The sequence below is a fragment of the Haliotis rufescens genome, unplaced genomic scaffold (genome assembly GCF_023055435.1).
Source record: "Haliotis rufescens isolate VD_foot unplaced genomic scaffold, xgHalRufe1.0.p SCAF_2, whole genome shotgun sequence".
NCBI classification, from domain to species: Eukaryota; Metazoa; Mollusca; class Gastropoda; order Lepetellida; family Haliotidae; genus Haliotis; species Haliotis rufescens.
Window position 1 is genome coordinate 54818199 of NW_025963890.1, and position 64790 is coordinate 54882988.

General features: G+C 38.7%; 3 protein-coding genes across 3 annotated transcripts in view; 1 reads left to right on the forward strand and 2 right to left on the reverse strand.

Moving 5' to 3' along the window:
• Positions 1–8205, forward strand: part of LOC124140884 (probable pterin-4-alpha-carbinolamine dehydratase) — a 14878-nt gene extending 6673 nt beyond the window's left edge. Inside the window, exon 4 of the mRNA XM_046508706.2 lies at positions 5573–8205. Coding sequence (XP_046364662.2) covers positions 5573–5674 — 102 coding nt within the window. The 3' untranslated portion in view covers positions 5675–8205. The remainder of the gene's footprint in view (positions 1–5572) is intronic.
• Positions 8206–15676: 7471 nt separating this feature from the next.
• Positions 15677–26053, reverse strand: LOC124140893 (cystathionine gamma-lyase-like). Its single transcript, XM_046508715.2, has 11 exons — positions 25818–26053; positions 24225–24306; positions 22456–22551; positions 22010–22119; positions 21539–21673; positions 20935–20992; positions 20377–20454; positions 19555–19707; positions 17742–17863; positions 17315–17367; positions 15677–16170 (listed from the first exon to the last, which is right to left on the reverse strand). Exons 1-11 carry the CDS (start codon positions 25971–25973, stop codon positions 16023–16025), a joined length of 1191 nt encoding a protein of 396 aa, XP_046364671.1. The 5' UTR covers positions 25974–26053; the 3' UTR covers positions 15677–16022.
• Positions 26054–36782: 10729 nt separating this feature from the next.
• Positions 36783–49690, reverse strand: LOC125381975. Its single transcript, XM_048399373.1, has 4 exons — positions 49411–49690; positions 44207–44395; positions 37604–37837; positions 36783–36955 (listed from the first exon to the last, which is right to left on the reverse strand). The coding sequence occupies exons 1-4, from the start codon at positions 49688–49690 to the stop codon at positions 36783–36785; spliced, it is 876 nt and encodes a 291-aa protein (XP_048255330.1).
• Between the last annotated feature and the right edge of the window lie 15100 nt (positions 49691–64790).

Genomic DNA, 64790 nt, shown 5'->3' on the forward strand with positions numbered 1-64790 from the left:
AATGGGCTTCGAAAGAATCAAAAGTTATTGGTTAATGCTAGTTTGGGGCTAGCAGTGATAATGGGGTTTGCTGGAGCGAGGTAAGTTTTTTTTCAAAGGGAGGCTACTGTTAAATTCCAAATATTCCGATATTACCCGATTAGATTGATATTTCAGCATACAAATAATTAGGTATTTCAGGTATAACAATATAGCTTCAACGAGCATGGTACCAGATATGTACTAGTATATCGTAAACTGTAGTAACGTTTGTTGTTTTCAAAATTCTTTCATCATAGTTTTCTATATCTGATCAATGATAAACAAACTTTAAACTCTAACCTGGAACAAAGCATGCAACTACACATGTATTACTATTAAAACAAAACAAAACATCACAAACCCTGACATATGTAAATGTATTTTTCACAGAAAAGGACAATAGACCATCTATATATTTTACTGAATGACACCTTCGACCTTGTTGTCTGGAACTTCTCTCCCGACGAGTGCCGATATAATCCTTCTTCTTTCTTGGCATTTACAAAGCAAATGATAATTTTATTATACAAATATTTCATGTAACGGATTTTTATTTTTGTATGATGTTTTCATTGTTGTGTAAATACACAAAGTAAGTAGTACCTTCATCATATTTACATTATTATGATTGGGTTTAGGCCAATATAATTTTGCTTATAATCAATATTTACACGGCATAAAAACAATAATCGATAAAATGTAGTCATGATTTATACAGACAAAACCTACAGAAGATAACAAATATGTAGTATTGTAGTATGTAGTATATGCGCGATATGTGATTAGGCCTAACTGAAACAAAGTTAAACTTACGAAGAAATGGCGAAAGCAATGGTAAAAAAAATACGCGTTTTACAAAAACAATTCTAATATCATACAATATAAGTCACTTTGTAGAATGTTTCACAGGATATATGCGGATGATAATCACAGACAAAATGCATGTTATGTCGTCTGCTATATGGTAATTTAACTTAAAATATGTGAGGTAAAATATGGCCTTGCGCCAAAAATCATACCAAAAAAACTACCGATCGTACCTAAATAACGTTGGTACCAAGCCATAGGGGAAATCGTGATGAATGTAAAACTATTAAATTCAGGACCGATAATAGGAACACATTCGTCTGAAAGCATGCGAAAATTAAGAGTTGTGGTGTAATTATTTCGGGAAAATTCAGATTTAGTCCCATTTCTGGAGTCAAAATCTGAAATTTCGGATCCGCCCTAAATTTGTTAATGGCACTAAGCCAATTTTTAACATATCTCCTTTTTATACACCTAGGTAACCAAGGACTTTCATTGCGAATTAGAGGCCGTTATTGAAAATCCAAATCTGCACTTTTGCCGATTTTACATGTGCGCCATTTTGTTCTCTCGGACAAAGACAAAGCGTGATCACAGTCATCAAATACAGTGACAACGACATGCTTTAGGGCACCAACAAATCTCAGTTGTAATGTTAACAATGTTAAGAAATATATGAGTGTAATTATGTATTGTGAAATATATCTTTTGCATGGGAAAAAAAGGCAACAACGATGACTGCAGTGAACGCGTTTCTGCTCGCTTCCGGACAGGCTGCGCAGTACAAGCCGTAGCACTGATGGTTTCGCGCATAGGCTAGAGGGCCGTCCCTCTATTATATGGTCTCTGAATGCAGTAGAAAAATAGTCATGTCAAGGGACATAACTCTTGGTTGGGTTTGAGTCAGCAGTAAACATATGGTTCTTTGTTGATGTAAGTTGATCAGGGATTCACATACTTATTATGATAATTATCAGGTTCGGATAATGTTTGAACATGTCAGTGACCTTGCTTGACACAGGTGATGTAATATACATGATATATAGGGGTCTCTTATTACTTATGCATGCATTAGAACTTTGACCTTGATAAATAAGAAACAAGGTAAACATGGTTATGATGCTAGTTCCCTCAAGACATTCCAACAGTATAAATGTGAGACATTGTAGAAAGATGTCTTACATGTTGCTTTCCATCTTCCCGAGGCAAGAGAGTTAACTGACTTTAAAAGTCCAGTTTCCACCCTTGCCGAACTAGGCTGGAATTCCTGGGCTGGATCGTAGCGCCACCGGTGGCTATTACGAGTTATGTCCTTTCTATGCCTCTCCTATTGACCAATCAGATTCCACCTCTCGTATCACTTGCATTTGCTTCAAACCAAACGGTGGCGCCCAGTCAAGACAATCTGATCGATAATCAAGATCTATATTGTGATAAAACAAGTCTTACATCGCGAAGTGCATCAAATCACGTGAGCACCTTGATTAAAAACATGAAACGATTTAGAAACTATCTGTTGACAACGAGTTAGCGGTGCACATGCTTTGGAAATCCTGCAGTCGACCGAAATCTGCATGACACTTTACGAACCGGATTTCGGATTCGGTGCGCGATTTTGATTGGACTATGCATAGACTTGTTAGTCCAGCCAAAATGTAACTCCATAATACCAGCCTAGTTCGGCAAGGGTGGAAACTGGACTTTTATAGTCAGTTAACTCTCTTGCCTCAGGAAGATGTTTGCTTTCTTAATGTTCCATATACAGGCATATTTGCCCAATGGAGGTACACTGTAGACTCCAGTAATTGAAAGGTCCAGGTTCAACAAAATTGACAGAAAAGGCTTATAGCTGGATTTTGGTGCCTTGACACCTATGCATTAAAACAAAAAATAGTTTACCAAAATCGGACATGGGGAACCATCAGAAAATAGGTCAAATCCAAGATGGCCACCAACAAAAGTAATAATAGTCATAATCATGGAACCAATAAAAACATTTATGATGAGTCTATCTCTATTATTATTGTATGAAGTTCAATGTGTGGAATCGGGGGCAGAATTGTTGCCCACTACCCCATGAATGTGTCGTAAGAGACTGTTGAAATTAGTATGATGTGGTGACAGGGCTCAAGTAGCTATTTAAAAGATGCACCACAAGTGCAACCTATAATTGAAAAATGGACCAAGTGCATATAAAAAAAAATCAAATTTGTGTCTTCACTAAACCTTAATAAAGAAATAAACAATGAGTGTTTTATTGTACGATAAACGACAATTGGTCGTTTATTTCTTATATGAGATATCAATTTATGTACAGCCTCTTTAAGGATGATGATGAAATGTACAAGCTTTAACAATATTTACCCTTTTTTGAATAATGATGACTCCCTCAATAGAATCTGACCGTGGCAATGTTGGACAAGTCTATTTATGCACAGGTGGGTATTTCCCGCATATTCTCACAATCCTCAGGTCAATAACCTGTATCTTTTCTGCCCAAGATGATTGTCATATCTCTCCTCGCTTTTGGATGCGATCGTGCAGCCATCACACTTATCTGTGTTGAATGTAAATAACAGTGAGTTGTGCGATCTTCCGATCACTGCACATACGATGTTGCCGAAATTTATATAAATAATATTGAATGAAATTTTGAATAAAATCAATAAAATAGATTACAAAGAAAAGTCCAGATATATAATGAACTTTTTTTTATAAAAAGACGGTTATTACATGATTAGTTTGCGTACTTCATTACGGATTTGCTGACGTGGTATTTCCGGTGTTGCGTGCTCACAGTAATGTCTTTGTGTTGGGGGGGAAAAAACCATCAAAACTCTTCAACCCTGTGTATAAGATGCCCCCCCTTGAAAGCCCTCTAATTCAAGGTACGAAAAACTCGCCTTATACACAGCGATATATGATACATCTATTGGGAACGACTCATTAGAGACTCCCCTCTCAAAAATAACGATGTACAATATACAAGGTCATCAAATTGAGAGTGTATGTTCAAATCTCAAGAAATAGGACAATGTTTTATCATGAAGTATTGTAAGCCACACTTCGTTCTTCATTGTTCTTTGCGATTTATTCCATAGCTACCTTATATTTGTCTACACAACTTTGCTTTTTTAACACACTCGATACCTCTAAGCTTTATGTACCATACTACACTAATTTGTCATTTCTTTCTTGGGCTTGATGTTATCAAACTTGGGTACTTCAAGATTACGTATTGTACTGTAGCTTCATCTCTTACTGACGTTAACCACCGTATCACGTTATGATATTTAGATCATCCAAATAATGATTATCATTATGCATTATATGACGGTTGCCATTGATGACAATGCCACATAAGTACTGTGACAAAAGTGCTAATTGTATTGAAAATCGTGAGATCTGAGATTTTATTTATTTAGATGCATTTATGGGACAAGAGTGCAACCTGGTTTTGTCTGGTGCAGCAAGGTTTTCTTGGCAACATGCACATGCATCAAGTACCTTATATTGAGCCCTGGGTGTTGGTATGTGACCTGGGCCCACTTGCACAAAGCGATCTTAGCGCTAAGATGATCGTAACTCCCATACTTTAGCATAGGCTTACAATAGTCTTAGCGCTAAGATCACTTTGTGCAAGGGGACCCTGGTTGATATTTGGCAGTGTTTCTGTTCAGTTATATATTTACCGGCTCACTGGACCGGCAGCACACAATACTACCTTTCCATTCAATGTTTGTACCGATAGTAATGGGGTTATGTGGATTACAATCTTTGCAAGCACTTAATTGCTTGGCACACGATTGAAAATTATGCAGATATGCACAAGATTCTAGTTTTGTTTTACTTTTCTTATGCTTGATTATTTACAGACCGCCATCATATAGCTGGAATATTGCTGCAATATTAAACTACAAACAAACAAACTTAGGATTGATTCGTGTTCATGTCTGACATCATGACATCTAATGCATAAGAGATGTTAACTAATCCCTAAGGCGAAGCTGAAGGTTTGAATCCTGGATGTTTGGCCGCGGGTTGTCAGCACCATACTCATTTCTCAAACTCATTGGTGTCACCAACGTGGTAAAGGTCTGAGACCTTCATCACTTTGGGCTTTCCTCTCACATAAAGCCGACTTGATGTGCCGTATTCGGTGTAAACACAAGGGTGGGGTGGGGTAGTGAATAAGCTAAGCATTAACATCGACAAAACTGACACGCCTTTGCTTTGTGTATATCCCTTTCTATGATTCTGCTCTTGTAAAAGATATCTGTATTGACACAAGATGTTACAGATAGTCACGTTAATATTCGTTCTTAGTTGGGGAACTTATGAGGATTACTTACAGATTGGTCTTGAAGTTGGTCAGGGGCGTTTATTGGATCAGGGCGCTTACTACAGCGAATACGGTAATTGAAATACTGTTGAAATCTTGCATTCATTCATCCTAAGCCAAAGAAGCAAACTGAATAGATATCACGTATATCAGATAATACCTCACTAAAGAACCCATAGTTACAAGGCATTCTTTTGGGGAAGGGTAATGTACTCATTATGCTGTCACACTACCATGATTACTGTAGAAATAGCATCACAAAAGAGTGTTTAGCTACTGCAATTCTGTTGCAGTAGTAACATTGCCCTCATTGTCACTGTGATTGTGAGAAATGGCAGTAGAAAGTTACAACCAGAATTAATTGGCTTGTGACGTGTTAAGTTTTTCTTTGTTTTCTCACAGGTCCAGGTAACTCTGAGCAGTCACGATGTCAGCGGTTTGTCACAGAGAGATGTCAAACTGGCTACGTTCATGGAGAAGGCTGCCAAAACCATGCAGGATTAACAGAGCTGGGCCTGCCACCAACATACATTCCATGTCATTCCTGGTTAGACGGTAGACAGTTGATAGATAGGTCATCGTCAATATAAAGTATAGCCTCAAAGAATATAGTTAATGAATGTGTGTAATTATCAGCATATCATGACATTGTCCATTTGCATAATAGACATATCTTATTCAAGGTTCAAGCAGCTATGAATCAGGTGATTTCTGTTAAAATCCAGATTTTAATTAAGTAAATCCATATATATCAAATGTTGACAAATTATGTATCCATCCTGACCAACTGTTTTAATAACTGGTCAATCATTAGATCAGATCTTTGTTCTCACATACGATTTCGTTCAACGAAAGATTACTGGAGTAAAGGATCTGATTTGAATGAGATAACGAAAATGTCAAGTATGTTGGATCCAAGAAGCTTCAAATTCCTATGTGATATATACATCTGGTTAGTTTTACCAACTGCATCATGTGAAATGAAATTCTTCTCAGTGAACATGGCGCTGGTTGCATGTTCTTTTGGTCTGAAAGTGTATTATGCTATAATGATATAAAGTAAAATCACAATCTAGATTCACTTATTCAACCATGACATTGTTTCGACCATCCTTTGGTGCTTGTTGTAGTTGATCAGCCTGGCGGGGATTTATCTGGGCCACGAGTCCAGGGTGCCGTTGTACAAAACAACCCTCACGCTACAACTGTCCTAAGTCTCTGGTGAGGTATGGGAGTTAGTGCAAAGATCGCTTTTTACAACAGCAACCTGGGAACTCTCAGTCATTCTTTGTGTGGACCCTGGCATGTTCCATGGGGGTCCAGGATGACCACTGTACCGTAAATAAATAAACTATCACCAGGATCTTTCTTGTTTAAAACAAACTTGATTGTTTGAAGATTGAACGCGGACAGGGAAATCAAGTTGCATGCTAGGATGGCTACAATTATATTTGTGTTAATTATTCACAAGGACACACGTTTTTCATCCCATGGGTCATGAAATGCAAATATTTTGCATCCATTTCTCAATTTTTATATAGGATACAATGTTACTCGTTCAGTAAGACCCTGCATTGCTGTTAGGCAAAGTGACATAAGTGACCCCTCTCCTGAAGAGGAAACTATATTAATTTGGTTGTGTTCTGTATGACCACCATGTCTATCATGTTGTGTGTCTGAATTAATATGTCTATGTATGCATCTAGAAACAATGCAGTGAAATCATTATGTGAAACAGCTTGCTTGTATTTATTGAAGCCCTGCTAGTCTGAAACATTCATTCCTATATAAATATAACAGATTTGTTGCTGAACTAGTGTTATATGATTTACACATTAATAACGAAGAGATAATTTGTGAAAGATTTATCAAAATAACTTTAGATTTAAAAAACCCTGTTTCTTAATAACCTCAGTTGGTTGTATGTGATATTCATGCTATAGGCACAGATTGATTTAAGTTTAATGGCACATTCAGCCTAAATCCATATACATATATATGAGTGAGTGAGTGAGTGAGTGAGTTGGGTTTAACGCCGCTTTTAACAGTATTCCAGTTATATCATATATATGACAGCTGCCTGTAAACAATCATGTCTGGATCTTATAACCCAGTGATTGATAATAGGAGCAACAATCCAAATAGTCATACTACGACAGGCAATGCTTTGTGAATGTTGCAGGCTTTAGTATATCATGAGCATAGACTTTCAGACAAACAAGGCCTCAGTGTAGACACAGTTCTCATATGGAAACATATCTACTGTTATTTGTCGTCAATGATCTGATGACTAGCTTATGTAATTTCAGGTAATGCTGGACTAAGAGCAATATATATTCTGTGTTGTGAGTATGTGTACCTTGTGCCTTAGGGTGGTAGATGTGGCTCCATTGAATTGGTTTATTAAACTCAATTGATGATGATGATGATGATGAATAGAGAGGATGTACTATACAGTCATTGGAATATGATGATCTTTTTATTGAAACTGCTTTTCAGAAGACATTTCTAGCATGCACAGCTACTTTTGATGAAAAAAGATTACTTTGAAATAATGAGACCACCTCTGCTGTATAAGTGCAATAATCTTGAATGCAATGTTAAACCCAATTGCACTTCACCTTAGAAAAAAGAAGCCATTTAAAATGTCATATATTATCTTAACAGAAGTGGGTCATGTCAGATTGCTAGGTTGGGTAAATGATGTTTGTTTGGTAGATTGCATATGCTCAGGTGACCTGGTTTTGTGTAGTCGTGACAGTGTGCAAGTTTAAAGCATGGGACCTCAATAGGGGGTGCAGATAGACATACATAATAATATATTCTAGTCATGAAGTACTTGAAGGACACATTCACATGAGGTCATAGTTGTCTTGTATTTGAACTATGTAATCATATGATCATGATTAGAATCTCAGAGGTGTCTTCAATGTAAAGCATTTACGCTGATTGTTGTCAAATTCATACACATGTTGTTTATTGATTTTGAAAGTTATTGTATGTAAATATGAAGGCAATAAACAGCTGACTTGTGATCATTGTGTTGAATTATTCAGTGCTTTTATGACACATCTGGTACAGCCTGCCATTGAGTCGGTTAAGCTTTTGTTTGTTGATTAGCCCTGACAGGCGGTAGTCAGACAGTTATGGGTGGCCTGTAAATGGTCGAGGCTGGCCAGGGTGGACCCGTTTGTGATATGAGCAAGGATCCACGCCACCAGGGAATGTCGGGGTTTGTATGTTGTTGAAGGCTGCATTCACCAATATTCGAGCTATATGTATGACAGCGGTCTGTAAATAATCTCATAAGATCAGGGTTGGAATAGGTCTTCAACCCATGCTGTAAAATGCGACTAATGGGATCGGGCGGTCAGGCTTGCTGATTGATATCATCGTATCCCAGTTACGTAGATAGATGCTCATGATGTCAATCACTGGTTTGTGTGGTCAAGACACGATTATTTACAAACTGCCATCATATAGCTGGAATATTGCTGAGTGCAGCGTTTAACAACAAACCAGAGACCATATACCATATATGGTCTCTGCAACAAACAGAGAAAAGAACGTTTGGACCAGACAATTCAGTAATTTACATCAAGGGCATCCTACCATGCAACTGGGACAAGGAGACTCTCAATCAACCAAGTCACTGAGCCTGACCACCAGACCAATTTACTCGTCACTTGATTGTTGGGGACCTATATTCTTACCTGGAATCTCTGGAACGACAGGTTCTTGAAGAGCCTGTGTTAATGTTGCCCACAATATTTATATCAGTCACCACTCTTCATTAAGTGGGCACGACCGCCTCCGTGGTCTAGTGGTAGAGTGTCCGCCCAGAGAGCGGAAGGTCCGGGGTTTGATCCCCGGCCGCGTCATACCAAAAGACGTTTAAAGATGGTACTTGTTGTTACCCTGTCAGGCGCTCGACATTAAGGGGCTTAAACAAGGACTGGTCGGCTCGGAGTCAATATACTGTGTCTGAGTGGGGTATTCATGTTAAACTACGGCATGGTACCTCAGTGAGCTAGCACTATAAATCGGAATCAGTCCGGACTAGTACAAGCAGCCACACAAACACACACACACGTACATGCACTTTGCTATATAAGTGCAATAATCTTGGAAGCGACGTTAAACCCCATTTCACCTCATTAAGTGGGCAATAAGCGGAATAGTTGTGGCCTGTTAATATGTTCACCTGGTGGGATATACAGGTTAGTTTTGGTCCCCAATAACCAATGCTTGTAAGAGGCGACTAACTGGATTGGGTGATCAGACTCGGTGATGTAGATGATAGCGTGTCAATTTTCCTCCACGGTGTGGTAGGTTGTTCATATTATCAATCACTTAGTGTCTGGCCCAGATTCAATTATTTCAGAAATCTTGCCGAGTGTTCCCCCTCATGCACATAAATAGATTTTACTCCTCGCATACCTGCCATGTGTGAAGTGTTGTTACACCTATGCTTCTCTCCATATTGGAACAATTGTGGCTGTCATATACAAAACCGGAAGTTCGGTTAAGCACCGTGTGGACAGTATACCAGTTATAGCAGGGTCTGTCAGCTTGCTGTGTGAGGAAAGCTAGAGCTGATACGGATATTTGACGTTTATCCCTGTAGTGTAGGGAATCATAACAACAATAATCTTAAGAAAACAATACTAAATGACAAAGCAGTTTATTTCTTATATTGGTTACATATATGAACTGAACGCAAATGAAACGTAATAATTCATGAAGGTTTCCCATTGAAGTATCAATGCATTTTTTGGAGGTTTCCCGTTTTTGACATTAGTCTGCATCAAAATTTAATGTTAACGGTAAAAAGTGACACGATTTATGGATATAATGGGCTGCCGAAACGCAGCTCGACAAACGTCCATGGTACAAAGTCCCAAATGCTTTCCATGAAAATCAATTTTCCTTTGCGGTTCCTTGTTACATTTCTGACAAACGACACCCTAATACGTGGATTTTTCAGAAATTTCTTGGTTCGTTCCCCCGATCCTTTCAAGTAGAAACTCACCATCCCCCGTTGTCGATGCATCCTCTTAGCCTGACAGTATTGTGAATGAGAAGCTGAGACTGAAATACAAAGAAGATATTTCTTATTGTTTTCACAGCCAGACCATCTTCCCGAGGCAAGGGAGTTGACTGACTGTAAAAGGCCAGTTTCCACCCTTGACGAACTAGGCTGCAATTTAGAGGTTCGGTCGTAGCCCAACAAGTGGCGATTACGGGCTATGTCCGTTCTTTGTCCCTCCTATTGACCAATCAGATTCCACCACTCATATCACTTACATTTGATTCAAGTAAATCTGATCTGACAGTTTTATTTTAATAAAATGGGTCTTGCCCCGCGAAGTACATCAAATCACTTGAGCACCTAGTTATAACATGAAAAGATTTGGAAAATATCTGTCGACGCCCATTTGACAGTACACATGCTCTGCAAATACTGCAGTCAACACGGCAGTCGCCATGTTGTTTATGAACCGAATGTCGATTTCGTTCCGCGATTTTGATTGGACTATGTATAGACTTGTTTGTCCAGCCAAAATATGACTCTTTGTTCGGCAAGGGTTGAAGCTGGACATTTACAGTCAGTTACTCCCCTTGCCTCGGGAAGATGCAGCCAGATAAGATGTCCTTGTTTGATTATTTTCATATATGCCCTGTCTCAAAGTATTGTAATTAAACTGGATGGAAAAAAAAGTATACCGAGTGTTTTTCTTTGTTTTTGAAAATGAACCTGTCGTCTATTTGACGAAGTCCATTATGTCACTCATTCCTGCAACAGTTTGTAAAAAGTTATCTGTGTCAGGGCATTGGTTCAGCGAAAACTGGGGAAAGAAATTAAATTGCAACCACGTGACCCCTACTATGTTCGAAATGTAATTTTTTGTCGAAAAAGTAAATATATTGATATTCAATGGTAAGATGTCTATGAGATCCATCAGCTGTTGTGTATTCTATGAACATTTGTATAATTAATTTTCTTTTATCAAACTATATTTTGAAAAATAAAACTACGCATAAGCATTCATTGAGTGCTGACTGAGCGCCAGTACAGATCATTGTTTGGAAAAACGAGAAACATCACTAACTTAAGATATTTTCAATTGAATATCGACCACATGTTAAAATTAAGAGAGATGTATAGAATGTATGTATTAACTATCTCATTGATTGTCACCTCTGGCAGTATACACTTCTTTACCTCGAACATTGTGACTGTAGGTGGTTGTGTGCGCTAAGGGTTCTGAGCATGGAAACTATGCTGGCGGTTAAATGTTTTGGAATATTGATGCTCACACAATCGATCATTGGTCCGCGTAGAACAGTTCAATGATTACAATACAAGTACAGTTCATTGTGTACATTACATTAACAGTTAAATGTTACAATACGCAAACTCAGCGCGTTCAAATAAATGGTCATCACGACCCAGAAATCAATCAGTGGATGGTTCTCCAGATATACTGCAACAGTGCTCAGTCTGATGGCAAGTGTCGTCAGTCCTCGCAGTACCATGCACGGTCTCTTTTCCTGACTATACAACCGATTCCGGGGTAGAATAGGTCTTCAGCAACCCATGCTTGCCGTAAAAGGTGACTACGCTTGTCGTAAAAGGCGACTAACGGGATCGGGTGGTCAGGCTCGCTGACTTGGTTGATGCATGTCATCAATTCCAATTGCGTGGATCGATGCTTATAATATCAATCACTGGATTGTCTGGCCCAGACTCGATTATTTACAGACCGCCGTCATATAGCTGTAATACTGCTGAGTGCGGCGTTAAACAGCAAACCAACCAATCAGACTAAAGCAACAACGGCTTCGACATCAGTGATCTTCAAAGTTGGACTGGTCACCACTTCAACCCAGACCATCTGAAGGAAGAAAGATAAGCTTACATACACAAAATCACAAACACACAACAATAATGATACATCAACAGCAAAATAAAAATGACTACATATAAACAAGATGTTATTCAGCTCACTTTGTATGAAAATTGACGAGGGTCACGTTTCGATAAAATACTGGTATGGTGTGCCCCGATCACTTAATGAGAACAACAGGTCTTTCGTATCCTGTACTTATCGAGGAGCGCACACATATATATAGCCAGGCTGAGCAATTTGTTGTTCCGTCTCTAGATCAATGACTATAGATCAACTCATATGTTATTTTCCTTGTTGATGGATTCAAAATAACGCTTCACCGTCGTATAAGTCTCTCCGTGAGAATACTAACACTTTAGGTTTACCATCCACTGTCGCTTCAAGCTTGGCTGAATAAAAAAAGTTAACGAAGGCAGTTTTTATTCCTATCATGACTGCACAGAACGTGAAATACCGAAATGTCCCTGCAATAATTTAGTTACAACTATAAAATAAGATAAACGCTTATTTTGGTATTTCCTGTCGTGATAATGCTTGAATTTTGCTCAACGCGGCGTAAAACCATACTCACTCATTCACTCTAACCGGGATCTTTACGTGTGTGTATGTGTGTGTGTGCGTGCGTGCGTGCGTGCGTGTGTGTGTGTGCTGGTATTTATATTGTTGCATGTGAAGTAGACTAAATTGGGTTGTCCAGCATGACGAAAATAGTCCATTATCTGTGTAGGATGACTCAGCGTACCGTTACTCAGCTATTTTAATGTTGTAATAAATATATCTTGTCGGTGTTATAATACATTAAATAAGACATATTTGATAGCAGTTTCATGTACATGTGTAAGATACTACGATATGTATGTACCTATCCGGGTTTCGTCAGGAACACCGGGTTGGATATGAGGAGATAATGAATAATGAGTACACTTTAACTTTAAAAATTATATTTAGATCGATATATTGAATTGCGAGATCATAATTAACTTGCCCCTCACCGCTCCACGCATGGGTTCTGCTACCTGGAATGTGGTTGCCAAGGTGATTGGGAAATTGAGGAGGTCGGGTTCAGGGAGTTAGTGAGTATGGTTTTACGCCGCGTTTTGCTATATTCTAGCAACATCACGGCGGGGGACACCAGAAATGGACTTCACACATTGTACCCATGTCGGGAATCGAACCCGGGTCTTCGGCGTGACGAGCGAGCGCTTTAACCACCAGGCTACCCGACCGCCCCTGGTCAGGTTCAGGCTCTCATACTGTTTCAACGTTTGCCTGTGTTCATATCTTAAATGCTTAATGTCGTGCAGCCCGTGCTCGGAGGTTTCACCAAAGTGGGACGTTTAGGAAAACGTTCGATCACTTGCCCTCCCTCCTACATTACGTGGACAATGTGGAGGTCACCGATGGCCATAATTCGCTATGCAGAGATGTGTCCCTTGGTGGTTCCAAAACCTATGACCGTGGGTTCGAACCCTGGTTCGCTCCGATTACATTTCTAGGTTTGTCAGCACCATACATGTGCTCGTGAGTTTCACCAAAGTGGTCAGACTTACATCACTTAGGGCTTTCCTCACACATTAAGCTGACACGCCGTGATATAACTGGACAAATGTTCAAAGCGGCGTTAAACCCCACTCCATCACTCACTAACTCTGTAATGTGCCTCCCGTTGTTTGTTTGTTCGTTTGTTTGTTTGTTTGTTTGTTTGTTTGTTTCCTGACAGTAGTACTCCTCCCATGCGACGGCGGCCTGTATATGACACAGTCATGGAAATAGCAACGATAGAACAGCCTGTGATATAATGTACTTAGAGAATGCGTTTAGATACATACAGATGTTTGTTGGGGTGTTTTAGGGGTCTACATTTGTGGTTTGAATTGTTTTGTTCGGAGTTCGGAGTTCGGAGCCTTTAGACAATGTGATATGGCCATCACCCAAAACCGTCATGATAGTATGTATTTGAAAAACTCTGTGTTCTGTTGGTATAAGGGTAACGCTATTTTTCAGGGCATTATCATTTGCAGAAGCCTGAGGTCTTCCATTAACTGCCCGACGAAGGAGGGCAGTTGAAAAGACCGAGGGCTTCTGCAAATGATAATGCCCTGAAAAATAGCGTTACCGTTATTATAGCTATAAATGGATGGAATTTGTTATCAAATAAAAAGAAACAACAATGTCGATTTTAAAACATTTACTGCAATCAACACGAATGTCACTGACCCACTTTTACAAATATGGAAACGTCATAGAACAAACCAGATGACGTCACTATTGAACGTTACGTCACCTATCCCTATCCTATGACGTCACCTAACAACGGGCGTGATAATGGTCCGTCGTCAAGTAATATGAGGGCATTATCAAGTTACAGTGGCCCGCTCATTTCTGATAACATGCGGGCGTTTTTATGATAATTCTATCCATTTTAGCTATAATATAGTACAACACAGTGCTCCATCCCGGTTGCATCGTGTCCAGTCGCACATTTCAATGCCAAAGTAGGGTCGCAAGCATTTGTTCCCCGTAAGCAGAGGGACACCAGTGGCCCGGTCGTTTAAGCTACAACAGTTTGCTAACTACTCTGCAGGTTTGCCGTCTTAGGCGTGGCAGAAAGCTATGATCGCGAGTTCGAATCCAGTTTCGCGGTGATTACATTTCTAGGTTTGTCAGTACCATACCTGTGCTCGTGGGGTTCACCAAAGTGGGAAATATCTCAGACACACCCTACTCCACTCCACCCCGCTCCACTTCACTCGGGACCCGTGAAGATCCGGGGTAAATAGGTCTTCAGCAACCCATACTTGTCGCAAGAGGCGACTAACGGGATCGGGTGGTCAGGCACGCTGACTTGGTTGATGCATGTCATCGATCTCAAATGCAGTTCCTGGGTTTCTATACTCCTACCCGAATCAAAACGGGGGGACAAACAGGTTGCTGGGTTTCTATATTCATATACCCGGAATCTCCACGGGGAGACACGCAGGTTGCTGGGTTTCTATATTAACATACCCGGAATCTCCACGGGGAGACACGCAGGTTGCCGGGTTTCTATATTCATATACCCGGACTCCCCAGGGGGAGACACGCAGGTTGCCGGGTTTCTATAGTCATATACCCGGAATCCCCAGGGGGAGACACGCAGGTTTCTGGGTTTCTATATTCACATACCCGGAATCCCCAGGGGGAGACACGCAGGTTTCTGGGTTTCTATATTCACATACCCGGAATCCCCAGGGGGAGACACGCAGGTTTCTGATTTTCTATATTCACATACCCGGAATCCCCACGGGGAGACACACAAGTTGCTGGGTTTCTATATTCACATACCCGGAATCCCCACGGGGAGACACACAAGTTGCTGGGTTTCTATATTCACATACCCGGAATCCCCACGGGGAGACACACAAGTTGCTGGGTTTCTATATTCATATACCTGGAATCCCAGGTTGCAGTCAATACACACCCACAAATGTGACTGAGTTTGGTTCAGCGCCGTCTGGACAGTATATTGGCCGTGTTAGGAAGGCTCTAAGTGATGCGGGTATTTGACGTTTATCTCTATGCTTGAAGACATCATAACACAAAAGATCTTATAGCAATTCCATATATCGCTTACATACTAGTATTTATTTCCTCTTACATTTACCATTTTTACTGAATTTAAATTTGCATATGAATATTAATAGTTATTACAAGAAACGATTGAGCATTACATTCGGATGATGAAATCTGGGAATAAGATATTTTAGGATCTGTATACCACTATATTGAAGGCAATGAATGTGAACATTGCAAACATTTGCTTGGAATTTATGGTAGATCACAATTACTATGCTGTCTCAAAACTAATGAAGTTTCCTGGAGATGACGCTGACCCTCAGATTAGAATGTTCGGTAGGAGGAATATGGATATTGTGTCTATTCCAACATATAAATAATTATTACAATATGGCCGTCTTTAGGGCACTGTCGAGATCTCTTGACAAATCAGTTGGATTTTCTAGTCCCACCGACAGTCGGACAAGAGTGTTGGTTATTCCGATTGCATCCCTCGCCTCGTCTGTCATCATACTGTGGGTCATCGTACACCTGGAGGACAGACCAAACGTACAGGTATTTCATCACAACATGCACACATGTGCGTCATCGTGCATCAAAAGGACAAAACTGACGTAAACATGTTTGATCGCATAAACTAGCGTACACGTGCGTCGTCTTACACCTAGACGTCAAAGCTAAAGTATATATGTATTTGATCAAAACAAAACTGGCATACGTGTGCATTATAGGACGCCTTGGCGACAAAAATAATGTACATACATTTCATCAAACAAACTAGCCTACACGTGCATCGTCTTACACCTAGACGTCAAAGCTAAAGTATATATGTATTTGATCAAAACAAAACTGGCATACGTGTGCATTATAGGACGCCTTGGCGACAAAAATAATGTACATACATTTCATCAAACAAACTAGCCTACACGTGCATCGTCTTACACCTAGACGTCAAAGCTAAAGTATATATGTATTTGATCATACCAAAACTGGCTTACTTGTGCGTTATCGGACGCCAAGACGACAAAACTAACGTACACTCATGTTCGGACAACAAACAAGCAGACATGTGAGTCTCCGTACGCGTAGACGGCAAAAGATACAGATATGTTGTCACACGAAATCTAGCAGGCTGTATTTCATCGCAACTCATCTATATGACAAATCTAGTATAGTTGTATTTGATCATGTACCCATACACTGCAAATCTAGCACATAAATATTTGTTCATGACAAACATAGTATCAGCCGTTTGATCATGTGACAAAAATTACAAACCGGTGTATAATGAGGACAAAAAAAAGCACAGACCGGTGTTTAAATCAGGACAAAACTAGCATTCTAATTTTTTATCATGCTTAAACCGGTTTAGAGGAAATTGACCATGCCAACACAAATAAGAGATAGTTCACTGTGACAACTGGCATACATAAATTTCACTAGGACAAAACTAGCATACAGATATTTTATCATGACAAAATAGCATGCAGATATTTCACCATGCTTCAACTATGTATGCTTTTTCGATGGTATATGATGTATTATGTAAGAAAGCGACGACAGGCATCGTTCAGGATATCGGTATCAGTGCTTGCTTTCTTGAAATACACACACGCGTACAACGAATGGAACAAACACTCACATTAGACACTTTATTTTAAGAACAAATACTCACGGTAACTCTGCCAGACTCTCATAGCCTCCAAGGCTAAACCCAAGGCTGATTATCTGCAACCGAATTTTAAATACAGTAAACTACGGTTATAACGAATTCAAATGGACTACTAATTTTAGTTCTTTATAACCGTAATTCGTTGTAAGCATATATACAGTATAACTACAGCAAATAGTCGGGACCAAAAAAGTAGGTTCGTTATATCCGTCAGTTCGTTATAAGCGTGTTCGTTATAACCGTAGTTTACTGTATTTCAAACGTGCTTCGTATACACACATTATACTTACATGCAAATGCATTATAGTAACTATTCATTATAGCAATACTTGAATATATAGACAGAGCTCAATATTTGATAACTGGATACCATAGAGTAAGAATATTTGGATACATGATTTAACGAATGAGCATCTTCTCTGTTTTGTACCTTGAGATTTTTCAGAAATGTCTTGGTTTGTTCCCCCGACCCTTTGACGTAGAAGCTCACCATCCCTCCGTTGTCTCTCAGAATCCTCTTAGCCAGACCGTATTGTGAATGAGAAGCTAAGCCTGAAATAGAAACGTATGCAGGAAAAACAAACAAGACATTATGTAATGCTTTCACAACTAGGAACTAATATCTCTCCAGTCTGAATATATTGTACTTTTATTCCAATGTCTGTTCTACATGATGGCCTTAAGTGCAAATGTCATGTTCTCGTTTTAGGGGATTTTGGACAGTGGCTTCTATTCTATTTTATGCTTCATTCCTATAATATAAGACGTTTTATAACATTTGTTAAGGAACAGTTCAATGTGTTCAACACAAGAACAGTTCAATATGTACAACACAAGAACAGTGTCCATTACATGAACAGTCAATATGTACATTACAGGAACACTTCAATATGTACATTACAGGAACAGCTCAATATGCACATTACATGAACAGTCAATATGTACATTAAAGGACAGTTCAATATGTACAGCACATGAACTGTTCAATATGTACATACAGGAACAGTTCAATATGTACAATACGAGAACAGTTCAATATGTCCATTACATGAACAGTCAATTTGTACATTACAGGAACAGTTCAATATGTACATTACAAGAACAGTTCAATATGTACAATACAAGAACAGTTCAATAAGTACATTACAGGAACAGTTCAATATGTACAATACAAGAACAGTTCAATATGTACAATACAAGAACAGTTCAATATGAACAATACATGAACAGTTCAATATGTGCAATACAAGAACAGCTCAATATGTACACACAAGAACAGTTCAATATGTACATTACAGGAACATTTCAATATGTACAATACAAGAACAGTTCAATATGTACAATACAAGAACAGTTCAATATGTAGAATACAAGAACTGTTCACTATGTGCAAAACAAGAACAGTTCAATATGTACAATACAAGAACAGTTTAATATGTACATTACAGGAACATTTCAATATGTACAATACAAGAACAGTTCAATATGTACAATGCAAGAACAGCTCAATATGTACATACAGGAACAGTTCAATATGTACAATACAAGAACAGTTCAATATGTTTATTACAGGAACAGTTCAATATGTACATTACAGGAACAGTTCAATATGTACAATACAAGAACAGCTCAATATGTACATTACAGGAACAGTTCAACATTTACATTACAGGAACAGTTCAATATGTACATACAAGAACAGTTCAATATGTACAATACAAGAACAGCTCAATATGTACATTACAGGAACAGTTCAATATGTACATACAGGAACAGTTCAATATGTACAACACCATAACCGTTCAATATGTACAATACAGGAACAGTTCAATATGTACAATATAGGAACAGTTCAATATGTACAATACAGGAACAGTTCAATATGTACAATACAAGAACAGCTCAATATGTACATTACAGGAACAGTTCAACATTTACATTACAGGAACAGTTCAATATGTACATACAAGAACAGTTCAATATGTACAATACAAGAACAGCTCAATATGTACATTACAGGAACAGTTCAATATGTACATACAGGAACAGTTCAATATGTACAACACCATAACCGTTCAATATGTACAATACAGGAAAAGTTCAATATGTACAATATAGGAACAGTTCAATATGTACAATACAGGAACAGTTCAATATGTACATTACATGAACAGTCCAATGTGCAATACGCAAACTCAGCACGATCATATATATGGTCATCAAGATCCAGAAATTCTACACACCGGGGTAAAGAACTTTATCAATCAGTGGATGGTTCTCCAGATATTCTGCAACGACTTTGGCGTTGCTGCAGTGCTCCCTCAGTCTGATGGCAAGTGTCTTCAGTCCTCGCTGTACCATGAAGCAGTCAAATGGGGAGGGAACGGCTCCAAGAGCTACAGTGTAGACAGGGTGGTTACGAAGGTACCAACCGGGGTCCCGTACATGAATACGATCTTAGTACCATGACTGTTTTAAAACGTTACAATAGCCTCACAGCCTCCGCAGTGCTTTGTGAAGCGGGGCTCTGATCTGTTATGTTAATAACTAGTATTTCTTTGTCAGATACGGCATAATGACTCATCAGTCTAGGTGACTTGTTAAAATGCCTGTAGGATACAATATCAGATGAACACTTTATTGAGGGTATCTACATGAAGATGGTCACCATTGGTTATGGTGATTACCTGCTTTTAACTAATCTTAAGTAAATTTAATATATTGTCTCCTAAAACAAAGGGTACACATCGCTGAATGTCCGCAATGCTTCATTCATAATTGACATGATGTATTTGTTCTGGTTATGAAGGATGTGGCGCCGACACGGTCCTTTGTCACCGGTTAGAATATAACTATCGCTTGCCATAAATGATGAGAATATTGGAACAGGTGGTCAAACTCGACTTATTGGGTGTCATCATATAACGACCTTGTTCAACCACGAGTTTGCCAGGCCCAGACGTAATCATTTTCATACCGCCTTCAGGAAAAAAAACAATAAACAGACAAACCAACAAAATATCAATGCGTGGAAAGATAAAAATAACACTTGGTAAGTAACATACCCATTTGAAAGAACTTGATTTGTTGGGCTATGTTTGCATCGTTTGTTGCCAGAGAGCCCATCAGAACGTCACTGTGACCTGCAAACAACCCTCCCACATAAGCGATATATTCCAACAGTGTGACCATCTGTAATAAAGGACCAATAATATTTTCATCATGCAGCGTTTAATCAGAAATACCGCAACGATGTGTCAAAAGATCACAATGTGAATATCATTATACAATAGCTCACTATCCGCTTCACGAACAGAATATAACATTCGAGTATAAACTTCAATAATTCTTTTGAAACGAAGTTTGGATATAACGAATATTTGTTAGATAAATAGTTCGTTTTATAACTACTACTGTATCTCGAATGATGAATTTGGCATATCAGCGTTGATTATTTGTTTTATCAACACTGACATCGACCTTTTGATATATCCAACTTCATTATATCGGAAATTGACTATTTATTTATCTATTTATGTGTCTCTTTTTATGTTATGATCTGTTTAAAATTTGAAATATAGGTTCTATTCAGTGTTTGATATTTGAGCAGATTTATGTTGTACCATTCATGTACTTGGTGATTGAGTGCATTACGATGTCCACACCAAGGTCAAGTGGTCTCTGAAATGATACACAAAATGACAGCTAATACGTCTGCCACCATAATCATTGGACGCTATATTCATCCATTGACATTTCATTGAGTAATTTTACATTTATCAAAGGCAAAAAATAACATGTCGTCACTTTAGATTCAGGTCGTCGCGGTTCATATAAAGTGAGACTTCGTTAGTCCGAACCCCGTTAATATGGACACCAAACCTCAAGGGCGATCATGAAATAAACGTCTCTATACATTACGAAACGAACATTACATCTATCCATGATTCGTAAATCCCGGAATTTGTTCAGGCGGGCGAGTTCATGGGTAATTGTACTGTACGGATAAACGAGGCTTCACTGTACGTACTTGCATATATACCCCTGATGATTCCGAATAAGATTAGATCGTAATTGCGTAGGTGCCTGTAATCACTGGATTGTATGGTTCAGATTTGATTAGTTACAAACCGCAGTCACATTGCTGGAATATTGCTGTGTGCGGCGTAAGTCAACGACACACAAAACCTGCATATATATTGCAGCACATAAATATAATATGCTTACCAGAAGATATGGTGTGAGAAATGTGTTATCGACGCAAATCAGTGCATCGGGGACTTTTTTCCTGACTACAGCAACCACGGCCTCGATATCAGTGATCTTCAGAGTTGGATTGGTCACCACTTCAAACCAAACCATCTAAAGAAAGAAAACTCCAACTTACATACAATCACAAACACACAACAATACATCAACAGCGAAATATATATGACTATATATAAACAAGACTCTTCAACTCTGTATGCAAATTGTCGGGGGTCACGGTGTGATAACATATTGTGTTCCCCGATCACTAAATGAGAACAGCTCTTTTGTATCTTCTTCAGATGGAGGAACGAGGACAGATGTATAGCCCGGTTTAGCAAGTTGTTGTTCCGTCTCTAGATCAATGCTGTGGCCCTGATCCGGACTCATATGTTATTTTTTTGTTGGGATACGTTGATAGATACAATATTAAGTCTCCCCGTGACTTACTTTAGGTTTACAATCCAGTGCCGCTTCAAGCTTGGCTAAATCAAGGAAGTCAACGAAGGTCGTGCTTATTCCCATCTTGACTGCACAGTACTTGAAATATCGAAATACGCCTGCAATAAGTTAGTTACACATTTGAAATAAAATGAACATAACTTAGCATTTTAAAAATTGATGGATATATTTTAATTTTTTCATGCTCATCAGAGGTATCTTTCGAACCGGTATTTTTCAAAATAATCGAATCTTGCTTGACGAGTAACCAATACTGATTGATTAAACCAAATAAAAAATCATAATTCATTAATTTAAAATAAGTCGTCTTCACTTTAACAACATTAAATCAATTTCAATTCAAGACATCTTGCTTTACCTGTACAACTATTTCTGTTACATGCACGCATCTCAAATAGCTGTGAGTTGCTCTGCGAGACCTCTGTCTGTCTTACCTCCATAGACGTCAGCGGAACACAACACGTTGTCGCCGGATGTGAGGAGGTGGGTAGCTGTCATTGTAGCTGCCATGCCAGAGGCGAAGCAGTACGCTGGAATTTGAAATTGGTAATTTCCTGGGAAAGGCACCTTATTCAATATGTACTTTAAGTGTAGGGGGCCATTGGTGCTTCCCAGGAATCGATCATCATTGTTTACAAATTGCTTGTGCTTGTACTAGTCCGAACTTAACTAGTTTTATAGTGCTAGCCCACTCAGCTATACACAATATACTGACTCCGAGCCGACCAGTCGTTCCTTTACCCACTTAATGCCGGGCGCCAGGCAGGGTAATAACAAATTCCATCTTTTATCGTCTTTTGGATGGCACCACCAACCACCGCTCTCCAGGTAGACGTTCCACCCACCTGGCAGTCATTTAGAGTTTTTAGATTTATAAAGGCTTTTAGGAGAATATTGGTTTGTTTCTTTTCATAAGGAACAATGAAATACCTAAACAACCTAAATGGTGGCCATGCATGATCCTGTAATTACCGACCGACATAGACAGACATTTAGTCCCAGAAATAAAGTTGTCGTATTCAAAATATAGGTCTTTGAGAGGCATTTAGAAGTAATACACTTAGGGAAGAGAATATATGGATATCAGCTTCTTTATTATGAGGAACACAACGTTTCGGAGTATATACTTACTCCTTCATCAGGTGGATGATGATGAAGGAGTAAGCATATACTCCGAAACGTTGTGTTCCTCATAACACAAAAGTTGACAACCCTACATTCTCTTCCCTTTAAAACTATATATCTATAAAATAAAAAAATTAAAAAAATCGAAATGGCACCCAATACAATCCTTAATTTCCTTGAGCTAAAGCAATCGAAACTTGCCAAATCATCCTAAACTTGAGTTGGACTCCTTTTTATTTTTTTTCTCCAGTGTCTGGGAGACAGACTACAACTGACACACTAGATATATGGACAACAGACTGATAATGATTTCCGAATTCAAACATACACTATACCGGAGCGCCTACATCCTGAACAATGTAATAGGTCAAAGTTTAATATACTCAACAACAAAAGTTCCTTTTGCAAACCGAAATTGTTTCAGATTTGGTAAAAAACATAACTTTGCAATAAATCTTATTTAATGTCACAGGAACTTTTGTTGTTCAGCATATTAAGCATTTGAGTGGAATCGCATGTACTTTGCATACTGAAGAAAAAAGTTATGGAGCAGGAATATTTAGGGGGATGTTTTATTAAATTGTTTGCCCTGTCTTCGCTACAACAAAATATCCCAAAATATATTCATCAGTCCTTCCTTTTTTATTCAGTATATTTAGCTGATCAGTTCATAACTGAAGAGGTGAGGTGAGGTGAAATTGGGTTTAACGTCGCGTCCAAGATTATTGCACTTATATACCGACGTGCATGCACGTGTGTGTGTTTGTTTGACTGCTTGTACTAGTCCGGACTGATGCCGATTTATAGTGCTAGCCCACTGAGATACCATGCCGCAGTTTAACATGAATACCCCACTCAGACACAGTATACTGACTCCGAGCCGACCAGTCCTTGTTTTAGTCCCTTAATGCCAAGCGCCAGACAGGGTAACAACAAGTACCATCTTTTAACGTCTTTTGGTATGACGCGGCCGGGGATCGAACCCCGGACCTTCCGCTCTCCGGGCGGACGCTCTACCATAAGACCACGGAGGCGGTCCATAACTGAAGAACGTAAAACACAACGTAAATAGAATAACCTGACTTCGCCCCTTCCAGTGCTGCAAGGCATTCTTCCAGACAGCTGCGGTTTGGGTTGTTTCCTCGGGAGTAGTAAAATCTCTGTAAAAAAACTGTGGTTTTAGTTAAACACAGAATAAATATTACCCAAACATGGATAACATTGCTGGAAAGAGACAGGGTGTGATTTATAAATTCAAGGTTTCCCAAAATGTGTTGGGTATCTGTATTCCTTTAATATTGGTCGGTTTAAGATGTGAACATGACCAATCACTTATGCTATACCAGACCTCTCAACAGCCCTTGAGATCAGATTACTTGACATTCGTCCGGTGAGCGATTAGGTTGACATATAGTTAATTTCACTGATATAGTTTGGCGCCATAATATGCTGTGTGTCCCGCGGCACTTAAAGTGACAGCACTGTGACCCTAAACATTCTCGAATTGACACAACGCAAAGACGGCCAAGAATCATTCTAGATCAAAAGTAATTTTCATCAGAGCCTTGTATATTCGTAAAGCTTACGGAAGGATATAAAACGTCGGAGTACAGATCCGCCACAGTGCTATCACTTTAAGTGAGTGTGAATGAGCTGGGTTTAACGCTGCTTTTAACAGTATTCCAGTTGTATCGCGGCGTGTCAGCCTAATGTGGGAGGAAAGCCCGAAGTGATGCAGCTCTCAGACGTTACCACTTCGGTGAAACCTACGAGCACGGGTATGGTGCAGACAAACCTAGAAACATAATCGGGGCGAACCGGGAATCGAACCCACAACCAAGGGACGCAACTCTGCACAGCGAATTGCGGCCACCCGTGCTCCCTGTCACTTTAAGTGGCGCACGACACCCACAACATTTGTTATAACGTCAGAATACCAAGCGGTTAAAAAAAATGTTCAAATGAATTTGGAATAATCTATTATGAAACAAAAACAAACTAATCATGTAACCTTAAAAACATGGACACTTGATCTTGAAAATATTTAGTCCATCTTGATATATCTACCATGATGCAAGTTTACTAAACTGGGTTGTCCAACATGACGAAAAAAGTCCATTATCTTTGAAGGATGACTCAGCGTACCGTTACTCAGCTGTTTTATTGATGTAGTAAATATATCTTGTCGGTATTACAATGACGAGTATATATGGACACCCTTTTAATACCATATGCAATTAGAAATATTTTCTTGCCGTCGCATGTTTAAGATATTATTGTTTGTTTGTTTTTTGTTGTTTAACGCCGCAATCAGCAATATTCCAGCTATATGACGGCGGTCTGTAAATAATTGACATCATGAGCATCGATCCAAGCAGTTGGGATCAATGACATGCACCAACCAAGTCAGTGAGCCTGACCACCTGATCCCGTTAGTCGCCTTTTACGGCAAGTATGGGTTGCTGAAGACCTATTCTACCCCGGATCTTCACGGGTCTTAAGATATTAACATTTGCATGCACATACAGCTTGCGTCTAGAACATCGTGTTTAATGCAGATAATGAATAATGGTTGCATTTCATCACTTTTTCCGTACCGTACATGCATTGTACACGCGGTGTGGGATAATATAGGCCATCATATCTACAGTCACAATAACTTGCCACTCACCGCTCCACGCGTGGGTTCTGCTATCTGGAACGTGGTTGCCAAGGTGATTGGAGGAACAACAGCCCTGTGACTCCACTGCATAGGATCCACCCCCGTATGGATGGCATCAGTACTGAAACTGTCAAAACCTTCGCCAAACTCTTCAGGCTGCTCCATTCCGAACACGTCGCCAGCGATCTGTATGTATGAATGCGTGTATTGGGCGATAACACGACAATATGCATTCACGACACAGCACTCCCTGGCCTACTTACACTTGGTAAATTGTTATAGGTCAAGTTAGTATTAAAGCCCTCATACTGTTTAAACGTTTGTGTGTGTAAATATCGTATCTACTTAATGTTGTACAACCCGTGCTCGTCGGTTTCCCCAAAGTCGAAAGTACATGGCAAACTATTTCATGTACTACTTGGGTTTCCCTCTGACATCAAGCTGACACGCCATCATGATTTTTATGTTTTCTCTTTCACGTGCCACCTGTTACGAGATACATGTATATAAACAGTTGACATTGAATAACTAAGTACATCATCAGTTCAGGTTATGTCTCATGCAACTTCATGGTCCCTGCGGAACCTTTGTGTTGCTGTGGTCTATTATCAGCCATCATCTGGTGTCGAAATGCTTGATACTGTTTTCATGGTCCCCAGGAGGTCTTAGCTTTGTAATATTTCACTCATTCATTTTGCTTAATGATTTATCAGGGTAATTAGATTTCGAAAAAGTAAAATCGTATGTTTTACGCTTTGTTTTATACCATTCCTCACACGTCAAATGTACTTTGAAATGCTCTGACAATTTGAGTTGAATTGTCAGATTTGAGTTTGGTTATCTTAGTTTGAATTTAATTTTAATGAGAACATCCGATCCTGTCACTGCTTTTCAATGTTACTTATATAGTTTAAACTGTTACGGTTGTGAAACACACAACGATGGAACAACTTGTAATAGTATTAAGAGAATGCGTTAAGATACATGTGGATATTTGTTGGTGAGGTTCAGGCGTCCACATTTGGGTTTTGAGTTGTTTGGTTCGGAGAAAGGAGCCATTATACAATCTAATGCCCCGATAACTCAACACTTTTATTTTAAAATGCATTTGGAAAACTCTTTGTTCTGCTGTCCGTCATCACAATCGTGCCTCGTTGCACAGTTCAGAGTCTTGCAGTATCGCATGCATCTGTTCTCCCTGGACATGGGGTCACCGGTGGCCCAGCAGTGTAAGGTGCCGCAATTTACTCTGATAGATTTGCGTCCCGTAGGCCTGCCAGGCCTATTGTCAAATCCAGATTCGCCGTGATTTGGTTTGTCGGTATCATAACCGTCCTCGTGGGTTTCACGAAAGTAGTAAATGCCTAAGACCGGTGTCACTCCGGTCTTCTACGTCATACCGACACGCCGTGATATAACTCAAATACTGTTCAAAGGGGCGTTAATCCCCACTCACTCACTCACTCACTCACAGTTCGCCGTCAGGCAGTTCGGCGACCGCTCAATTTGAAGACATATTAATTAAGAAATTTTAGTATGACGATATTGTCGTAACTGCTTTCGGGTGTCAAGTGGGACCCTACTACAGTTACTGAAAGTATTGCCGTACCTTGTCATCATGGTCAGTTCAGCCATGACTTTGCAATTCGCCTTCACAGCTCAGTCCAGGAGTGACTGGTCCTAAGACGCTTACTCCGAATTGTCTCCATCAGCATTTATACACGCATAATAAAGAAACGCAACACATTTATACTCACATTAGTTTTACTTACTCTCACTCCATCTATCAATACCCGACAGCATCAGACCGGCCAGGCTCGTCACTAAATGGGGAGAACTTAGAACGATCGGGATTCGACTCGATCGACTGCAAACCGCGCTCTCCTCTCCTTATGTTGACGGTATCATTTTACAGTGTTCGGGCCTGACCTGTCTTTGTCACTTGTCCTCATAGATCATTTTTTGTTTGTTTAAAACAATATCAGACCATGAGCTCGTGTTTGTGTCGTGATCTGAAAATTACTGGAACCAAGTAACCGTTTAAAAGATGTATATTGATTAATTGGCGGAAACACCATCGGAAATATCCTGTAACTGTCATCGCCCTATTGATTTTCTGCTTGTTTGCGCCGACACTCCGACTTTCTGTCTCCATCGTTTTTAAAACTATAACCATCAAATTAAAGGTTGACTTTGGTATAATTTTTCTAAGGTTTGTGGGATGCATTTTTTCCTTATAACATCCTCCGCCTGTTGACAAAGCTGTCCATATCTCGGATGGAGGTAGCACTAGGTCAGGTCTGATATGTTAAACTATAATCACGATAAACACAAGAGAAGTAAAACAGGATCGATCATTCTATATATTAAATTGTAACCCATTTCATTTTTTTATGAATAGCCGGAAAACAGCGAATACGCTAAAAGTCAAAATGTATTTACATGATAAAAAATATGAGAAATGATCCTATGTTCCTTCTCATAACCACAAAGCATAAATATCACGATATAGTATTCAAGTACAATATATAATTAATTAAGAGTGATTCATAAATGTCAAATGTCACTGCACATGGCCAAAATATGGCACCACCATTCACGAAAGTTCATGTGTCGCTGGACCCAATCGAATTCACTGTCTCCTTTCTTGTTTCAAAAAATTTGGCGTGGACCAGACGACAGCGGGGGAAGTGTTTGACTCTCCGCCCTATAGAATGGGGTACGGCCATCATCTACAACACTTAAAAAACTGGTAATTCATGATCAACAAGTGAATAGTACCATACCAACTATAGAAATATTAATACATGTAAAAATGTGACATCTGCAGCTCAGACTACTGCCTGTAAAAATAAGACTATATAAACAATAATAGTCTTCTGGCATATGCATATATGCATATAAGTATCATAACGGTCTGAGTCGAATTTCTTGACTACTCATTACACATATAGGTTTACGTGCGTGGACCAATATGATATTAAAAGTACATTGATAAGCACGAACAAATCGCAAAAAAACATGGACTGCTTCAACAGTACAGTCGTATCAGCTATTATTAAATTCTAACTTACAACATTCAGTAAATGCTTTGTAGTTAATAACACTAGAACGAACAACATATGTATTTATATATATAAAAGTATGTGATGGACTGAGAGCACACATTAAAACACCGATAGTAATTGAACGTAGCGAGGAATATAGAAGATACACAAAAATAGAATAATGTAACGTAATGTAACCAAGTTACCTTCATATGAGAACACCCAATCCCAAATACAGGTCTTGTCTCTATAGAAACGTTATTGATTCAGTATTGTCACCATAATGAGATAAGTAATAAGTAGAAATGAACTTTCTCCTTGTAATTCGGTATCTGTAAAGGGGATAACTAATATTTCAAATTCGTAACCATTTTTTATTCTGATCTTCTCACTGTACCCTACTGACAATCGTTAATAACACTCACAAATAACAGGTCCGTAAACTTGTTAAAAAAAAGCCACTACAATATGAAATATAAGGGGCAATAATAAAGGAATCTTCATCATTATCTTCGCATGGCAGATGGCAATTAATATATGAATTATGTCAGATTTAAAGGAAAAGCGACTCCACAATGTTGAAGTACCATGAAAACACCTGTCGTGGAAGGAAGGAATCGTTTTAATAGAAACGCCATGAGCCAACTTACACAAATTCGTCGCGAAATGTATATAGATTGTGTCGGGGTTTGAATTTGCAAATTGTGACAATCAAACAGTATATAATAAGTAAGGAATATACCCGCTGAATACGAAATTTAGTTGAAGGATTTCCAGTCGTTAAAGTGAGGTCTCGGGGACAAAGATAGAATTGTGAGACCATATTTTCATGACAAGCAAAGGAATTTTTCAAATGTAAAACCAATAACGTACCCGGTCGATTGACTTTTGTATTCTTCGAAAAAGTAAAATAAATACAAGAAATACGGTTGATATGATCAGAAAAACATCCATGGAAATAGTGGATTTAATCAACGACATAAATGACGGAGGGGGATAATTTGGAGAGGGTGTAGTTTGATGTGTTTTCGAAATCGTCACACCGTCATGCCAAAAATAAGGGTCGAACTTTAAGCCATATGAAAAGAACGATTATTAAGAGAAATAGAGATAAACCCGCGGCTATGCTTGCCGTTAAGTGAAATGGGTTGGTTAAATCCCCATCTAAAGCGTAGGGTGATAGTGAATCTATCCAATTACCATCAATTAAATTATCCGAAATCACATGTGCCTTTTTCAGACGTTGTGAAATCAGGCGTAAATCAACTTGAAATTCTGTGTCCTTTCTGCGAAACATTATCATCAATTAATAAATGTGGGGTCTTAAAAGCGGAATCCTGAAGAAGGGCTTGTAAACTTTCAATGTTTTTTTTAAGAAGGGTGCATTAAAAAATTCCGATAAAAGTAAGAGATTAGGTGTGTATATTTTTGAAGCAGTTGTCTTTTTCTGACAATGATGAATTCTCATGTCTATGTCGAATGCATCTTGTTTCAACGCACAGTGACAAGGAATTTTAAATATAAATATCTAACAAGCTGGACGCTTCTCAATGCGACCCTTGCACGTTAGTATTATGGTTTTTATACCAATTAAAAAAATTGTGCCTGGTTCGATTTCGAGAGCCAATGAACGTAGCCCATTTAATCGGAATTTAGTATCACACAAGGATTTAATTTCTTGTGCGTCTTGAGTAAACAAAGCAAGTGCGAATGTGAGCGATGTTTTTGGTTTCAGACTATGAATAATCGGGCAGTGTTTTTCGTGTTCACCACATCATGTTTGAAAATCCCAAGCCGAAAATTCCATATACTGATCTTTCGCCTCCGAAACAGACAGATAATCCGGTAAATTCATAACACGCGTGCTTGACCGATTAAGTGGTAAGCCAATAGAATCTATTCGATATACATCAAAGAGAGTAGAATGAGTCTGGATAGGAACAATGAGCGAAAATAAAATTGAATTTGAATTCTGAGACGAGTCAACAGTGCGTTCTCGATAATAATAATAACCTGGATCTTTATGTGCAACGTGAAACAACGGGTATTCTGCATTGAGACGTTTTGAATCATTTGTAACGCTTTCTTTACTTCCGAAACTGGGAGTAAAGATGGACTCAATCGTTGATTAACTTACTGTTGAATGCCAAAATACTTTCCATCAATTTCTTGTCGAATTGTAGTTAGGAACGTGAGGCGATCTAACAAGATTTTCATCGTAATAAAAATAAATCTCTCCACATCTTGTATTTGTTCAGTGACTAGTTTAATATCGTTAGGGTTTGTTTCAATACCCGCGAGAGCGGATAAAATGCGTTTATTTGTTTTAGTCATAAATGACGACATCTGACGAGCGTGCGCTTGAAAAACACGAGAAGTATAAGAAGCATGCAACGACAATTGTTTAACATACTGCGTCAGTCGTTCAACATTCTCGACTGTAGCAGTACCAAACAGCGAACGACTTATTGAACCAATAAACGGTAATCAAATAATTGATTTCCTGCTTGTTTGCACCGACACTCCGACTGTCTCAATCGGTTTTAAAGCTATAACCATCAAATTAAAGGCTGACTTTGGTATAATTTTTCTAAGTTTTTTTGGATGCATTTTTCCCTTATAATAATATGCAGGTTAATTTCATTGAGGTATCTTTGAAAAGATATGCTTTGAAAGAAAGAAGTAAACCTCAATTTACGATCCATGCAGTAAATTTTAAACGCAAATTCTACACAGTCCATCATAATATTTATTGTCTACCTTGAAAATCGGAGTCTTCACTCACATCAGTATGACCCCAAATGCTCCCAGCCGGTGTCCCGGTATAAACTCTCCCCCGTACAAATTCTCCCCCCGGAGAGTTTATACCGGTACAGATTCTCCCCCGGAGAATCTGTTCTGAAATAAAATCTCCCCCGGGCGGATATGTTTTGCGCCCCCCTCAGTATAAAGTCTCCCCCCTGATTATTCGGTTTGTTGCAATGTCTTTCAGTACTATATTCTTTAAATAGTTATCTTTAATGTAAGGAGGGTTACTTTAAAAAATAGATTATGAAATATGGTCATAATGAATTGATATTTCAGCATATTTTATTTGGTAACTGTACCTTCCATCCTAAAATAATTATAAGACATAATCATACCAAACAAATTTGAATGAAATGACTTAATGTAACAAATACATGTACGGTTACTGTTGTAACAGAATTCAGAAATCTTATTAATCCTCGCAAACATTCGGTTTTACCACTAACTACGTAAAAACTGTCAACATATCCACGCGCGCCTCCAGCTCAGGCTGTCCGTTATACTCTGATTTAAGATCTAAAATATATTCCTTAATACAGGCTACGATTTGAAAATGGTATCAGTGTAATATCAGTGGCTAGAATATCATGGTGCAAGCAGGTTTCTGTTAAACATACAACATCATAACTATCTAATTCAGCACTGATAAAATCTACTTTGTCTTTAAGGCTGCGTACGTTTAGATATATAATCTTTAAATCTGGACTATGCAAAGGTCCTGGATTCGGATGGATATCACCGCAGCCGAAGAGAAAAAGTAAAACTAAGAATGATAATCGGAAATTAGATAAGCAAAGTAACCCAAAATATAGAGAAATGTGTATCATCTTCCCGAAATGATAAGCATGTAGAATAGATTTTAAAAAAACCCCACCCCAGCCTGTATTGAATAACATCAACCGGCATCGTCAAAGCAAAGTGTACATGTAATTGTTACAATCGGGCTGGCCGTGAATCTTAATGAAGAACACCTTGTTAAAAAGACACACCGAAACTGATTGACCACAACCATCAAAATAGTAAAAATGATACAGTATAAACTCATACTGAAGAGAAAACAAGAAAAACACAGAGAAGTAAAATAGCACGTCATATAGAAATAAGATAAAGTAATCTGAGAAGGGATTCATACGTTATATACAACTTAAAAAAATAACATTATGAAAAACGAAAGGAAAAGTGCCCCCCCCCCCCCCCCCAAAAAAAAAAAAAAAGAAAAGAAAGAAAAATACCCCGCAAAATCAATCAAAATCAAAATCAACAAATAAAAGGAAACAACCACACACACACAAGTAACTAAATGTATATTTAGATAAATATATAACCCAGAACAAATAAAGGAGAGAAAAAAATAAATAAAAAATACATTTTTTTATTAAACAAATAAACATTCAAACCTTGAGGAATATGAAAAGCCAATGTGTATGCTAAAGCAAGAAGACACGATAAACTGTACCAACATTACAATGTTCCCCGATGTGCATGCTTTACCTGGGCTACATACGGGTGATCTAAGTTAGAAATATATGACTGATATAAATTCTTTATACACGGTAATATCGAATATTCTTGGATTATCTTTTTTTTTAAAAGTGCTCCATTCAAGAAAAGTTATATAGAATTATATATTTACTCTCCCCCATGTATTTTGCTCTTTTATGTAAAAGCTTTTTCACCTTACACATTTTAATTACAGATTCCTTTGTTTTGATTTTAATGCAAACAACCCAGGCTTTTGAAATGCTATACAAAAAGTATGCTCAAAAGTTCGGCGACTTTGTTTCCATAGTGCGCGGTTTGGCGCATAAACATAAAACCAATATTTATGAGTATATAAGACTTTATCACTGTATCCAATTCCAAAATTTTAGATATAAACTTAGGACAGTTCAGTTTAAAATTCTTCAACCTTTAATTCATCACAGGATGTGTAGCTAGACGACGGGAATCTATAGTCTTGACTGTTTTCTTTGATGAGAATGTTTACGATAAGATAAACCAAAAAATGTCGGCTATCGACCTAACCATATGCACCGCAGATCTATCTCAAAGTACTCAATGGGAAGTGCACGACGTCCCGCTAGGTAGTGACCACTTCCCGATAAACATAACCATAGTAAATACAAACGTACCAATCCAAACAGAAAACCAAGAACCAAAATTCTATTACAATAAGCTAACTGGGACCAATCCCAAGATATCTGCAATGAAGCTAACTTAAACGAAATAGAAAATAATGACCCAGAAACCTATTGTAAAAACCTTACAGACTAATATATAATAAAGGCAGCCAAAACCTCCATCCCCTTCAAAACATCAGGCAAACCCACGGTACCATGGTGGAATGAGGAAATAGAACAGACTAGACGAAAACGTAAATCAGCCTTCAATAAAGCAAAACGCGACTACACACATCTAAACTTAGCCCACGAACTAAACCACCAGGTTCAGAAACTAGTCCAAATAGCCAAAAGTAGAGACTGGAAAAAATTCTGCGAATGTATAAATAACCGTACAGATGCCAGAACGGTCTGGCGCAAAATCCACGCCATTAGAGGCTTAAAACGACATAAAAAACTAACATTAACAACTCAACCAACCCCGCCCAAAAAGCAAATAATCTCGCCAACCACTTTTCGGCCGTTAGCAGTAGCACCAACTTCAGCCAAAAATTCCAAGATAAACTTAAAACAAAAAACAAACCCGCAAAAGAACCAAACAATAACAATCTAGAAATAAACCAACCCTACACAATGGAGGAGCTCCTCTACGTAATCCAAAACAGGAAAAAGGGCACAGCCCCAGGATTAGACCAAACTTCTGAACAAATAATTAAAAAAAACCACCTAAAACTATATCCTACTCCCTGGAAACAGGCCCTAGTCATACCAATCCCTAAACCTAATAAACCAGCTAATCAAGCTAACTCATATCGACCAAAATCTCAACTTCAAACTTATGCAAAGTAATGGAATCAATGGCTAAAAATAGATTACAACATTACCTAACCCAAAATAACATCAACTATTGAACTGCATGGCAAGTATTTATAAACGACCGGGGGAGGAAAAATTCTGGGGGGAGACTTTATTTCGTAGGGTGGGGGAGAGTTTATTTCGAGAGGGGCGGAACTGTACCGGTATAAATTCGCCGGGGGGAGACTTTATTTTGGGGGCGAATATATTTCGTGACACCGGCTCTGGCGCTTTGCGTCCTCGTAAAATTGCTTTTGCTAACACTTAATTTGCTCACCCTTAAGACCAGCCAAGTTGCGCCACTGACTGCTATTGTAGGGTTAATTGTGGTTCGATGTTCGTGATATTAATCACTGGATTTATTGGTCCAGATACAATTTTTACAGACGGTGTTAAACAACAAACAAACAATCTATTAACTAGTTGAAACACTTACATGACATAAGTTGCAATATCCACATCCAAGGTTTCTGTTGTTGGTCCGGATCAGGTTTTTTTTGTCACTGTCAGTGACGACCATTCACAGCCGACTTGTATGTTTGCAAGGCTATATCTCAACAGTTATGATTAGTCACCTTACCAATTGCACACTGCAGAGTTGAGCAGTCGCACCAATACATCAATTCCTACACGTATTGTGCTGGAGTTTCGGAACACAAGGCCTTGTAAAATGTCCATCCCGATTTGCCGTAAAGTTTTGCCAGTGACACAGACACAAACTCACATGTTCCATTGTCATTACTGCTATCCAGGATATTAAAGTTAAAACCATCACATGCCCACATCATTGTACATTCGATCATGCAGGTCTTCAAGCTGCCGATGATTTCATGCCTGGGTCTGGTCGTGTGATACATCTTGGTGTAGGGCACAAATGTGGACGGGGACCTCTGACTGAAACTGCAGTTATTTTCTGAAAGTGTCAAAGAAGTAATTCATATTTTCATGAAGCAACTGATCTTCATTTAGTTGTATCAGATATTATTACATCTGTGTGTGTTCCGCACTGATTTTACGAAACGATGAACTCAAAATTGCTTTGCTTTTTACGCCAAATGGAATCTGTTTCATCGGATAATCGAGACAGGTTATTCTCTGTTGTGCCGTTTAATATGTGTGATATCAAACGGTAATTGAAATTATCTTTACTAATAGTTGCATTCCAAAATATTTCATCCACTATCTCACTATCAGAGATTTTAACACGGATAAAGTAAAAAATTGGCTTCACACATTCCACCCGTGTCGGGAATCAAACCCGGGTCTTCGGCGTGACGAGCGAACGCTTTAACCACTAGGCTACCCGACCGCCCCTTATTGTTTATGAGATTGTTAAAATGCCATATAAATTAATCAAATATTTTTTTACTGCCATTTTAATTATACTCTCTTTGATGTGTGGGCCTGATATATACAGCGAGATGACATTTATGGTTTGCAACGTCAACATTATATTGTATTCAACGGTACAATAGTCCATAACAATGTTTCGTTACCCGAACAATTGCTATTCTGAACAATTGACAAGGTTTATGTATTAAACATTTAGAAAATTGTTTCGCTGACCATATATCTTTGGGTGGACTGCCACTTCACACAGGGTTAGCCGGTCCCCATCATTCAGATGTTGCCTCTTCTTTATCCGGACATATCGACCCTCAACGGGATACATGCATTTGAGAGTTTCTGTAACTGCACTCCCAAATTCCCCAAAGAAGGAATAACACATCTGACCATTTGCTTCAGGGTTTACAACTGGATCAATTGAAAATACTTCTATGTCAAAGTTGTGTAGTCGCCAGTCTGAAACCAAAATATTGTATCACAATCTAGCCGCAAATAAGCATCTGTATGATTTCGATGTCAAATATGGGGTTTCAGTAACAAAACTCGACCTCTTATTAGAGGTAAGATAACAGATTGTCACACTCTAGATTGCCTAAATCAACATAAATAGTCTATTATGATAAATAATTTTCTTTACATATCTAGTGTTGGGTAAATATATACCAAAATGTTCATTTTTCTTTATATATTTAGGTTGTGGGTCATCTTCACATGATATATACTAGAATTTAATTCCTCAATGGCGGCCATATTGAATTTTATTTTGGCTCCACCATTACAGACCTAACAGATGGCAGTTATTGACAGAGAGCAACACCGTCGTCTTCACTGATGGAAGCTGGTTCTGTCTGTTTGGAGCTGATGGAAGACAGTGTGTTAACCGCTGAAGGTGAGAACGACGGGCGGCATGTTGCGTTCAGGAAGTTCGTGCTGTATGGTGGAGGGGATGTTATGGTGTGGGGAGGAATTTCTTTGCAGGAGAGAACACCATCGTCAACGGAAATATGACAGCTCAGCGTTACATGGCTGACCTTCTTCGTCCGCTTATCCTACCATTTCTACAACAGCTGACACATAGTGTCCTTTATCAGCATGACAACGCCAGACCCCATACAGACCGAATCGTACAGAATGTCCTTGCAGCCAACAACGTCAACGTTTTGCCGTGGCCTACACGCTCCCAACATGCTCTGGGGTCTCATGCATCTATCTTTCGTGGTTCTTAAACTTGAGTGATTTAAAACTATGGTGAAGTTTCTTTTGGACGTCAGTTTATAACCATACGAAATATAGCGTGATGTTATACAACGTGAAAGGTGAAAACTGAATTAAACGAAACTGGTCTTTTTGTTGATGAGCCCACACAAACCAGTGAATAAAATGCACATATGAACCAGTCGACGAGAATCAGAGGTTCGAATCCCACATTTACTATGATCATGACAGCTCAATACCTGCGCTCGCTGGTTTCAGCGAAGAGGCAAACATATATGACATGAATAACCTTCGATTCTCCTCTCCCCTCGCAGTTCAAAGAATGAAACCACTCTCACACTCTCTGTCACCACAGCTGATGTGTGATCCAGCCAATGTATCAAGTCTGTCAATGCATGCCTACCCCATTCGCTGAATCCTCTGTTAACGATGGTGACCGCCTCAACGTTAATGACCTTCTGCAGATCCACCCGCCACCACGGCAGTGGATGACTACTGGTTCCGGGGCTGTACGTACAAGATGAACCTTCGAAGTCAAGTTCTCCATTTCCGTCCACGGCTAGCCCTGGATCAGCTGAGAAGCCAATAGCACTCTGGACAGCAGGTTTTCCACTGGCAACGTTGTCAAGGCAATATGCTGAACAAAAGAGATTTTAGAACAGTACCTCGTGTCAACACTGAAACTCCGATATTTTAGACCGGTACTTCCTGCCAACACTAATGTAATTTTTAAAACACATTTTGATGTAAAGGGATTCCTCAGCTCAGACCTCACTGGGATGCATGAATATACAAATATGCACACACATTCAAACATGTTTTTGTTTGTCCATTGTGTCAAAAAGTTTGGTAAATCATGTTTTCTACAATGTTATTCACATTTTGAAAGCAAGGCCTCATCACGATGCCTTTTTGGTTGTCGTATTGCTTAATTCACATTGCATATCTTAGTTTAACCCTGTAGTGATGTCTAATACCTTTAATATACTCTATAGCCTAGATGGATGTTGGATTTTCACTTACGATTACGATTAAAAAGTAAGATTTTGATGAGATTTTGAAAAATGACATTTATATTGATATATAAATACAGTGCTGTCTATTTTATTGTTTTCTTTATGTGGTTTGTTTGGTTCTTATATGTTAAATTATGTAAGTCATTATTTCAACATACGAAACTGTCCTGTAATTGGAAAAGCTGTGGCATCCATGTAAGCGCTTTAAATGCAGTCAACATCATAGAATGTCCACAGAAAATCATTGGATTTCATTATTATGCACAGCGATACCAGATGGATGTAATGATCATGACAACATACACGACGTTGTCTTTCTAACCAACGACCTGCCAATATCAATGTATTGAGTCTGTTTCCGGCATACAAAAGACGTAGATGCAACCATGGTAAAAGGAAAAGATGAAGGACAAACGATACATTAATTTGGAAGATTTGTTACCTCTCCTTCAGGACCACACAAAATTAGAACAAGACCACTCTGCTCTGTATTGTTTGGTCTACAAACTTAAAGAGCCCACAGGCTTATATATCTCTAATTGCGAAATTAATTATTTCAACATTGGAAGGAGGTGTTTAAGCAGTCCAGCAAACACGTTCCTTTATGAAAGATTATTGTACGCCCAAAAGTAATTATAGGACTTACCACACACAGAAGGAAAATAGTGACGGATAAACACCAGTATTTGACAGCAAAACAGCGCTGAAACATGCATTCTTCCCTGCACCTTTCGTCATCAAACACAGACTGTTAAGGACAGTGCATTTTGTTTTGAATCTTCCAAGGTAACGCAGTCTTGTTATTGATGTGTAACTGGAAGCCATGCACTTGAGCAACACTATTTGTCTTTGTTTGACTGGATGGGTTTTATACAACATGTTAAATGTTTATTAAATTCCATTGTGATAACGACTGTTTGCATCGGTCCGCGTGTGTTTTGGCAATAAAGTGATATTCAACGAATGTAGTACTTAATCAATACGATTTCACTTGCGTGTTTGGCGAAATGGGTCTTATACAACATGGTCAATATTTATTTAAGTCCTATACTTTTCAAGGCATGTAACGAGTTGTTTATTCAGGACCAGATTCGATGTACGTTTCTCGTGCTTCGATAACTACCTTCCTGAGAAATAGAAGTCTTAGTAGCTATTGTTTAATGAGCAGCACTGACAAAATTGCATACGTCATGAGTTGTTTGACTAATACAGCCCGACATGGAGGGACAAATACACTTAAACTTGGACTATAAATTATTAGACGTTTAGAATTATATTTCCCACATGCCCTTGAAGCAACAGTAGGCAAGGGAGATAGTGTACTTCTGCACATGGCAGCTTCCCTTCCTGACCACGGTGATATACATTATGTACAACGATGATTTCCTAAAGAGGTAAACAATCCTCGCTTGTCATACAAAGCGAGTCATTATGAATCGTGACTATGAATGATTAGACATTTAGAACATTTCCATATGCCCTTGAAGGACAGTTAGTTTACTGCAATGGGTGTACCATCAACTACTAGTAGGCTAGACGACAGAGATAAGACGACATTGAATAACAAATCCTTTATTAAAACGAAATATTCTGTCACATTTATTGTGCCAATGGCTTATTGATGTCTTCCGGGATGGTGAATCGCGAGTCTGGGGATTTATTTGCACGATACAGCAAGTCAGAGGCGGATAATGATACATCTTCATTTCTCTAGTGCCTTTGCTTGCACATTAATACTAGTTGGAGACGGGTACTGTATATTAATTTAGTCACAGGTGTAATTCTATAAGACGAAAGTAGATTAGCCTGTTGTGCTAAAAGTACATTACAACATTACGCATTGTATGTGATTATCAGTATACACCAAGATTTCCAAAATGCATATTAGATTGATCACACAAAACATCTACAAGACCCCACATGGTGTCGTTAAGCAGTTGTATACCACATATATCCGTGTACATGTGTATCTGGCGTGAACATCTAGTAAACGTTGCTGTGAGCCATGATACAGATATCACGTCGGTGCCTTGACAAAATTATTTATTCTTTGAGTAAATTGATTGAACGTTTTACAGTTTGTTGCTACCATAAAAAGATCACATTAATTAATTTACCAATATAGCTGAAAAGATGGTTTCAATATGGTCATACTTACAAAATATAAATATTGAATATCATGCCGAAATATTTTCACAATTTACGACAAATATCACAGATGTTCAATGTCAATTTTGAACATGTGTATCGTTAAGCAGCCAAATGAAGACCATAATCTAAGGCAGGAGAGAGGAACCATCATCAGCTCGGCGGTCAGATGGTGGTGGACATAGACAGCCTCTTGTGGTTCGAGGCCATGGCTCAGTGACTTCGTGGAATATCGTGAAACATTTCATGATGAGAACCTGTCTGCAATCGTTCAATATTCTACCATGACATTGAAGAATGCTTGAATCTGATTGGTTAAAAAGAGATGTCCTTTATTTTGCTATGGGAAACCCCTTTTAAATATATGAAGCCTGTTCGCACAAGAAACGTGCTCATGAATACATCGATAGCCTACATATCGATTCATAAGAAATGGCTGACAATCGACCACCCGTAAGAACTGTAAAACGTATCGATATTTGCTCTATTACATGCTTGGTCGCTACTACAAGCCAGGTCTTTAATGCATGCCGGGTCAACGGCTCTCGCGAACTTAATAGTCTAATAGAGGATATACGGTAGTTTGGCGTCGGATGTTTTGGGCGATGATAAGGCCGTAACCCGGACTGATTCGATGATGAGAATACAAAAATCAACGAAGGCATATCTTTTGCATACAAATGTTTATGAAACTTCGAAGCGAACAAACTCGCGATCGGAACAGGCAATTTCGTCATTGAAACAACCGACAGTGAAAGTAAATTATAACATTATAAAAATGTGTTTGAAGAAACTTTATTCATGACAACATGTTGTTTACAAACCTTAATGTGTTTGATATTCATTGCCATCTCCGTCAACAACCAGCCAAGGGATTTGGCAGGAGGGGATTTGCAAGTCCATCAGGAAAGCCTCATCCCTTCGATAGGCCGAATTACTGGCTTTGAATCAATAAAATCTTGAAATTGACAGGTCAAATTTTGCAGACTCCTCGTGTCAACATAGCCGAAAAGCATGAAAAGCGGCTGTTAATTCATATTCCAGTTCCATTGGTAATCACATTGTACCGGTGGTCTCATTCCCAGTAAATCTACAGGTACGTTTTGAACCACATCATAGATCGGGGTTGACATCTTGCTTCGTGCAACTTGTCTGAGGCAATGTAAACAACAGCATTGTCAGCCATATTGACAGTTGTGAGGTATGAGTAACCGTGATGTAGATCAAGTTCTGCCGCATCCAAGTTCGGGGTGGAGAGGCATTTATTTTGATAATTTTTTTTTATTATTTTCTGGGAGTAATTGCTAACTAACTAATAAGACTTACACGTGTAAAAAAAATAGTAGAAGAATAACTCTTAAAGTTTGTTGGAGAAATATATTCGTTTAGCATTCTTAAAACTATTTCTTCAACCTGTTGCCCCTACAACGGGAAATGGCATATTCGATTTCCAAGAAATTATTTCGTGAGTCCAAACAATGCACAGAAGGTTGCGATGAAATTAAAACATCTGTCTTTGGACTAAGTTTGGAGGGTTATTTGTAAACTTCTTTTTGAAAGAACTATGTGTTTTCACTTATTTTGAACTACTCAAGAATGTAGATATTTTAATGTTGAAATTAAGTAATATTTGTCACATATATTACTACCTGTGACCACTTTTCGGAATGTTCTAAGATTGCGGACCTTTTTACCCCGTGTTGTAACGCGTTGCAAGAGAGCACCGGTTTCAAAACGCTGTTGCCGTCATGGTAGAATGGAGATAAACCTACTGTGTTGTGAAAGTTGATGTAGTCCCACTGTAGAATAGATACCTCTTATTTATACATTTGAAATTACAAATTGAAATCAGAGGTATCTAATTTACAGTGGGACTACATCAAATTTCAAAACAAAGTAGGTTTATCTCCGAAACAGTTACGTTGCTTTTGATTAGGTTATGACCAGGACACAATGCATTTCGTATTACCACCATCATCTTTCTGTGTTCGTGCTAACACAAAATTCAATTTTAACTGTTTAAATATAAATAGGTTCACTAACAACTTTGAACAAATATCTGTATGTTGCACTGCAGAAGCTGTAATGTCAGCGAAAATAGAGTTAACTTATTATTTCAATGTCACGTGTCGGTACAGGTGCTAGTACCTTAATGAAACAAGCGATGCACAAATGGATTTGGGCATGGTTCTATAGCGATGATTACACACAGGTTAGTGACAAAATTATCGTGAAAAATGATGGTAGCAAACAGCAGCATTCACTATACGCCTCAAATAAGTCGTTGGAACTGAAACTTTATACGGATATTGTTATATGGCAGTGTAATGCAGTACAACAACAATGTTGTAATTGTAATATATGGCTTCTGTTAAGATTCAGTAGAATCAAAGTGGGCAATGGCACGCCTCTCTCATCTAACATTACATCGAGACCAGCGGTTGTGGGAAGATATCCAGCCCAGGCCTATTTTGGAAGCTTGAACACTTTGCTTCTCGGTGAATATTATTATCACTGACTTTATTGGTTTTACCACTGCTATTATATTTTATACTGCCATTGTAATTGTTCTGCCATTGAGTTTTATACTGCCACTCTTTTTTGTACTGCCATTGTAATCACTGTGCAGTAATTTGTATTGATTTTTAAACCTAGTCGATTTTATAATACAATTGTTAATTGTATAACATGTCTTTGTTGTTTGTTGGTTTCACACTGAATCAGATTTCTGGGTTAACTTATTGCTTCGATTTGGAACTGGACAATATGAGGACGTGCATTTTTTCGTTTAGTTGTAAATTTGAGGGGGAAAAAACATATCAATTAAATTTATACAATTACGATCGAAAAATATTCTACGCTCATATATAATAACAGCATTTAAATGAGTTTTGCTGTTTCCTGAACATTGCACAGCACATTAGATGAGAAGAATTCATAATGCACACAGGCTTCATTCCAACCACCTTTCCGATCTGGCACACGGTCGATTTGAATCATGAATCAATATACCTATTAGATCAACTCATCGGGAATCTGGACAAGGAGATTGGTCTCCAGCAACCTATACAACCTATTGTCATTCTTAGTTCATGTGGCTGACAGTGTATATTTCGATGATTGTGTATGATTTCATATACATGTCACGTGAAAATGAATATTTGAATGCATGTTTCAAATTATCATCCGTGTAATATGTTTTCTAGCTAATCACATCTTCCGTCTTCTCTGCTACCGAACGCCCCTTTTAAATCGTTATGTAATTAGTTGAACACCCATGTGGATTCCGCGTAGAATGTAGGCCCAGAGCAACCTCCGTATGCCGGTCGTCTGAGGCAACTACATCGTGTGGTCAGGCTCGGTGACTTCGTTGATTGCATGTCATTTTATCCCAATTACGTGGATCGATATTCCCGATGTCAATCACTTAATTTAGGTTTCAGATTCAATTATTTAAGGATCCATGTCTTATAACTAGACAATTGCTGAGTGAGGAGTTAAACAACTAACAAACAAACAATTAATTAGTTGAAACAAATACATGAAATGAGTTGAAACATTCACATCCTAGGTTTCTGTTGTTGGTCCGGAACTTCATCTGTTCAATAAGGTTGTTATGTTACTGGCAGTGATGACCATACACAGCTGACTTGTATGTTTGCAAGGACATATCTCAAAAGCATTGATTAATCACCTTGCCAATTGCACATGGTATGCCAGGGATGAACAGCCATACATCAGTTCTTAAACGTATTGTTCTTGAGTTTCGGAACACATGGCCTTGTAATATGTCTATCCCGATTTGCCGTAAAGTTTTGCCAGTGATACAGACACAAACTCACATGTTCCATTGTCATTACTGCTATCCAGGATATTAAAGTTAAAACCATCACATGCCCACATCATCGTACATTCAATCATGCAGGTCTTCAAGCTGCCGATGATTTCATGCCTGGGTCTGGTCGTGTGATACATCTCTGTGAAGGGCACAAAGGTGGACGGGGACCTCTGACTGAAGCTGCAGTTATTTTCTGAAAGTGTCAAAGAAATATTTTCATGTGAAACGCATCAGATAATTTGACAAGAGTGTGAGAGTTTGGGAATAGAATGAGTAAAATCCACACACCTATGTCATACCTGTTATACTATCCATACTTATTATCTGTAGTTAAAAATAATGTCTTCTATATTGCAAACCGTGTCGACAAATGTCAATTATTAACATAACTTAACTTAAGTTATAGCTTTAATATGTTTGGTACTTGATACTTGAGATGTTACAATATAGAAACATAGTACAGTATAACTACATAAAGGTTAATTTAGTTTCAACAAAATCAGTAAATGCGCTATCCTTTGACCGGATTTCTGGTCCATAATTTGACCAGATTTTGGTCCTGGTTTGTTTGCATTCCTGGCAGGAGTACTGCTGTGTGTCGTCAGGCAACAAATACATACGTTTTTATGCAAATCGTATGAGTGTGTGGCGGTGCTACCGCCAGGACAGGACATGCTTACCCTTTTCAAGAGCAACTGGTGTCATCACTATTTTTCAGTGATCTACGTATATAATTTTCACTGCTATTTTGCCTGTCACGTCCAATGAAATCTGTGTTATCGGATAATCGAGAGGTGTTAGATTCCGGCGTTGACGTTTAATATATTAATAACTATCAAATGGTAATTTAATTTTTCTTTTCTAATATGTGCATTCTAAAATTTGCGTCATCTCAATATCAGTGACATCTGATTTTAGCAGAAATCAAGTCTAAGTAAATCGTTTATGAGATTGTTAAAATGCCAACTAAATAAATCAAATAAGTACAGTTTGCTACTTCTGTTAAATTTCCTTTGGTGTCTTGACCTAATATTTCCACGGAAATGGAAAGGCCGGTTGACAGCGTCAACGTTATGCTATATGTTTTATAGTTATTAAAGTATTAAAGTTACAATACTTCATAACAATGATTCGTTGCCCGAACAATTGCTATTCCGAACAATTAACAAGGTTCAACTATAAAACATTCAGAATATTGTTTTGCTGACCATATATCTTTGGGTGAACAGCCACTTCACACAGAGTTAGCCTGTCGTCACCATTCAGATGCCTCTTCTTTATCCGGACATAGCGCCCCTCAACGGGATACATGCATCTAAGAGTTTCAGTAACTGCACTCCCAAATTCCCCAAAGAAGGAATAACACATCTGACCATTTGCTTCAGGGTTTACAACTGGATCAGCTGAGAATGTTTAAATGTCGAAGTCGTGAAGACGCCAGTCTGAAACCAAAATATTGTGTAAGAAATGTGTATTTGTATTTTTACGAGACAATTGCGAAACTGAGCATCGCAATCTAGCTGCAAATAAGGATAAGTATGATTATGATGTCAAACATGGTGTATTCAGCAACAACACTCGACTTCAATCGGTTAAAGGTGAAGTGAAGTGAAACAGAAATTGGAATTGCCTTACTAGTCTGATATATACGCAAAAGGAAAAAGCACAAAGGCTTGATATTTGTGCAAAGCTCCCAAAAGCAATACAGACGTATCTGAGCGTCGCTCTTCAAGCCATGTATTGGAAACAACCGATACAACCAACTTGAATTTCTGCTAGGTTAGTGCAAAACTTAACGTTTTCATATCCTGATAAGTACGAATGTATATGCCACTTTATATGAGCAGTGACGTTCAGTAAGCGAACCCTGTGGGCATTTGAATACTACTAATATATAATTAAAAACGACAAAACCCTTTCCATAATCATAAATATAACGACAAAACCCTTTCCATATTCGTAAGAGATCTCTGCCAAACGCAGAGTCGATTGTACAATTCCGACTATATCATTACATGTTTTTATGAATCACTATGAAATAGTGATGAACCAGGTGTTCACGAAAAGGTAAGCGTATCCTGTGCCGTCGGTGACACCCGTCACAAACACATGCAAAGTCAAGTCAATTAGATAATTGCATTTGACACCATTTTTGTCACTGGTGCGTCAAACTGGGAAATGTCCTCCACATGTCTTGTTTTGGAAATCGCAAAATGCAAAAAGCACCATGAATATTGAACAGCCGATGAGATAAGCACCGGAAATAAACATCAATATCATATAATTTTTTTAATTTGAAGTTTACACGATATACGGCTTTTCAGTTGGACGAGAGGTCAGTCACCTGACCGCGAAATTGAAGTTCATAAGTGTAAGAACGACACAATTTGACGTTCAGACGTTTTTAACGAGACCGTCTTCTTGAAATGACGTTAACACTGACGGACTACTTATACATTCCTGCACAAATACATACAGAAGCGTTCTTTCTGATAATTGAGACCCTTTAATCTTGAACTCAGCCTTTGAGTATACAGTGAGAAACGTCAGAGTTTGACTGCACGATCGTTCACGAATATCCTCGCCATGACCCATCTTAGTGAACAAGAAGAAGAAATGCACATCCAAACTATGGTAGTATCGACTCGGTCCGTGTCTAGGCTGGTAGTGACTGTCTACAGCAATTTACGACTTTACCTTAGTGTCTGTTTGACACATCTTTAATCGCCTTTCAATGATCGACCAATCGATCAATGATAACTAAAAGATGTTCATGGGTTCATTAGCAACTCCCGAAATCTCCCCCGTCACTTGTCGGCCATTTTGACGTCTTGTACTTGATGTAAATGTATAACGACGCGCTGTCATTGTGACTGACTTTCTGAGGTAGATCTGAACAGACCTTTCTCATCTAATGGTTTGTTTGTTTGTTTGTTGTTTAACGCCGCACTCAGCATTATTCCGTCTATATGACGACGGCCTGCCAATAATCCGAGTCTGGACCAGACAATCCAGTGATTGACATCATGAGCATCGATCCACGCAAATGGGATCGATGACATGCATCAAGCAAGTCAGCGAGCCTGACTACCCGATCCCGTTAGTCGCCTCTTACGACAAGCATAGTCGCCTTTTAGGGCAAGCATGGGTTGCTGAAGACCTATTCTACCCCGGATCTTCAAGGGGCCTCATCTAATGGTGACGTTATTTGTATACATGTGTTGCTGATCTTTCTGAAGAGCAAGTTGTGTACCCATAAGCTCATGTGACCTCTCCTTTTGGGGAACTATTTTATTCCGCGATATAGCTGGTTGTTGTATGGCTATGAGTGTAAACATGAAGTCACATATATTAAATAAATTGTGTATAGATTTTGGCCTACATCCTGCGAGGTAGGAAATTGTGATGAAAAATTATAAGAATTGACTTTCACCTTGTGTGAGGTCATTGGAGTATGAACCATCATTGATTGAGAGCCAAACTGTATGAACGTCGGAGCTTGCGGAGTGAAAGTCAATTCTTAATTGAACAAGTACATGTATGTATACTCAATTCAGTTTATTCATACGTAACTGTAAGGCCACAGACCTATAGTACAGAATACATGACAATGTGGAAGCAGTTAAATATGTTACAAGGATCCATTTCGTAATAACATGGCATGACATATAAATATAGATGTGATATTACAGAGAAAAACTTGTATTAATTTAAATTTGGATGTACATGGTATTTCTTTCAATAGATAATCATATTTACAACAAACAAGTAAAAAGGGAATTCAACTTTGACGACAAATAAGGAACAATGTCAGCATAATCTTAAAAATGTCTGCCAACTTCAACCATTAGCCTCTGTGAGCTGCATCTAAATTGTGCTAAAAACATTCTGCATTTTCTTACATTTACATCAGTTGAATAATTTTCCGCGCATATGTGCATTTTAGAATATCTATATTATTCACATTTGCTAGAAATGCATTATAAAATATCCATAGTATTCACATTTGATAGAAGCATCTACAGTAAATCTCCATGTTTGAAAGTACATGTCAAAAAGTGTCTGCCTTATTTTCAATATGAACATGGCATGATTCTCCCAAACGTAACCATACCCACATTTAAACAGTAGACATTTAACATTTGAACTCCATATTTTTTCATACAATAAAATCATATGACATTTTTTTGTAATCTTCTTTATAGCATTTTTAATAATCTTAACCAATATGCTGATTATGTAGTGCATTACGCATAATTATGTCGGTTCGATAATAATTTCCTTGAAACTATAACGACAAGATATTTATAAGAGCTTTCAGGTTGAAGTAAATATCCCCGAAAGTACCACTTTTCATTCTTTGACAGCGTATTGCCTTTGCTAAATACAACAATACTTGTCTTATCGAAATTAACATTAAATTTCCACTATCACAGTACCATTCTAGCTGATTTATCAAAGTTTGTTTACCCTTTACAGTACTTGAGGACATGATTGTAGCATCTGCAAATAGTAACATAAATAAAAAAAATATAAGTTCAGGATGTAATTGTATACCATTATCATAACTTCTTATGATTTGGACAGCAAGCTCATTAATAAAACACGAAACAAAAAAGGGCTTAATACACATCCTTGGCGTACACTTGTATGGCAGATAAAAGGGTATGAATACATGGCGTTTTGTTTTCCTTATAAATACTACATAACAATTTGCCCATTTTATTACTGACACCATTTCAAATAAATAGATACCATAACCTGTGTCTACAGTGTGAATCGAATACATTTAGGAATGTCTACAAATAAAGCGTACATGTTTACGTATATATACCTGTCTATAAGAGTCTGGAGGATAAACATGTTATCGGTGGCAGAGTGACCTCGTCGGAAACCTGCTTGCTTTCTCTCGATCTTATGTGTATCCGAACACAATACCAAGCGTTCATTAATAATGCTAATAAATATCTTACTGAAAATATACTAGCAGTCTGAAACTAAAGAAACATTTTCATGTTAGTGACAATGTTCGATCAGGTCGACACTGAGCCCCTAGACACTCGAAAATACATACAGTCGACTAGTGTAGTGAAAACAAAATACATTTTAACCCCAGAAGCGATTTTTGAACGTGAGGGATATAAGTTTCTCTTCATAAAAATACGAAATATATCGAAATGTTATACAATGTAGAATTTAAATACTCACCAAATTGGCTGAATCCTCTGTTAACGACGGTGACCGCCTCAATGTTTACCACCTTCTGCAGATCAACCCGCCACCACGGCAGTGGATGAGTACTGGTTCCAGGGCTGTATGTACAAGATGCACCTCCCCAGTCAAGTTCTCCATTTCCGTCCACGGCTCGCCCCGGAACAGCTGAGAACCTAATAGAACTCTGGACAGCAGGTTTTCCGCTGGCAACGTTGTCAAGGCAATATGCTAGGTTAAAGAGAAGAACTTTTAGACTAGTACTTCCTATCAACATTACTATTATTATTAAAACATTTTTTATCAAAGTTGGAGTGTAATAGGGTCACATATGAAGTTCAGCCCAATAAATGACATCAATCACTGGGATGCATGCATATCAGAATAAGCACACACATTCAAACATGTATAAGTTTGTTACATGTCTCATTAGGTTTGGTAAATCACGTTCTCAACAAAGATCTTCACAATCTCACAAGGTTAAACATAGCTTTCGTCAAACTGCATATCTTAGTTTACGATGTAGTGATAGTCTAGATGGTTGTTGGATTCCTACTTATGATAACATTCTATTGACTGATTGTCAGATCTTCATACACAGAGATAGCGTATCGAAGTACAATGTCTGATTTTGATGAGATTTTGAAAAAAGGACATATATACTGAACCGCAAAAGAAACGTCACCATGGATAGATATATGAGAAACCTTATTTGTCCAAACAATGTAAACAGACTTTGAGACATATTAAAAAGATGACACTTGGCAAACCGATCATCAAGTTTGCAATTAAAGTGTCAAATGTTCTTAAAGTGAAACACAACACTAGTCTCTGAAAAAAATGGTATCACAAGTCAGTATCTCGTGTGTCCGCCATGTGCATTGATGACTGCCGTGCAACGTCGATACGTGGAATGGATGAGGCGGTTGATGGAGGCCATAGGCACTTGAGCCCACACTCTGAGGAACGCCTGACGCAGTTCAGCTGCAGTTGTCGGCCTTGGCCGGACGTCATTCGGCCGTCTTTGAATCTCGTCCCACAGGTGCTCAATGGGATTTAAATCGGGACTGAAGGTAGGCCACTGCATGGTTCTGATGCCGTTCTGCTGGAGGAAGTCTCTTGTTGCTCTCGCAGTGTGGGCACGGGCGTTATCATGCTGAAACTCGTGGTTGCGGCGACGTGCCAAATGAGATATGGCGTGTGGTCTCAAGACTTGATCAATGTACCGAGCTGCTGTGACACAATTGCCTCTCTCTGGACCGATGTTCTTGAAGACCACAGGGCCGACCCTCTGTGCAAGACCAATGCCACCCCACACCATGATGCTCGGACCAACCCACGAGTCTCTCTCAACAACACAAGCATCCGAATAACGTTCCCCAAGGCGTCGCCAGACGCTCTCTTTCTGCCATCTACTTTTGAGATACAGTAACGGCTCTCGTCTCAGAAGAGGACTCACGGCTGGTTGCGCCAATGCTGATGCTGTGTTGTCCAATGAAGACGGCCCCGGCGATGATGTGGTGTCAGAATGGGTCCTCGGTGTGGCCTGTGACAGTTGAGGTGTCTGCTCGTCAATCGTCGACGCACGGTGTCCGCACTAATGTGTCCCCATGGTCTGTCGAGCTCTTTCCGCAGCAGTAACAAAGCGATCATGAAGATGCTGTCGCACAATCTGACGATCCTGACGTCGGGTGGTGACCCTAGATCTTCCACTACGTGGTCGGTCATCTGTAGTGTTGGTGGTCTGGTACCGTTGCTGGAGCCTGTATATGGTTCTAACGTGGACTTGAAATGCATGGGCTACTTCCCGAGAGGTTTGTCCAGCTTGCAATCGTCCAAGAGCTTGGTGTCGCTGATTTCTTGTCAATCTTGGCATGCGGTAGCAATTCAATAACGAATGAGTGTTACCCGATCTGGGTGGATTTTTATGGGGCAAGAAATGGGGGAACACATGTGCATTTCAATTTGCACGGACCTCACGTGCATCGGGTTACCATGGCCGTTGCAGTGATGCGTTTGGGCGATCGGTTTTATTGTCATCAAATTTCACTTTTCCTGACAAGGTAATGTTAAATTTTAGAAACTTTGACAAAAAGTACCCAGATATTTAAATGACAACTTTACATGCAATGTTACATTGGGTAACGTTTTTGTTGTGGTTCAGTGTATATTGATTAGTTAATATAAGATAGCTGCGCATTAACTCGCAAAGAAGAATGAAGAAAAATGCGTGGTTTATTTCACGATGAAACATTGTTCTATCATGATGTCATTTCTGGAGATTCGAGCATGCCCTCAAAATTTGATGACGTCGTACATTGGACGACCCTACTTTTGGGAGGGAAGTGTGTCTTGTGAGTTGTTCCCAATATATGTAGCTGTGGAACGTAGATAAACGCAATGGCTAGACGATGGCATCCAAAACTGGGAGAAAAATGACAACCAATATAGGGATAAAAGGTACAGATACTTGATACTCGACGTGAAAATTGGGAGAAAATCGGACAAATACCAAACTACCTCAACCACCAACGACCTACCAATGTCAATATATTGAGTCTGTTTCCAGCATACAAAAGACGTAGATGCAACCATGGTTTCAAGAAAGAATGAAGGACAGATGATACGATACTTTGGAAGATGTGCTGCCTCTCCTTCAGGAACCAGTGGGACTACATAAAGTAAAAACAAGACTAGTATACTCTGTATTGTTAAAATAAATCAACGACTCCAGGAACCTTTGCAGATAAATGGGCCTACAAAAAGAAAGGCTTACACATATTTAATTGCGTACTTAATCATTGCAACATTGGAAGGAGGTGTTTAAGCAGTCCAGCAAACACGTTTTTTTATGAAAGATTATTGTACGCCCAAAAGTAATTATAGGACTTACCACACACAGAAGGAAAATAGTGAAGGACGAACACCAGCATTTGAAAGCAAAACAGCGCTGAAACATGCATCCTCCCCTACACCGATATCAACCCACACAGGCTGATAAAGACAGCGCGTCTTGTTTTGACTCCTCTTCCATGGTATCGCAGCCTTGTTATTGATAGGTTATTGGAAGCCATATAAATACATAACTTGACCAGTACTAGTGTCCTTTTGTAATTGGCTGAATTGTATCAATTTTCAGGACCAGAATCGATGTACGTGTTGTGTACGTAAGTAGTTACTGTTAATAGGCATCACTAACACAATTGTTTAGGTCATCATTTGTATGTCTAACGAAGTCCGAAATTGAGGGCCAAATACACTCGACTAAAACTATGCCTATAAATGATTAGACATTTAGAATATTTGCCATATGCCCTTGAAGGAAGGTAACTTTGCTGTCATGTTATCATCAACAGTAGGCAAAGGGGATAGTGTACTTCTGCACATGGCAGTTTCCCATCCGGACCACGGTGATATAGATTATATACAACGATGAATTCCCAAGGTAAACAATCCTCGCTTGTCATACAAAGCGTGTCATTATGAATCGTTTATACCTGGTGGCATCCTTATATATTGTCAGTAACAGAAAATACTGGGGTTCAAGATGTCGAAGGATCATTAAAATATATGAGGTGGATCATCTTAACTATGAGATGTAAGGTAAAAATCAATGACACAATCGACAAAGAGTTATTGTTATATTTGTTTTTTTTTGGTCTGTTTTGCGCGACTATCAACACTATTGTAAGTATACGAAGGCGGCATGTAGGTAATGTCTGTGGTTGAGATGGGCAGCGCCCAACGCCATCTGGGTATGGTTACACGAAATTTTACAAGTTACCTTTACCTAACTTCATCTGTAACAAGGCCATAAACTGACCAGATCGCCTCCGTTGTTAGTGACAGAGAGCGGAAGGTCCGGTGTTCGATCCCCGGCCGCATCATAGCAAAAGATGTTAAAAGATGGTACTTGTTGTTACCCTGTCTGGCGCTCGGCATTAAGGGGCTAAAACAAGGACTGGTCAGCTCGGAGTCAGTATACTCTGTCTGAGTGGGATATGCATGTTAAACTGTGGCATGGTATCTCAGTGAGCTAGCACTATAAATCGGCATTAGTCCGCACTAGTACAAGCAGCCACACACACACACAAACACGCACACACGCACACACACACACACACACACACATACACACACACACACACACACACACACACGTGCATGCACGTCGCTATCTAAGTGCAATAATCTTAGATGCGAAGTTATACCCAATGTCACCTCACATAAACTCTGCATAGGGTACAATGCATAAGAGACATGTCTTTCTGTAGATCAAGCTGATGTGGCCATGGAAAGTGACGGTGGTCCCGGGATCGTGTACAACCGTATTATGGTATATCTTAATTTCTCTGGTGCCTTTGTTTGCACATTGATATCAGTCGCAGGCGTATAGTAATCTTTGTGTATTTAGTCATAGGTGTAATTCTACATGACGAAAGTTACTTAGTTCGTTGAGCTAAAAGTACATACAACATTACGCACAGTACGTTATTGTAAGTTTACCCCGATATTTCACAAATGCATAGATTGATCTCACATAATAAAACTACAATAGATCAAAACGAATATTCGTGAATGCTCAATAAATGATGTTAAACCACTTATTTGTGATATTTTGCCAATTTTAACGATTGTAAAGATTCGGGTAAAAGTGATAAATCGTTCATTGTGAAATATTCCAACAGGACAAACAAACAAAGATACCACGTGCTGTCGTTAAGCAGTTGTTTGCCACGGATATCCATGTACATGTGTATCTGGTGAGTCATGATACAGATATTACGTCGGTGCCTTGACAACAAAATTACTTATTCATTAAGGAAATCGATTGAATATTTTACAGTTTGTTGCAACCATAAAGATATCATATTAAATAATCAATAGATGCAGCTGAAAGAAGGTTTAATATGGACATACTTGCAAACATTTACATCAATGTAACTTCGACCAATTACATTGTAAGTATGGCATAATAAAGTTATAGAAGCAATCAGGTGGTAGGAATGGTACTCACCATGTGCAAATACATCTATACAAACACAAAGACAACGATAAGTGTAACGATATGGACAAGAAAAAGCAGTATGTAGACCTAATTATACAAGACGTTCAAGTTTAAAGCATAACAATTATATATCAATAACGTTCACAAAAATTGTAACTAAATCTCAAAGTCTATAAATGCCCAAAGTCACTTGGGTGTAGAAGAGTCTTGCTTCCCGTTGATGAATGTGTCGCATCTTGGCACTCAGTAGGGTGACTGGGCACATGAACACACTTCACCACGACGATACAATGAAATCATTCAATAAAGTCAAAATAGTCTGTGAAGCACGAAACACAGTCACTGCAAAGACGTATCACACGTAATAAACGTATCAAACTGCAATGTCGCTGATAATACAAAATACAGTTGTAGTCATCACTATCATCTGGAAGTCCCAGAAACACAAAACAATATGAAATACAACACAACGAAAGTTTGTTTGTTTGTTTGTCGTTTAAAACCGCACTCAGCAATATTCCAGCTATATGACGGCGGTCTGTAATTAAACGAGTCTGAACCAGACAATCCAGTGATTGGCAACATGAGCATCGATCCACGCAATTGGGATCGATGACATGCATCAACCAAGTCAGGGAGCCTGACCACCTGATCCCGTTAGTCGCCTCTTACGACAAGCATAGTCGCCTTTTACGGCAAGCATTGGTTGCTGAAGACCAACGACCGCCTACTTTAGCAAACTCCGCTAAAACAGGAGAAAGATTTACATACATTATTCGAAGCAAGTAAAGGCATGCAAAACAGAACATTGGTGCCATTGGTGATTGTATAGGTCATTAGGGTGAAAGTTGCTATTGTTAAGTTAGTATACGTAGTTATATAAGTGCTGGAGTTATTCTAATTGTTTTTTATACTTCATGTGAGGATCGCTCATCATCCCTGATTCCCTGCCTAGCCTAACTTGGAAGCTTGACCACTGTCGCCTCTGGAAGAATATATATTATCATCACTGACCTTTGCTCGTTCCACTGTATTTTTGTATTTCATACTGACCACTGCCATGATATTATTATACTGGCATTGAATAGTGTACTACCACTCTATTGTGTACTGCCATTGTAAATGCTGTGCAGTATTTGGTACAGATTTGTAAAACTAGTTAATTTTATAATACAATTGTTGATTGTGTACCGCTTGTTGGTTGTAAGTTTGTTTCAAACTGGGTCTTACGTATAGATATCTTGGTTAACATATTGTTTCAAGTTGGGAATCAACACGTAACAATATCATCTTTCTGTGTTCTTGCTAGCACCATATTCAGTTAGAATTGTTTAAATATAAATTGGTTCACTACCAACTTTGGATAAATGAAGGGTGCATTGTAGAAGCTGAATTATCAGTGAAGACAGAGTTGACTGATTTATAGATTTGTCAAAAATGAAAGCAAATGTCATCTGATGTTCACTTATAAGTGAAATGCTGCACTTCCTCGTTGATAACATCTTTGTAAAATTTTGGGGAAAGAATTTTAGGCAAGAAGTAGGCATCACAATGGGCACCAGTTATGCTTTCTTTCTTGCTGAACAATGTAATTTGGCCAAGACGTTTAATTAAAGCGTCAGGTGAGGTGAGGTGAAATTGGGTTTAACGTCGCGTCCAAGATTATTGCACTTATATAGCGACGTTAAAGCGTCAGGCATATCAACAATATGATATCGTTTAAAAACCATCATATTGCCAATTCCCTTCCACTTATTTACTGATTTACTGATTTTAACATCAATAAAGGAGAATCATCTGTTTCGTATTTATATCTATGCATAAGGATTCACTCTACACAGGACTGTATTACAAAAGGGATTACTTCAACTTTCCAATAGTCAACTCTCCATTTATGCCAAGCCATATTCCTGCAGCTCCAGACCATGGTGTTTACATTTCACAAACGAGCATGCTCCCTCTACCAAGATTTCAATGAGAATCATACGATTCAGAAGTTTCTTGATCAAGGATTCGGCATACAAGGCCTCAGTAAAGCTTTCAAAAAGTTTTATTGTAGACATATGCAGAATAAATTTATAAAGTTAACGCATCAGTCCAAAAGGATGTCCCTATTTTAACTTGTATGATCCCATGTTTTTCAGATGAACAGTTTGACTTGCCTTTCCGTGTGTTTCTGACGGGTGCCAACGGTGGGGCAGGATATGCTCACCGTTTCGTGAACACCTGCCATCATCACTATTTGATAGTGATTCATAAACACATACTCAATGTATTCTTGGAATCGTACAATCATATTTCTTATGAATATCGACAGGGCTAGGTCGCTTTTCTTTTTAGATTTCAATCTCTTTATTATTTCAATACTATGTTTCGGTAAAGGTGCTAGTACCTTAATCAAGCAAGAGATGCATACCAGAGAAGGCAATGTTATACGGCAATATTACACATTGATAAACAACAGCAAAACACGGTGACAAAGGATGATGGTTAACAGTATCATTACCGACATGCCTCCAATAAGTCAATGAGGCTGAAACAATTTTAGAATATGAGAAAATGCAGTTTTTCATTCAGTTATCAAATGGAAAGAAAAACATGTTCACTGAATTTATACAAATACGATCTAAATATATTCAACACTCAGAAATGACCATAACTTTAAGTTAGTTAACTTATTGTTTCAATTTGGAAGTCGACACGTAACAATTTGAGAAAATGCATTTTTTCGTTTTAAATTAGTTTTGAATTTGAGGGGGAAAAAAAACATATTCATTGAATTTACACAAATACGATTGTAAAGTATTCGACACTCAGATTTCATAATAACATTTAAATGAGTTTAGTTGTCTCCCAAACATTACACAGCTAATCAGCTGTGCAGTCAGTTATGGTAGATATTCATAATTCACACTGGCTTCATTCCATACTAGTCAGTGTGAATCTTGAATCACTATTCATATCAGATCTACGAGTCGGAAATCCGGACAAGAACGTCGGTCTCCAGCAACCTATGCTTGGACGTCTTGTCATTCTTTGTTCATGTGGCCGACAGTGTATACTTCGATGATTGTGTATGACTCAAAATGTACCGCGTGAAGACGAATAATTGAATGCATTTGTAGTTTTCTAGCTAATCACATCTTCCACTTCTCTGCTACAAAACGCCTCTTGTTAAAATGTTCTGTAATTAGGTGAACACATGTGGGGATTCCTGGTAATAATATAAGCCTACAGCAAGCCCCATATGCCGGTCGTAGGTGGCTACTAACGTGGGTGGTCAGGCTCGGTGACTTGGTTGATTGCATGTCATAGTATCCCAATCAATGTTCCGAGTGTCAATTACTGGATTTTGGTTTAAGATTCAATTATTTACTTTACCTCGTCACATAAGAAGACAATATCTGTGTGAGGCGTTAAACAACAAACAAACAAACAGTAAATTTGTTGAAACACATTGCAATATCCACATCCTAGGTTTCTGTTGTTGGTCCGGATCTGCATGTGCTCAATCTGTTTGTTTTGATTAATCACCTTGCCACATGCACATGTTATGCCAGAGTTGAACAGCAGTACTAATACATCAAGTTTCGGAACACAAGGCCTTGTAATATGTCCATCCCGGTTTGCCGTACAGTTGAGCCAGTGACACAGACACAAACTCACATGTTCCATTGTCACTACTACTATCCAGGATATTAAAGTTAAAGCCATCACATGCCCACATCATCGTACAGTCAATCATGCAGGTCTTCAAGCTCCCGATGATTTTATACCTGGGTCTGGTCGTGTGATACATCTCTGTGAAGGGCACAAAGGTGGACGGGGACCTCTGACTGAAACTGCAGTTATTTTCTGAAAGTATCAAAGAAATAATTCATCCTTTCATATATGCAACGGAGTGAGTGAGTAAGTGAGGAGGATTTAACACCGCTTTTGGCAATATTCCAGGAATATCACGACGGAGGACACCAGAAATGGGCTCCAGACATTGTACCCTTGTGGGGAATCGAAGCTGGGCCTTAAGCACTCTAACCACTAGGATACTCCACCGCCCCTGTGTGCAACTCTGCTTCATTGGTTGCATCAGATATTATTACATACTGCTATTGTACATGGTTATAAATCAGACCACTCACCAATATTGTTGACATTTTCAAATTCCCTAAGTTAGAAAGGGGAAGAGGCCAGTGGAAGTTTAAAACTCCCCTTGTAGGAAACAATGAATTAAAAAGTACATTTGAAGACACAATACAAGAATATATAACCCCAGAGTACAAAACTGATGAAGCGATACATTTTGATGATAATGTCAAATTAAAAATCTGATGCTCTTTTCCATAAAACCTTTCTGTTGAAATTTCGAGGTAAAACCGTTTCATTTGTTTCTTTTCTTAAAAAAGACAGACACAAAAAGACTGAGCAATTATCAAATAAGATGACTGATTTGGAAAAAAATAATTAGAAATGACTTTCAAAAGATCAACGAATCTTTACTTTCAGAATTATCAACATCAAGATGCAGCTAGAACAAATTCATGAAATAGAAGTTAGGGGAATTTAAGTAAGAAACAGTATTAGCTATCTGGATAGGTGCAATGTCAGGAAGTAATTTCAAGTTGTGTACGGAGATCAAACTTGAGTGGCACACAGGCAATTAGACAGATTTCTTAGACCAATTCAACTCAATTATAAGTATTTGCAAGTTTCTATGTACTGACAATAGAGAAAAATTAAAAGAATTAACATTATGAGAAAAAATGATTTGGGGGATTTAGAATGATAGAACTTTATTTGAAGCATAGAACCTCTCTAGCCCTAAAAGATATTTACAGAGGAACAGACAAATTCACAACTTACCAATTCAATGCTTATATTTAGTTATACACTAAGTCTTACTTCTACACACATATCCACTGTTAAAGAATAATGCCTCCACCATTATTTAATATCATATGCCGTTATGTCATATCGTCCTTAATATATTCTCTGGATACTTTTGAACTTGAATAAAAACTGTTTGAAGAAAATGAAAAGAAAAAAATGAAAAAAGAGAGAAGACGTTTCGATATGAGTGTGTGTTCCACTCTGATTTTATTAAATGATCTCGATTTTTTATTTCCCCTGTGACTTTCGGAAAAGAATCAATAAAATCCACACCTATGTAATGCTTACTTTACTATCCACACTTATTATCGGCTGTGCAGTGTCTTCTATATTAGTAACATATATTATCTAATCTAATAGTTGCATTCCAAAATATCTCATTTCAATATGATTAACCTTGATTTTAGAGTTAACAAAGACAAAATTAATCGTGTATGAGATCTTTAAAATGCAATACAAATCAATCAATAGGAACATGTTCCTTCGGTTAAACCCCCTATGGTGTGTTGGGCTGATATAAACAATAAGATGACAATTACTGTTAATGGTTCGAAAAATAGTTAATCTGAATAATTAACAAGGTTCACCTAGAAAACATTCAGAATATTGTTTTGCTGACCATATATCTTTGGGTGGACTGCTACTTCACACAGAGTTAGCCTGTCCTGTCTATTCAGATGTTGCCTCTTCTTTATCCTGACATAGCGCCCCTCAACGGGATACATGCATCTAAGAGTTTCTGTAACTGCACTCCCAAATTCCCCAAAGAAGGAATAACACATCTGACCGTTTGCTTCAGGGTTTTTAACTGGATTAACTGAGAATACTTTTATGTCAAAGTTGTGAAGACGCCAGTCTGAAACCAAAATATTGTGTAAGAATTCTGTAAGTTTTCACGAGACAGGGGAGTGGAGGGGAGGGGAGGGGGAGCTGTTGTATTGATAAAGCTTGAGACTCTGTTCTACGAACGAATATTAGTGGTAATATATATACTGTTACGTTTGTGTGGTACCTGTGTGAACGTTTCTTATAAATTGGGATAAATCCTAAAAGCATCTGGTTTCAACTGGCCACAGAACACTTTCACGGATATGACAAATACGGAGTTACAATGGCTTACAGTTAAGAGTTATGCCGTTTTTTTAAGATATATTTTCGCTTCATAAAACAAGTACATTTTTGTTTAAAATGTGTCACGTTATACATAACCACATAAACACTTTACACAAAGCTGTCAAATAAAACGTTTTGTCGCACTGTACTTTATCTTTGTAGGATAAAATGTGATTACATTTTTAGAGGTTCTTTCGTTAGCAAAACAGTAACTTGCACAGCACACGATTCCGACTATGTCATGTTTTTAAATCACTATGAAATAGTGATGATACCAGGTGTTCGCGAAGAGGTGAACATACCCTGCCCCACCGATGACACCCGTCACAAACACATACAAAGGCAAGTCAAATTTTTCATTGGGAACTTGAAGTCATCCCTATTGCCATATAGTCTTGTGGAAAGTGTTTTGTCACTTTGAATCTTTATGCAAATATCTAAATTTGAAACAGATGAAGCGTTCTCAATCTTCTTTAATTCTAGATCAGGAGGATCAATCATTGGAAGGGAATTGCCTATTTGATGATTTTTTTAACGATATCAGATCATTGATACGCTTGAAGCTTAAGTTAAACTTCTTCGCCAAGTTATCTTGTTTTGACTTGCCAATCCGAGCAGAAGTTCTGATTCGAATGCATAAGAAAACAGATCAGGAAGAAGGGGAACGCATTTCCTATTTCTTGCCTAAATGTCTTCTCCCCAAAGTTTACGTAGATTTTATCAATGAAGAAATCCAGGATTTCAGATATTGATTTCAGATGGCTTTCATTTTTGACAAATTGACAATTATGACTAATTAGCCATTCCTTTTTTAATTTTCTTTCCACAGAAAACCGATTTTGATATAATTTCGATTGTGTTCGTGGAGGCATGGGTGGCCCAGTCGTCTAAGGCGCCGCGATTTGCTGTGCAGAATTGCGTCCCTTGGCCACGCCAAAAACCTATGTTTGTGGGTTCGAATCCCGGTTCGCCCCGATTATGTATCTAGGATTATCAGCACTACACCCGTCCTCATGCGTTTCACCGAACTGGTAAACGTCTGAGACCTTCATCACTTCGAGCTTTCCTCACGCATTAAGCTGACATGCCGCGATATAACTGGAATACTGTTAAAAGCGGCGTTAAACCCAACTCACTCACTCACTCTTGTGTTCATTGCGGTCCATCAGCTCTGAATCGCGTTGGCCATCACTATTATTAGTTCCAAAGCTACAGTCATCATTGTTTTCACTCACAGCTTTCATTGGAACGATCGTACTGTGCTGTGAGAAGACGGTAATGTTTGTCAAGTAAAGCATAACGGCCAACGCATGTCAGAAGTTCGATGCACTGAACTCGATACACTGCACACAGTATATTGATATAGCATAACCGAATCCTCGCACCGCAACATGTTCAATGACACAGACGGGAAGTACGGTCATAAGAGTTTCATTGCAAACGAGGAAACTGGCGAATGAGAAGATGCCGGAGCAAATGTCAGTCAAGTTAATTATATAATTTATATAGGGTCGGTCGGGTAATCGGAACCGCAAATCTTTCTGATAGGCCTGGGTAGCAAACGACGAAATCCTAGCACTTGCATAATATACTCAACAACAAAAGTTCCTGTGACACCAATATTTAAGTGTATTTTTCAAACAAGTAAAGTTTGGTTTTCAATGTTGTAGTACATGTATGGAATCAAGTCACAAAAAACGCAACTGCTACAGAAAAGCATTCATTTCATGCAAGCCCCATGCATTTCACTACCCATAAAAACATGTGCGTTAACGGGATTCCATATGCATTGTTTAGCATCGCGCTGACAAAAACCGGTCTGAAAAACAACAAAACTACGCAATTATTCAACATTACGAAATGCCACGCCTGTCCGAGAATTAGCGTCTGCGAGCCATTGGAATGCTTGAAGCAGAATCGAATCAACGTGATGTTGCAAGACATTTTAACGTCCACAGAAACACCATTTGGTGTTTATGGCAACGTTGGGAACAGACGAAAGCTGTCAGAGACCACCCTTGGAGTGGCAGTCCACGCGTAACCAATATTCGACAAGACAGCTGGATTCGAACAACACACTTACGAAATCGATTCCAGCCAGCAACAGTGACTGCAAGAAGCATCCCTGGCCATCGACGATTATCATCACAAACCGTACGTCGTCGCCTCAGATGTGCAGGTATTATCGCCAGAAGACCCGTCAGACGTCCCATTTTGACAGGAACCACCGTCAAGCACGTCTACAGTGGTGCAGTCAGCGTCACCAATGGACGGCCATGCAGTGGGGACAAGTTCTATTCACTGACGAGTCTCGTTTTCACCTCAGCCGCAGCGATGGACGGATTCGAGTGTACCGACGTCGAGGTGAACGTTACGTCAATCATTGCGTCATGGAAGAAGATCGGTTCGGTGGCGGTAGCGTTATGGTATCGGGTTGGATTACAGCAAGACAGAGGACCCGTTTGATAATGGTAGAGGGAAATCTCAATGGACAGCGCTATCGCGACGAGATCATCGGCCCTGTTGTTTTGCGTCGTCATGGCCCAGGCATTACCTTTCAACATGACAACGACCAGCCTCAAATTGCTCGACTTGTTCAGTATTCTCTTCAACAAAACATAGTGAATGTCATCCCGTGGCCGGCTCGCTCCCTTGATCTCTCACCAATCGAGCACATGTGGGATGAGATGGATCGGCCCCTTCGACGTCAACCACGTGTTCCACAGACACTCCAGGAACTTCGAAACATGCTCCAGCAGATATAGACAGATATATCCACAGGACTTTGTGCGACGCCTGGTCCATTCCATTAGACGAAGATGTGTTGCTTGCATCGCAACCAGAGGTGGATACACACGCTATTGATTTGTAAATTTTGGCATTTCGGCATGTTCATGTTTTTTTTTTATGAAATCACGCATTTTCTGAAGTCAGTATGGCAAATTAAACCATTTGAACTCTTACAAGAGTCTTTTATCTGTTGCAAACCGAAATTGTTTCAGATTTGGTAAAAACACATAACTTTTCATTAAAATCTTATTCAGTTCACAGGAACTTTTGTTGTTCAGTATATGTATAAAAAAATTCACAATTCTCCGAAAATAAATCCAAAATATTATTTCCGAATGTGTCCGAAACGGAATTGATACACACTTTAAAATCCTGAATAGCAAATATTTTTTCAGTACCATAGTGTAGTGAAAACAAAATACATTTTTTTTATCAAGAGTGATTTAACGCTATGGTAAAGATTCGTTTGGCCGTCGGTTCATAATCATACGAAATATAGCGTGATATTATTCAATGTGAATAATGAAAACTCACCAAGTTCGCTGAATCCTCTGTTCACGATGGTGACCGCCTCAACGTTAACGACCTTCTGCAGATCCATCCGCTACCACGGCAGTGGATGACTACTGGTTCCGGGGCTGTACGTACATGATAAACCTTCGAAGATAAGTTCTCCATTTCCGTCCACGGCTAGCCCCGGAACAGCTGAGAAGCCAATAGCACTCTGGACAGTAGGTTTTCCACTGGCAACGTTGTCAAAGCAATATGCTGAGAGAAAGAGAAGAAATTTCAGACCAGTACTTCCAACACTGAATGTCCGAGACTTTAGACAAGTAATTCCTACCCACATTAGTATTAATAATATTAATAATTACATCTTCTCTAATAGCCTTATTGATGACCCCACTGAAGAGCATGGATATAAAAACAAGCACACACACTCAAACATGTATAAGGTTGTTACCTATGTCCAAGGGCGTAAGTTTCGGCCCTCGGATGGTAGCTCAGGGTGATGACGGAGGACAAAACTCAGGGGTGAAGTTTAGACGACAGCAGCCATGTTTATTGTTGATGGTTTGGAATAAGTCGAAAAGGTACATGTTGATAATAACGTGACAGAACGCACACCGGGACCGAGTGGCCAATCTTCCCGGGTGGGAGATCCGTTCTGTCACTTACCTTCTGGCTGTCTCTCTCCCTGACTGACCATGTCAGTCGGGTTTTGTAGAGCGAGGAATTACGTAACGTGTGGCAAGGTCATTGTCCCACGTGTATGTATAGACGTAAGATCCGGCGACGTTAGGAGGTGTTAATTGAAATTTATAGATAGCACTGGAGGGGTTTATGATCAGAGGGGATACGCCGAATGTTTGATGAATATATTAAACAGACAAAGGGCATAGAATTTCGGTGCACTTGGAAACATATTGAACCAGTTAGGTATTTAGATAAATGAAATGTTAAATAAAAGTATTGAAATGGTTTGCACAATTTTAAATAAAAGTATTGAAATGGTTTGCACAATTTTAAATAAAAGTATTGAAATGGTTTGCACTATAACACCTAGTAGATTAGACAG

Excerpts from the sequence above, each read along its gene's own strand:
- LOC124140893 (XM_046508715.2), bottom strand. The coding sequence starts at position 25,973 with ATGGAGCAGCCTGAAGAGTTTGGCGAAGGTTTTGACAGTTTCAGTACT. Across the intron at positions 22,552-24,224 it reads ACTGGAAGGGGCGAAGTCAG|CGTACTGCTTCGCCTCTGGC; the intron begins GTTATTCTATTT and ends TTCAAATTCCAG. Across the intron at positions 22,120-22,455 it reads TTCCGCTGACGTCTATGGAG|GCGTATTTCGATATTTCAAG; the intron begins GTAAGACAGACA and ends AACTTATTGCAG.
- LOC125381975 (XM_048399373.1), bottom strand. The coding sequence starts at position 49,690 with ATGTTGATAGGAAGTACTAGTCTAAAAGTTCTTCTCTTTAACCTAGCA. Across the intron at positions 44,396-49,410 it reads CAGAGGATTCAGCCAATTTG|AAAATAACTGCAGCTTCAGT; the intron begins GTGAGTATTTAA and ends TGACACTTTCAG. Across the intron at positions 36,956-37,603 it reads CAGAGGATTCAGCGAATGGG|AAATTCCTCCCCACACCATA; the intron begins GTAGGCATGCAT and ends TCTCCTGCAAAG.